The sequence below is a fragment of the Aulonocara sp. 'chitande type north' Nkhata Bay genome, linkage group LG4 (assembly GCF_057382095.1).
Source record: "Aulonocara sp. 'chitande type north' Nkhata Bay isolate Kocher_YH1m ecotype deep benthic linkage group LG4, A_spYH_male_GT1.1, whole genome shotgun sequence".
In the NCBI taxonomy this organism is placed as follows: domain Eukaryota; kingdom Metazoa; phylum Chordata; class Actinopteri; order Cichliformes; family Cichlidae; genus Aulonocara; species Aulonocara sp. 'chitande type north' Nkhata Bay.
The window spans coordinates 2,779,508-2,851,596 of record NC_141347.1 but is presented as its reverse complement, the minus strand read 5'-3'; the positions used below and the strand labels follow the sequence as shown (position 1 = coordinate 2,851,596).

The 72,089-nt window shown below is 40.2% G+C and overlaps 2 protein-coding genes across 4 annotated transcripts; both read left to right on the top strand.

Annotated features, from left to right (window-relative positions):
• The first annotated feature begins 12,124 nt into the window (after positions 1-12,124).
• On the top strand, positions 12,125-38,049 carry LOC147331736 (beta-1,4 N-acetylgalactosaminyltransferase 2-like). Of its 3 annotated transcripts, none has more exons than XM_086287946.1 (12): positions 12,125-12,287; positions 13,894-14,021; positions 14,963-15,100; positions 15,400-15,506; positions 16,135-16,172; positions 17,483-17,549; positions 17,921-18,034; positions 18,226-18,312; positions 34,934-35,115; positions 35,828-35,971; positions 36,484-36,712; positions 36,800-38,049. In XM_086287946.1, exons 2-12 carry the CDS (start codon positions 13,894-13,896, stop codon positions 36,991-36,993), a joined length of 1,428 nt encoding a protein of 475 aa, XP_086144072.1. In that variant the 5' UTR covers positions 12,125-12,287; the 3' UTR covers positions 36,994-38,049. The 3 variants fall into 3 exon arrangements, with proteins under 3 accessions (XP_086144072.1, XP_086144069.1, XP_086144071.1); XM_086287943.1 differs by having other exon boundaries at positions 12,126-12,287; positions 14,951-15,100; XM_086287945.1 differs by lacking the exon at positions 12,125-12,287 and adding an exon at positions 12,324-12,606 and having other exon boundaries at positions 14,951-15,100.
• An 11,869-nt stretch (positions 38,050-49,918) lies between these two features.
• LOC147331735 (macrophage mannose receptor 1-like) lies at positions 49,919-51,530 on the top strand. The gene is made up of 3 exons (XM_086290506.1): positions 49,919-50,192; positions 50,607-50,890; positions 50,976-51,530. The coding sequence occupies exons 1-3, from the start codon at positions 49,919-49,921 to the stop codon at positions 51,162-51,164; spliced, it is 747 nt and encodes a 248-aa protein (XP_086146632.1). The 3' UTR covers positions 51,165-51,530.
• Positions 51,531-72,089: the final 20,559 nt, after the last annotated feature.

Genomic DNA, 72,089 nt, shown 5'->3' with positions numbered 1-72,089 from the left:
GCTGCAGCTGCAGTAATGCGGACGCTGCACCGGTCCGTCGTGGTGAAGAGGGAGCTGAGTGTAAAAGCGAAGCTCTCAATTTACCGGTCGATCTACGTCCCTACCCTCACCTATGGCCACGAGCTGTGGGTAGTGACCGAAAGAACGAGATCGCGGATACAAGCGGCAGAAATGAGCTTCCTCCGAAGGGTGGCTGGCCTCTCCCTTAGAGATAGGGTGAGAAGTTCGGCCATCCGGGAGGGGCTCAGAGTAGAGCAGCTGCTGCTCCACATCGAAAGGAGCCAGCTGAGGTGGTTCGGGCATCTGACAAGAATGCCCCCTGGGCGCCTCCTGGGTGAGGTGTTCCAGGCATGTCCCACCGGGAGGAGGCCCCGGGGCAGACCCAGGACACACTGGAGAGATTATATCTCTCGGCTGGCCTGGGAACGCCTTGGTATTCCCCCGGATAAGCTGGAGGAGGTGGCTGGGGAGAGGGAGGTCTGGGCCTCTTTGCTTAGGCTGCTGCCCCCGCGACCCGGCCCCGGACAAAGCGGATGAAGATGGATGGATGGATGGATATACTAACTCTTCATTTCAGAATAGAACACATCTTTCTCTGCACACACTAACTGTACAAAAACACTATAAATCTGACTCAAAATAAAATTAGTCTGTCAAAGAATAACACTTGTTTTCACTTCACGAGGTACATGCAGTCAATCAAAGTACACCAGGTTTCAAAATACTGGCTATTATTGACATTACAAAAACTGCATAGACTTTTATGTTTCAGTTTTACAGGTATTTGCATGCGAAACATGCAATCCACCATTCTGACACCAGAAATGTCTTGGTTGGTAACTGTATGTCCACATGTACAATAATGTTCACATTCAAAAGCATTCCAGTAAAAAGCAAACAAGTTTTTGTTTCTTTACTGTTTACTACAGGAGGTACAGTAGAAACACGGTATGATAGGACAGAGAAAGTTTTACAGTATTGCTTACAGTGAACAAAATATCCATGAAACACACAAGAGCATTCTGAACAAAAAAACAACAGCAAAAAGCCAAGATAAAAAGGGGGGGAGGGGGAGGGGGGCTAAAAAAAGGCAAAAAATTGGCATCTAATCTCTGCGATCTTCAGGGTTAGGCCACATGTTTTCATCAACATCACATCTGATGTTATCCAAGTCGATGCACCTGGGATAAAACCGCCTGGTATGTCGGATCCACCCTTGGCAATCGTCAACTGTGATGTCCCTGGAGCCAGCATCCATGGCTTCAAGGAGGGACATCTGGTCATGTAGCTGATGGTCATAAACCTTCCACCTCCATGCAGAAAAGAACTCCTCTATGGGGTTGAGGAAAGGTGAATAGGGTGGAAGGAAGAGACTTACCAGTCTTGGGTGGACTTCAAACCATGTTGTTATTGCTTGCGAGTGATGGAAAGCCACATTGTCCCAGGTAATTACAAAGGTCCTCATGTTTTCACCCTCCTGACCCTGCTCTGGAACCAGGCGCTGGTGGAGATCATTGAGAAAGGCAAGCAAGCGCTCTGTATTATAGGGTCCAACCTGACATCTGTGAAGGAGTAATCCTGCATTTGCAATTGCTGCACACATGGTAATGTTTGCCCCTCTCTGTCCTGGCACATCAACTGTGGCCCTTTTTCCAATTACATTCCGTCCACGTCGACGCCTTTTGGCCAGATTGAATCCTGCCTCATCGATGTATATGAATTCATGAGGGGCCTGGTTGGCCTCCAATTCCATAACTCTCTGAAACAAAGTTTATGTAAGTCATGTTATTACTGTATACCATACTGTACTGTAATCTAGTATTGTGTAGGTTACCTACTTGCAAAGTGCAAAGCTTATAGAACTGGACATTGGATTGAATATACACTATACCTGGACATATTGTCGTCGTAGCTCCTTGACCCTCTCACTGTTCCTCTCAAAGGGAACAGTGTAGAGCTGCTTCATCCGCACTCTGTGTTTGGACAATGTCCGCGTAATGGTTGTGAGGCTGATTCTATCGATATTGTCAAATATCTCATGGTCCGCCACAATTCTAGTTTGAATTTCACGCAGTTTTATTGCATTATTTGCAGTAACCATTTCTACAATGGCAAGCTCCTGATCATTACTGAGGAGCTTTCCTCTTCCCCCAGAGGGTGGAAGACGTTGCATTCTTTAGAAAGACAAAAAATTCAACTTATGCATTACTGTATGACCATATTGACATGTCAAGTGAGAATAGAAACAATCCATGTAAAATGCAATACTTACCTGTTGGTTTGTTGAAAGATGCGTATAATGGAGGCAACCGTTGACCGCCTCAAATTGGGCTGCACTCTTTCACCAGCCTCTCTTAGTGAAAGACCATGGTTGATTACATGGTCAATGATAGTGGCACGAATTTCATCACTGACTACTGTTCTTGCAGCCCTTGGAATGCCACCACCACGCATTCTCACACCTCTACCTTGCCCTCTCCTTGGGCCTGCTCTTCTCCCTGGGCCCCTTGCTCTTACTCTTCCTCGACCAGACATTACAGTGTTTGTCTTTTTTTTGTTTCCAAAAACATCACTCCTCAAGGTCCTGCCTTATAAACCCCACTGAGTCTAAGCCAGAATGGAAGAAGCTGTGGTTGGCCCAATTTACCCAACATAAATCAGCTGTGTGTCAATTATTCAATTGTTTGTTTATTATCAGCTGAGATATATTTTTGATATTGATATTGTTTTTGTACTGATATCATTGCAGAAGCAGAGGTTTTTATACTGTATCTAAGGTTTGGAATATTGTTTTTGCTATTGTGGGATGTTGTGTGTTAACATTCGTAGATACTACAAAAACAGTCCATAATTTTGTTGGGAGGTATAGCTTGTCTGTTAAGAAAATGTAAGCATTGTGGAAATGTGTTCACTGACTGCATATTGGGTGAACACGACATGAAATGTGTGAATGGTATGGCCACAACAGACTGATGCTGTGCTAATTGTGTTTAGTTTTGCAAATGTGACAACTGTTTGGACAAACGCTTGTTAGCGACTGAAAAAAACTGTAGTGCAAAGTGACGGTACTAACCGATTCTCATTTCAAAATGTCCTTATGATGCTTGCTACAGTGTAGCGGCTCAAATTAGGCTGGACCCGTTGGCCAGCTTCCCTCAGGCTCACTCCATGGATGATTACATGGTCCACTATTGTAGCTCTGATGTAATCAGCAATTTTATTTCTTACTCTTCTTACCCTTCCTCTCCCCCCTCCTCGTCCTCCTCTTGCTCCTCCTTGTCCTTGTCGTCCTCTTTGTCCTACTTCTTCACCTCCACGTCCTCTTCCTCGGCCTTCTCTACTTCTCACCCTTCTTGCTCCCTCCATTGTACTCCGCACACACAGCTTACCTGTATTATAGTGCTTAGGCTGATTGCAAAGTGAACTAATTATCTAAAAAAGTTTTCACATGTGGCAGTGTGCCAGACAGTTGGCAAAATAGTGTAAATAATGGCCTTAAATGTGTATAGTTTTGCTAGGAGTGCATTGATCATTTGGTATTTGAGTGTAAAGCAGTGAGTTGTGTTTACAGTTCTGCAAAAAGAGTGCTGTGCAGTGGATTGTAGCTACAGGTTTACAACGTGTGTATTACAAAATGGCAAACTGAGTGCAAAGCAGTGTTTGTGCTTTTAGTTTTGCAAACTCAGTGAGTGGTTTTGCTATAAGTATTAATAGTTTTAGAAATTGTGCTATAAGAATCACAGTTAGGGTTTAAGCATTCAGAAAAAACTGTAAATTGGGAGCCAGCCCTCTCCGTCAACTTTCCCTTAGTGGTTTAGTGTAATTTACCACTTGCTCTCCCTCGCGTGTGCAGCAGATGACATTTTTCGCAATTACATTTTTTGTTGTCCGTATTATGTATTGCACATAACTTTTCAGAAATATCTTTTTCTCCTTATGATAACAGAAAGAAAACTGTAAACATCTTCCTATGTACATAATCCATACTTGTAGCAAACTGCAGGATAGCTTTACTACAACAAGGTCCCTGAGCAATAAAGGAGACTAAATGTTAAATGGACTTGTTGTTATATGTCTTTCTACTGTCACGGCACTGGGTTGTGTGGCGCAGTGTTTGAGTTCTAATGCATTTTTTTGTATTCACATGTTGTAGTTTAACGCATCTAGTTGATTTCTAGTTTGCAGTTTAGTCCTTTGTTTCTTAGTCCCTTTTGTCATCTCTCCCTGGTCCATGCGTCTACCTGTCATGTTTCATGTCTGTGTGGCTCTTGTTGTCAAGTTCGTGCCATGTCTATGTCTCTGTGTTTCCTGTTTTATTTTGGAAGAGTGTGGTGTTCTTTGTTCATTGTAGTTAGTGTTACTCTTCCCTGTATTGTCATTATGTTTCATTCTAGTCAGCTGTGTTCTCATGTGTCTCCACTTCCCCTGATCACCTCATGTTTGTGTTTAAGTCCTCAGTCTTCCTTCGCCTGTTCAACTTCCACCACGTTATGCCAGGTTTCAGGACTCTGTGCTGGTCATGTAGAGTAATTAATTATATTTACTAGTTACTTCTTGAAAAAAGTAACTGAGTTAGTAACTGAGTTACAATGTTCTAAAAGTAATTAATTACTGGAAAAGTAACTATTGCGTTACTTAAAAAAAAAAGTTTAACCCTCTGGGGTCCAGGGTATAATTGGCCATTTTTAACTACTTTTGATTTTCCCTCCACATTTCACCTTTAAAAACTATTTACTTTGCCTTGTTTGGCATCATCCTTTTCAGCACAACCTCACGTGTCTGAATTTACACTTATGTTTTCATTTTGACATACTGTATTAACACAGTTGATCTAAAATCAGACAAAAAACATACAATCAGAGTAGAAAATGTTATATTTTTACTGTAACAACCACAAACATGTTAGGGACGTAGACCGACCGGTAAATTGAGAGCTTCGCTTTTACACTCAGCTCCCTCTTCACCACGACGGACCGGTGCAGCGTCCGCATTACTGCAGCTGCAGCCCCAATCCGTCTGTCGATCTCCGGCTCCCTTCTCCTCTCCGGCTCCCTTTCATAACTTTAAATGCAAATATAAATTGTCAATTTTAAAATCCTACGCACAAGTTTTGCAAACAACAAAGTTATTTGCATCCATTTACCTTTTACCTTGATTTCAAACTATTTACAGAACAATCAGCTGTTCTGCATTCAATAAGATGCCACACAAACTATTTGTGCAACTCCAAAAAATCATTTCTGTCCACTATAAAGGAGAACATCACAGCCTGATACCTGCAGGTCTGACAGCAGCAGCTGCATCACTCCTGTTTTCTACCTGGAGACAGCAGTCGCCTCATTGTTCTGACACAACACAAAGCTATCCACAACACACTAACTACACAAGACAACACATTAACTACACACTCCAAACACGCTAAACGTCACAAATCTCTCACATCTCAAAACTCGCTCTCTCTCCTTTTCTGCTCTCTCTCTCTCTCTCTCTCTCTCTCGCCATCACTCCTAAAACGTTGTTTTAGGTGACAAATGTTTTTGTTTTGTTTTTTTGCTCATAAGCAGAGAGTTCTCGCTGCGCTGTCCTTAGACAGTAAACGTGGCGAAACTATTGAGGAAAAAACGCCGCGTATATATTGTTTATCATGACTCTGGTTTTACGTGGCCTATCAATACAGTTTATAAACTGGTATATATCACCTTGTTGCTTTGTCTTTAAGTGGTCATGTGATTGGCTTACCATGACTCCTTTATTCTTCCCCAGTCAAACAGCAGCACTCATGCGATTGTTTTGCCCCCTGAGCTCCAGGTGTTGTGCTAGACAGTGATCGTGATCACCGTCCGCGGGAGCGCGCAGCTGCTTAAAGCTGTAGCGTCCAGATTACTCACGTAGTCACAACTTCCGTGCAACTGATATAAGCTGAACACAGCTTCAACCGTCTGTTTGTTGAAAAATAGTAACGGACCGCATTTTCTTGTTAGTAACTGTAACGGCGTTGTAACGATAGGAATAGTAATTAGTTACATTACTCGTTACTGAAAAAAGTAATGCCGTTATGGTTATGGGTTGTGTCCTTCTCCCATATACTTTTCCAGTATTGCTTTGTCTCCAGCTTTGGTGGGGCTGTTCTTATATTGTTGCCTTGCCACTGAAAGTATACCTTAGATCAGGGGTCCCGGACCAGGGGCCACTTGCAGCCCACGTCACCCCTACTTGCAGCCTTTATATTAACATGTAGAAATATAATGCAATTTGGCCCTTAAGGTTACTTTTTTGTTAGGGAGGATTTCTTTGTTGTTGTATAGTGTGATGTTAAAATAGGTTCTTTAAAAAAAACAAAAAAATATTTAATATGAAGGCAATATGAACAATTTTGCCATTTCTCCGCAACAGTTGCCCATAGTGGACCTCATCACAGCCACAGAATCTGCCATACGGATTAATGAATTAACACAGACAGAAGCAGAGCAAATCAGGATGAGAGTCTCGGCCACCCTCTCCAGTGCCAAAGTCCCTCCGTCTAACCTCACATTACAGAAGGCCGTCGCTTCCCTGAGCAAAGACCACAACATCACTATTTTACCAGCTGATAAGGGAAGGTGCACTGTGGTCCTAAACACAACAGATTACCATACAAAGATCACTACTCTCCTCAGTGACAACAATACCTACGAAGCCTTAAAGCGAGACCCCACAAGCAGCTACAAAAAGTAAGTTATAGCTTTCCTTCAAGACCTTGAAAGGGACAATATCAGAAAGAAAACGCAGCGTCAAAGGTGTGCGCATTTTTTGACGTCACACTGTGCGCCAGGTTATTGTTTCGGTGAAATGAATTTCTACAATGGCAGACTGACACAAAATACCATTACTGTTAATTTTCACACCGGGACACAGAGGAGGACAAGGTAAGAGAGGCAAGAACAGCCAGAGAGGAGGGCTGAGTCAAGCAGCACAGAGCTGAAAAGCTAAACCACAGAAATTGCCAGTCCCAGCCCCAAGGAAGAAGCTTCATGGCACCTCACCACTGTGGCTAACTGCTGCAATAACCCTTTCTTATCCGCTATCTCCGTCCAAGGTCCTAGTGGCTATAAACGCTGAACCCCGCTAACTGGGAGCAGCAAGAACATTGAGAAAGGAGTGCTGGAGCTGTGGGTAGCTGGGACTTGGCCACTTCCATTTCACCAGAGTGCATGTGCGTTATAATAGTTCTAGTGGATTATTCAACACAATATCAACACAAGTAGTGCAGCACAGGTGCTGTTTCAGGTCATTTCCCGAGTCAGCACCCTGAAGGACATACTGACTGACTCAGGCACATAAACCATGTCTTACACTGCTGCTCTGCATTTTTCAATTAAATGTTAACCTATTACTGAACTTTATTACCAGTAACTCATTAAAAGAGCTCTATGTGGGCTTTGAGAGCACGACCAGTGAAGCGGAGATTGGATTGTTAAACTGCAGAACATTAAAGCAGAGTTTTTCTGTAAGTCTCGTTCGGCAATTTTATCCAGTAATGGCATGAATAATTAAATGCTCTATATAAAAAAGGGAGATTACTGAATTCCATTAATAGATTACATTTTTACTCGAGTTTTGAACTAATAAAAACTTGAACTAATAAAAAAAATGAGAATTCGTCTTGTGATCTTTTCAGAGCTGTGGGTGCATGATAGCGCCTAACAGCTCCCCATTCCCGGGAATGCAAAATAAAGATCATTTTTTGAGTTAGACCACTTTGAGCCCAGTTTTTCCTCGCGGCCGAAAGAATGCAAAGAACCGAATTCAATAGTATATATTCGTATATATTGTTAGTAAATGTTAGTAAAAGTGTTAAATAAAAGGGCTGAAATGAGGTCATTTGCATTCTTTAAACTAATATTTTTGTTTTCCATTGTATCAGCAATAAATCACCACTGTATAACCATCTGCCTAATGTTGTTTAGGTCCCAAAATAGCTTAGTTCTTTTGACACGATAGCTTTTTAGGCATCCTGCGGTGTCTAGTTCTACAGTTGGTTCTGTGGACTGCGGAGTTTGACATTTATAGACTGGCCTTTTTCCAGCGCATTGCACAAATGTTTGATCAGCTCAGGAACAGATTAGGAGTTTGGAGATGTCATCAATGCCTTTGATTTTTTTGTTGCTCATTGTGGTCCTGAGCAGTTTGTCTATAAAAAGTTTTTTTTGGAGCTTGTGTCAAAGCCAGATCACAAGTTTTCCATGAAAACTGTATTGTAATAGTCGCCCTGACTATTACAATAGTCAGGGACGGACTCAGGAGCAGACTGAGGAATACAGTTCTTTTTTAAACAACACCGGGTGAACTACATACAGGTGGTGGTGGTGGTGTGTGTGTGTGTGGTGGGGGTGGGAATGTGGGGGTGTTAGGGGTCGACAGCTCCTTGCTTGGAATTCCTTCCTTTCACACACACTCCACTTCAAGCTGCCAACACTCACGCTCAGGGGCTTAGCCATCCTAAATCCAAAGTTAACATTAATTCCCGAGTAAGCACCAGGAGAAACACACGTTTGCAGAGCCGGGCGTTCACCAACACGAGTTACTCAATACTCCAGCGACGAGTAGTTCTCCTGCATTATGAATCAGCCAGCAGCGACTACACTGAACAAACATAAATTTTTAATCCTCTGCTCTCTGTAGAGAGAAGGTGAGAGACGGCAACATTTATAGATATAGCTGTAATTTCTAAATAGTTAACAAGTAAAGTAACAAATAGTTCCTTTTCTTAAACCCTTTGAATTAAAGCTGAAAGTCCACACATCAATCATATCTCTATCTTAACCTGACTAACACAGATTAATGACTAGAATATGTGTCCTAAAGTATAGACAGTGGATGCTAAAACATATTTAATATCAATATGATTATTGATTGGGTTGCTTAGTTGCACTTCAGCATGTGACAGTAATTAAATTATTACACTTTAGCTGTGGCTCATTGTCAAAGTAGCCGTTCATCTTACCTGAATCTTTAAATCTCTCCCCTCCTAATTATGCCCCTCCATCTATTTTCTTACCACATTAATTTCATCTACTTCATCTTCCTCACTTCTCCACAGCTGGTGCTAGTGGCAGCAGCCTCATGTGACTGCGAGGCCTAGTTACAAGCTGTTATTAGTTGTTGCTGGTACTACTGGTACCACTAATAGCTGATGTTGTCACAGCTACGAAGCGTGTGTGTTTAAGGAAAGGACCCAATACGCACAAATGGTTGAAAAACAAAGTAAGGCTAACAAAAGGCGAGCCATTATTACGGCTGGTAAGAAGAATACAAAAACAAAGCAAACAGGGGCGAAAACTAAAACTAGAACCTAAACTGGGGAAACGAAACTGTGATAACCATGACAACAGACATGGACATGATTCTGAACAGGAACGTGTGACAAACTATGATGAGGAAGAAACATAAACGTAAATCACGAAATACATGGAACATGACGTGGCGTGGTGGGAGGAAACACAGACGGCCAGACAAAGACTGAAAGAACACACAGACTAAATACACACAGGAGAAGAGGAAACACATGGGGAAACAGCTTAGTGAGGAACATAATGATGCCACAGGAGAAAAGTGAGACTAAACACAATCAACATAGAACACGTGACAATATGGAACACACAGACAAGAAATGCATGACAACTAACACAGAGGACGTGGGTCAAACATAACCTAGACTACAACTTGAGGCAATCTAACAATAATCAAAGAACTTAACATTATCTCAAAATATAACACAAGAAATCAAAAACGTAAACTGAAAACGCTGCACCTGTTGTTTCAATTCATTTAAGTTTAATTCGGTCTTAGAATTAGAATAGAATTATTCTATTCTCCATAGGGCACTATGGGCACTACACTATAAAATGAGTATAGAAACAGAGATACTGATAGATAAATATTAAGATAAATAGATAACAGGTATAAATACAAATATCAATATAAATATACAAGTAGCTGTGAAAATATATGTCGTGGAGTACGAAAGTGACAGGGTGCATTGAGATGTGATTAGTTCTGTTCCGCATGTGTGGATCTGACCCAAGTGGATGAATTAAAGAGTCTGATAGCAGCAGAAGGAACAACTTCCTCTAACATTTTCTCAGACAGCGACAGTGAAGGAACCTGTTGCCAAAACTGCTCTTCAGATTGTCCAGTGTGCTATGGAGCGGGTTGCAATCATTGTTAATGATTGCCAGAAGTCTTGCCAGCATTCTGTCCCTGATCACCTCCTCCAGGGTGGCAATGAGTGTGTTCAGTCTGTTTGCTTCCTTGCCTGCCATGCCTGCACCTCAGCATGACACAGCAAAGAAGGTGGTGCTTGCAACAACACACTGATAAAATGTTGTAAATTCTGACCGTTAGTTCTTGCCATAGATCAGCGGTCCCCAACCCCCGGGCCTCGGACCGGTACCGGGCCGCGACAGTAGAGGCTCAGGTGTGAAATGTATAGTTTTCAGGGTTTTTACCGGTTTTCAGCGTTATTTTGTTATCGTTTTTATCGTTAACTCGGTTTTCCTGGGTCTTTTCACGTGTGTTATGAATAAATCTTCTTTTTTTTCGGTACCGGTACTAGTTTTATTTTGTTGTATTTATCTGCGACACCTTAAAGGCCGGTCCGTGAAAATATTGTCGGGCATAAACCGGTCCGTGGCGCAAAAAAGGTTGAGACCGCTGCCATAGATCACCAGCTGGATTCAGGTCAGGTGTTTGGCTGAGCCATTCTAACAGCTTTATTTTCTTTCTTTGAAACCACCTGAGAGTTTCCTCAGCTGTGTGTTTGAAATCACTGTCTTGCTAAAACATCTACCCTTGTTGTATCTTTATCAACCTGGTAGAGGACGGCGAATTTCTATCAGAATGTCTTGGTATCTTTTTCCATTCATGTTTCCTTCAGTTATATAACGCATGTCAGTGCCCTGTGCTGAAAAACAGCCCCACATCATGATGTTCTCTAAACTTCACTGTTGGCATGGTGAGGTAATATGCAGTGCCCTTTGACCACCAAATATCATGTTTATGGCATCCAAAAACAGACTATATTCTCCCAGTATTTCACAGGCTGGTCTAAATGTTGCTCAACATTCTTCTTTCATGGAGTCTCGCTGGTGGTGAGAGTGCATGCAGTCCATTGTGGTTGAATGCATGACTCATTGCTTACTTTGACACAATTGTACCTGCTGATTTCAGGTCTCTCTGGCTCTCCACAATTAGCCAGTCTGTATCAAGCATGTACATGTCTCTATCAGTCTGATTTCGTACTACATTTAACCAGCTGTTTTGCCAACGCTTCACCTTCATTTTCCATTCATATTTCAAACCCCCTGTAGGTTATTATCCATGTCACATACAGCTCAATGCTTTTAATTCAGCTGTTTTTTTAAATTAATGTGTTTTAATATATTTATGATAGTTCTGCTTCTCAGCTCGTGAACAATTGTCTTTTTGGTTTGTTTGTTTTATCATAGCTACGTGGTCCTCACAGGACAGCCACCGCAAACATATGCTTGGATGCTGGACATTAAACAGAATATAAGTATTTAAAATGAGCTCAAGCAGTATTAATTCATTTTTATTTTTGGTATTTTAAGCAGAATTTTCATTAATACAGTTTTATGTGTTAACTTTTGTGTGTACTGTTGTACTGTACTAAAGGAATGCTTTGAAAAAGTCTTTCACCACTTGTCATTGTCAGCTAATCTTTGGTAATCCAGTAGATATTTATTTAACAAATGAAGTAATAATATGTTACAGTTCTTCAGTCAGGAAGAAACGCAGGAAGGTAAATTTACCATGTAGAGTGCAGATGGGCAGTATAAATAGTATGTTTTAATCTGGTCCTATTTATTTTGAACTGATAAATCATGGAGGAAGCTGTTTTGTTGACGCTGTGTGTGTATGAGTTTATGGGGTGATGGCATCTCTGCTTGTCTTTCTGTAAAAGTCATTTGGACCTGTATTATTTTGGATTTTACAGTCTACTGGTGCTTTTTGATAGTCTCTTTTTAGAACTCTTTTTACAGTGCAACAAGGGGAAGTCTGTGGTGCAGGTAGGCTGTACATTACACCTTAGCACCGAGGGTATTTGATAGAGGTGTGCAGGCAGGTAGGAAAGACACTCCCCCAAGGGGTTTGTCGTCTGTCTTCAAACAAGTGTTGCTCGACATTTAACATGTTTGGATTTGCTTTTCCCCATACATGATTGAAATTACCTTTGGTCAGGCTTGGAGAATCAAACACGAAGCCACACCCTGCTGCCATTGGGAAAGGTCTGTATTAATTCTGTATCTTTCACAAGGCGGAAGTTTGTCATAGTGGAGAACCGTGTTCACGCTTTAACTATAAAGGCTATTTGACTGAGGTGTGCATGCAGGTGGCAACAGGACTCCCCTCAGGCTCTGTCTTAAAATAAGTATTAGTGGATATTTGACATATCTGGATTTTGTTTTTTGAAAGACAAACGCTGCTGCTTTTCAGGAAAGCTGTGTATTATAAGCCAACTTTTACTTTACTGGGAAGAAATTGGTGCTAAAGTTTATCTCCGCAATCACATTACCTCATCGTAGTGGCTGAACATGAGCTACTCTCGTAAGTCTTGTTGTGACAAGCACAAACACATTGTTTTCAATGTTTCTCAGGTTTCTGTTCCTCCATAACAGGCATTTTGTGAGTGAGAGAAGAGGCAGCTGCTAGTATGCATATTCTGATTTCGTGAAAAACATTCCTAATCTGTATATGATGAAACAAGAATAGTTTTATGTGTATTGACCTTGTAGTCAGAAATGGAAATAGTATTTGTTGACTGCTATTTTTTAGACAGTACCTCAACATGAGGCTTTGAGATTATGTTACATTGTCCGTCCCCAGTGGAGAGGAATATGTTTGTTTGTCAATGTCTCATCATTGTTTTTAAATGAATTGTGTTGAATTCAATATTATATGATTTTTATATATCAGATTTTACATCCACACAATTAGCAGAATTTGAAAATTCTTATGTTCACGTGTTCTTCACCCTTATTTTGGGTTTCTCTGAGGAGCCAGGCAGAGGAGCTTTCTCTGTCTTTCTCACTGATTGTCCTTCCTGTTTATAAAAGGAGGGGATGCCTTACACTATAGACAAAAGCAGTCACATCTTAAACCAGTTTTTCTGGCTTTAACTGGAACCCATTACAATCGCTTCTGTTCTTGATATTGTTGCAAGTTGACAGAATTTTTAGTGTAGTTTATTTACACTCATGGCTAAGTAATGTAATAAGTACTTATTCTAAGTCAGATGTACCCTTTACTTAGAAAAGACTCATTTGAATTAGAAGTAGAGGATTCTGCCAAGGAGCAATCAAATACTGCACTAAAAGAAAGCTACTGCACTGAAAGCATGTGCTTTGAGTCCAATATAATAATAATAATAATAATAATAATAATAATAATAATAATAATAATAATAATAATAATAATAATACATTTTATTTATTTTTTATAGGCACTTTTCAAAACATTCAAGGAAAACTTACAACTAAATAGTAAAATAGTAAAATATTACTAAAATAACAAGTATGCATAACTTGACAGTTGAAGGCATCATATTATTAAAATCAAGCAGAATAGGCAAGCTTCAGTTCACTTCAGTTTTATTCATACAGCGCCAAATCACAACAAAAATCGCCTCAAGGTGCTTTACCTTGTAAGGTAGACCCTACAATAATACATACAGAGAAAAACCCAACAATCATATGACCCCTATGAGCAAGCACTTTGGCGACAGTGGGAAGGAAAAACTCCCTTTTAACAGGAAGAAATCTGCAACAGAACCAGGCTCAGGGCTCTGTTAACTTTCTATAACATTAGTGCTTTTGCGTATGTCTGTCTCCACAGATGTTTTTCAACAGATTTCAGCTGCTTTTTGCTGTTTGCCTGATGATCCTGATGGCGTTCTATTTCATAGATTTTAGTAAATATCGTGGAGAGCCACCCAACATCACTCCCACTACACCAGAACGAAGGTATAACAAACTCTCTGTCTTGATGCATGCTCAATCATCCAGGTAACTAAACTGCAGGTTTCCCCAACCTGCAGTCAGCTGAGACTGAAGAAGTCACTTGGATGAGTGACAAAATGTTTCTCCCACAAAACGCTACGTCCAGATGAACAGAATCAACTTTTGGAAACCAACTCTCTGTGTGTGGATATGAATTCTGCCTGCTTCTAATTTATTCTATGTAACATTTGATATTTTTTAGCAGTATTTCTAAAATAAATTGTTTAGAATGATCAAAGAAATACCATCCTTTTTCATATTCATATTAGTAGTTTCAACAATAATGAAAGCAATGACAGGCAGGCACAGGTAGTCAATATCAATACCATGAAACACACTTTTTATAACCTGCTTTGTCTTGCATGTCCATTCAAATATACCTGCAAACTATATCAAGTGCCTCAAAAAGTATTTGGATGGTTGATGATGGAGAATTATATAGGAGGTCAATCTGTCAAAGAGTTGCACTGTGTCTTTTATGATGTGAAAGAAAACATGATAGGATGCTGAGAGAGAAAGTTTTGTATTTAATGAGGACAGAGAAGCATGTGTATGAAGACAGTGGGACACCTGTGAGGTGTGCGGTTGGAGTGACTGAAGCGTTCAATGTGGGGATAGGAATATATCAGGGATGAGCTCTGAGCTCCTTCCACTGTTTGCAATGGTGATGGATAGTCTGATGGATGAGGCCTGCCAGGAGTTTACATGGATTTGGATGATTGCAGATGACATTATGATTTGGAGTTAGAGAAGAGATCAAGTTGAACTTCCCTAGGTTGGGTCTTTAGAAACTGAACAGCAAACTAATCAAACACTGAATGTATTAAAGAATGGAGTGCTAACCATACAGGACTTCTATATAACAGCCATTCTTCAGCATCTTTATCCTACAGCCATGTTTCCAGGTCATCTGTGACCAGACCTCTACCTGGTTCCTGCACCTGTCCTCAAGACTCATATATCCTAAAAGATCACCTCCCTAAGGAGCAAAGTGAGGAGCTAAAGCAGCGACGAGCTAGGGAGTTTCAGCTGAACAAAAACAGGTACCAGCTCCATGGATAGAATGCTGGAAAATTTTATTTTCCAAAGCATCAGCATGTCATGAATTGAACAGCAGTATAAAACTTGTGGGTTTTGACCATTTAATCGTCTACTGTGTGTGTGTGTGTGTGTGTGTGTGTGTGTGTGTGTGTGTGTGTGTGTGTGTGTGTGTGTGTGTGTGTGTGTGTGTGTGTGTGTGTGTGTCAAATATAAATGACAGAAATTGAACAATTGTATTTCATGTTATAAGTCAAGAAGGTAATCTGTCTTTTCCTCTGCTCACACCTCGTCTCTTCAACAGGACAACTTCAGTACTGTCCAGACTGTTGTTTGCCTTGCCTAACTCTCCTCTGCAGTATCCTATCCAGGGTTACACAGTGCAGCCTTTGACCTCCACTGTCATACCAGGTATACTGGGCTTAATATACAGAGCACTTTGTTACTGTTTACTGTTATTAAATTGAATGAAATGATCGTGGACAAAATAATCCCTGTGTGCACGATCAAACATGGGAAGCTCATGTTTATTGTGCTCCCCCACATATTTATTGCATTTGTGTGGCTGTACTCTGCACACCTCTTCTTCGCCCTGGCAGCTACTGAAATAGCTAGGGAAGGTGTGGTTAGCATGGCTACAACGTCACACCGCCAAATTAATCTCACTTTGATCTGTGGCTTAAGTGATTTCTATATAGAGGATCGTGGGGTTTTCCATGTTCTCCTAGAATGTTCACTGTACCCTGGGCCTGTGTAGGTTTTCTCATGATTTTTTTGGCTCCTTCCCACTGCCCAAAAAAATGCTTATTAGATTACCAGGTGGTTCTTAAGTGAACATGCATGCGAGGTAAAGTGTTTAAACTATAGAGTCTAAAGCACTGTATGAATGTGTGAAACACTTTTTAGAAAACATAAATCTGGATACCCCAAACCATTTGCCTTACCTAATCTACTTGCTTTGCAAAGTTTAGTCTTGTTGTAAACTCTAAATTTGAGTTAATTATGTGTCTTCTCATGAAAGAACTGATTTCATTTCCAGCTTTAGGGCTGCATGCAGAAAAAAGAAAGAGCTACAAGGTTGGTGTGACATCACAGATGAGTTGGGGATTTCTGACACTGATGCCACTATGGAAGCTTATTTCCACCACAAAAAAACAAAAAACGATCATCTATGAGTAAGAATGATGGTCTTAAAGTCAAATTGGTCATCTTAAAATTTTGTGTTATTATCTCAAAATTTCAAGTTAGGCATTTTCATCGTATTAACTTCTGAGAAAAAGTCACAATTCTGAGATAACTCAAAATTGTATCATTTTTGCCAATCAGTTGCCAAAAAGTATCAATTCATTAATACTTTTTTCAGTAGTGGAAACAAGCTTTCATATCTAACTGATGGTAAAGCATAGTAGATGTTTCCTGGTCTAATCAAGATGGCTGCTGAAAGTGTAAAGTTCACACTTCAAGGGGGATTCTGATGTATTTAACTTTCAAATCCCTAAGTGTCATTAAATGCAACGATTGTGATCCTACAGCTGATGCTAGCTTGGATCCTTCTCTTTGTGCAACAAGGACAGAAAAAAATTACATTGATAATTTTGTAAAACTGATTATGGACAAGACACGTGTTTTTTTTTTATATCATTATTATTTTACAGCAGCCATCTTGGTGTTAATCTTGCTAATCTAATATATTAATCTCAGTTTGCCAAGATTGATTTTATGGCATGGACTACATAAAATATTGCATACTATTATTCAAATAACTTGGTAACTTTGTAGCAAATAGATTGGTATACATAATCAGCAAAATCAGAAACAGCTTTCTAAAAAGGCCTGCCCACACCAGGTCTTAAACATGTCATGTGATTTTAGTTCAATCTCAGTGATCATAAAGGATATTTAGCAGTAGTGTCATTTAAAAAAACTAGCATATGCCTAATCTGCCCATTCACACAAGAACGCTATGCTTTAACGTTCACACTCTGAGAGAGTTGGAGAGCACCTTGGGGTCAGTCTTTTGCCCAAGGATATTTGGCATGCAAACAGGAACAGCCATGGATCAACCGACCAACCTTCCAATTAGCAGATGACCTTCTGTACCTCCATAGCCAAAGGCATTCCATTGTCATCAAATATTTCATAACAAACATGATTTTCATTGAAATGCTTTCTGATTGTGAAACCTGATTGTGAAACCTGTGTTCTGCACAATCTGCACACTGTACCAGTAAGGGTATATAGTTAAGACATAGTTCAATCTGCAATACCTAAGAAAATCAGAGTAACTTAAGCCTGTTTCATATACAGCTTAGTGTAGCTATTATTGTTTAGATGATTGTATAGGTATCAATATTCTGCTTCACATTATTGAGGTCTTTTTGTTGTAGGTGGTCTTAAGTGTGTCTAAAGGCATCCTCACAACTGAAATACAACATCAAGACATGACAGTTAAAGGTGAGAATTGACTGTCAGGACTAAAGTTTATTTATAAACTGGTGAAAAAATTAAATAGTTTAAATTCTAAGGTGTATGGGGCATTTGATGATGTGTTCTTTTTAGCCCAACTCTCCTGTTTCATGGAAGGGTCAGTAAAAATGTTTCCTTTTCCTAGTGGTCGTCAAGCAAATATGGGTAAAGCTGATCTGGCTAAGCAAACTTTCACACTGCTTTAGACACGTAAAAATTGAGTATCATGTATGATAGTCATACTATGTTATACGATCATTACAACACAAAACGAAGTTGCTTGGCTCTTACACATTAACATATTAACCAAGTTATTGTAAGACTGTTGTGAAATTCTTGATTTTTTTATTAATTCACAGGTTCTGGTGAGAACAAACTGATAATTGAATCCAATAACCTGGTAATCCTCAACAACCTGCTGGCCAAAGTGTCGTATACCAGCACTATCTACCATATAAACACTGGAGACCTTGGTAAGAAATGATAAATGACCTACAATTTCAAATTTTGATATCTGTATGTTCTTTTGTTTATGAGCGTTAATGGCTTTCTCTTTGCTCTGAATGTAAACTTCTAACATCTTTAACATTAAATGCAGGCGGATTCAGGTAACAGTGAAAAGTGTTTTCTTAATTTACTTTTGTTTTCTCCATTTTTTCTATAGCCACATTCCAGTTTGAAAACCATGAAGCGGTGTTCCCCATTGCCATCAAACAGCCTCATATACCAGTCCTGTACGACATAGGGACAGGTAGGAGTGCGCTTTTTACCAAGATTCAGTCATGAAATGCTTATTATTTGTAAGTGCTGTTACAGATTCAAATATTGGGGATGGATACAAGAGGAAAAACCACAATAACAACACTGGTCCGGCCGGGTTGAGTCAAACGATGATTTTAATGATCACACGCGTGGGAGATGGACACCGTACGCAGACAGCATCAGATCTCAAAATAGTGGAGCATTGATCAAACTCTTATAGCCTCTAGTGGCCCCCATCTAATCATAAAAGCCTAAACATTCACATTCTTTTCTCTCACACAGCGCCTAAGCTACGACCTTGGCTCGCCGTTTATCTGCTCCTGCTGAGATGGGGCAGAAAACTCCAGCATGTTCTGTTCTCTTCTAATCAGACAAATAAGGCGATGACTTTCTGCGAACAGTATTTCTTATAACTCAGCAGTATAATGCATCATAAAACAATATCATTCATTCACAATAAATCAGCAGTCTAATGTAATGCAAATCAGTTTAACAAACGCAATAGTTATCACCTTCTTCTAATTCAGGAGAATAATGCAAACTAAAACTACATAATAATTCACAATCTTTAATTAGGGGTCTAACATGGCATAAAATAATATTATAATCTCACACTCCCCCTGATGAGCTCTTTAGAATAAAGAGCTCACCTACACCCTGTAATCCAGTGTTGCCGGGTCATTTCTTCTTACCCCTTAGGTCCTTTGTCCCCCTGTTGGGCGAACCATATGTGAGATGACCTCTGTGTTTGCGCAGTTCAGATGAAAGAAAAACTATTATTCCAACAATAGCAGGTACAGATGACACTCCCCAGTTCTCCCACAGCTTTATTTGGTGCTACCTTATACCCTTCAGACGTACTCAGACTAGAACCTCTGTCCAAGGAGCTTTTAGCCTTTATTTTATTGCTGCAGCCACCAGTGTCGTCCAGTTGGGTGATCCTCTGCTCTTCTTTCTTCAACCTCAGGGGTTAGACAACCCTTCAGTCGTTGCACAGATCAGGGGATTATTCTGCCCCGATTTCAAACAACGATCTGTGTGTCCTCGGGTCCTGTGTGTCCTGTGTATCCCCCAGAAAAAGGAACAGGAACGTGTCCCCCTTTTTACCAAGAGCCTCTCGAACCTCGTTGGTCTGGTGTTCCTGGATTTCCGCCAACCCCTTCATGGTTATTGCTGTGTTTATGGGATCCATCCTTTTGAGGTGACTAGCTGGAGCCCAAAACGCCATGACACTTGAACCCATTTGGTGTCTCGGCAGTCACTGTGTCTGTCTCTGCTGCGAAGGATCCTCGTATATCTGTGACCTCGTCTGGTGTCTGTTCCTTTCTCTGTAAGAGACAGAAAACCAAAACACCTCTCTGCCTAGCTCTAATAATCTAATGTTGTTATCTACTGATCTTCTGGCGATTCAGAATTGGTTTAGAATATTCAGAATGTCCCAGGGACTTATTCTAATCATATCCTATGTGTGTGTAAGCGTGTTTGCATTATGCCCTCTGCACTCAAGGCATTTCCTACACTTTATCAGTCCGGACGAAGCTTATGACCTTCAAAAGACCGAGTGCCAACTCATTATAAGCACATTTGCAAGGTGTGTCTGAAAATTATTAAAACCACTCATTTTAACAAAAGACATCAAAAACAAATTAGCCATTTTTAATTCTAACATTTGACCCCCGTTTTCACAAAAATCATGTGTTTGCTTCCGCCTCCTGTCCCACGGTTTCCTCTCCAGTGTGGTACTCAGCTTCTCGTGAACACAGGCATTTTATCTTCTAAACGCTATTCAGTTCATTTTAATGATTAATGCTTAAACATGGAAATAATGATTTATGCTTCTCCCTGATTCTCTAAAAAAGTCCGGAAACCTCTTGGGTCACTATTAGCTTAAGCTTTACCACACCTAAATTATTAAAACACAAATGAAGTCATAAAAATGTTCATATAACCCTTGTTTGATGTTAAAACTCGACTTCCCCCCCTTTTTTGACACATTCCCATGTGTCAAACCAACGGAGCTAGAAAATTAAAAGAAAAGGTTAGTGACTTTATATCTTAGAAAGTATCAGACTTTCTCCTACCCAGTGTCGTTGCTCCAGTCCCGTCATCCTGTGTTAGGGAATGAAATCAATTTAATTGTCATGTTAGATCTGTTCAACTCCTGGCTCCGCCCAGAGCCTGCGTCCGCAGAATTGCCAAGAAACATAACCTGTAATAATATGAACTTCACTTCAATATGAACCTGTTGACTACTTTAGACACAGCAAAGAAACATTCTCTCCTCCTCGAGGACAGGCACTGACTCCCACCTATCTCCTGGAGCCAACTGTCCCTTATTGAGACCCAATATTGCGGCTACAAGGTTTTGCAGATTGTTAAATTGATCTGTGTGTAATGCTCTGAATCAGGTATGTAATATTAAATAAATGTCGTTTAATTAACTGCCACTACTTAAAACTTAGCAAAAGATATAACTGAATAAAAGATCACAAAGAAAAGCATGATATCAGTGTTATGTAAGCGCGTGCGGCCTTCCACGCCCAAAGTCACTCCAGTCCATAGATCAGCCAAACATCGCGCTGACTGTAGTTTTTAACCCTTATTAACTTGAACACCACTCTATAATGAGCAACAAACTGCAATATGTATAAAAATGATCATGGTTACACCTGCAATGAAAGATCATATGATTATCCCGACACCTGTAAATAGAAGATTAACCTGAGGTTATAACAATCACTGGGACACAAATGTTAATGTAATGTCAATAGCTTCAAGAAATGTTTAATGCAATGCTTGTTATATGATTCTGATGTAACAATAATGCTGATGCTGAAATAACAGTAAAACACCCCCTTTTATCCCGTTTATAAACTTCACACATAAACGTTTATAATTGCCTCTTTTAAATTTTATTTCCCCCTGTTTTCTCCTCACTGACCACAGCAGGGGAATCTTAGTTTTGAATCAGCCATGAATCCAGCTCACCTGATTCATCACTGAGCCCCACCGTCACTGGCGTCTGACGGGGTGACGCTGCATACTCTTCCTTTAATGTCACTATTTTCAATCTGTTAATTAGAGTGCTTAAACATGAAGTAGACTACGTCTACAACAAGTCAATACAGCTGTAAATGTGGCCAATTATCAATCTATTACCAATCAATAATGAAAAATAGCTTTTATTTTATGCATGCTTTTAGTCAACCACTCACCCAGAGGATCTTCAATCCCAGAAAATTCCTTCTCCTCATTTAATGAGTCCACCCTCCTTCCATGCCCTGGTAACTGGTCCATCCAGAGCCACATGATCTCAAAATATACATACAACAAGCCAAACCACACCTCGGTCACACCAACCCTTTTCCGCCCTGAAGATGTCCAACGCCATCTCAGTCTGGACCAGGGTTTAATAGTTTTGCAATTTTCATTAGTTTTTATTTTTATTTAGTTTCGACTTCAGACTTTCAATTTTATGTCCGTTGTAATTAGTTTTTACCAATTGTTTGCTAGTTTAGTTTAGTTTCTATTTTTTTTTTTTTTGAAAATCCTTAGTTTCAGTTTAGTTTTGGTTGTGTTTGCAGTAATTAAGTGTAACAAAATCCCAGTTTCATCATATCAGTCATGCTCTTGTGCTTATCCTTGGGTATTGAGACTATTAACTCTTGCAGCACCGGGTGTTCGTAATTTTGGTTCAAGTGAATTGATAAACTTTTTGAAGGCAACTGACTCACACAGTTATGTAGATATCCCCGTCCTGTTGTCTCGGGATGCATCACGCTGCCTTGCATGGGGTTAGCTTCTGTTTTCTGGGGATGAGGGTTGAGTGTGCTCCCTTACCTTCTCAAGGTAAGCTAGGTTAGCCTTCTTGTGTGAGCTTTTCAAGTGCACTTTAAGGTTTGTGGGATTTTTCCCTTTAGAAATGTCCCTCATTTGCCCCTCAATTTGTCTCTTTCCACTACAAGACACTTGCTTTAACCAAAGCACAGTCATACTCAAAGTAATCCCAAATTGGACTCTGGCGCTTTCTCCCGACTTTTCCTGACATGATTCTGCGCGTGGACGGAGCAGCGACACAGACGACTCGACTAACGTGCTGCCACCTGCTGGCATAATGAGACAGCAAGAAAAAAATCTGGAAACTAAACTTTATCTTCACCCTTGACTATTGTATGACACGCACACATCAATGAAAACTAAACACATTTTTGCTATAAATTCAGTTAATTTTAGTTAGTTTTGTGAGCACTCATTACAGTTTTAGTTAGTTTTCCTTTTTTGTTTTTCTTTTTATTTCCGTTAATGTTTTTTCACTTCTAGTTTTCGTTATTTCGTTAGTTTTTGTTAACGATAATAACCTTGGTCTGGACTGTCAAAGGTGACTTTAACGCTGACTGTTCCGACAATCCATTTTATAACATTTCCTGGTCAGATTAGCCAATCTCTGCACACTGGAATAAACATAATCAACATGGTCAATATTTTTCCTGCGTGTTATTTCACCATCTTATCGATTCAAATGATCCATCCTTATGTGGTTTGCGACATTATGTTTATCCACTCTGTCTCTAAATGTTTGAAGAATTTTCAAGTTTGGGGTCAAATTTTGAGAATTTGACCATAAGTGAAATTTATGGTGTCATCACCCCCTTCGGGGCTTACCTTTCCCAGTTTTGATGATATTCCTCCCTATTCTTTGCAAGTACCCCCTGTTGGTGGCGAGAAACTGTTGGTGTGGTCAAGCGGGTGCTGTAAAAACAAAAGCTCAGGACAGAACAGCTATCAGTCATGTGCTCACACACAAAATTAGCATATATTGAATTTCATATTGATCCTCTGAGTGTAATGGTACATTTTAATTTGAATTTATCAAAGCTAAACACAATAATTTTTCTTCATTTTGCTCTTGTTCTTGTGCAGCACCACCTCCTATCACATGCCCCTGTCGATTATATCTCTACTTTTCTAAATTATTAACTATTTCAATGAAAGGACCTAAAAGACGGGGACCAGTGTTTATCATTACATATCTCCATTTTGAATGTGACAAGCCTAACATTTCCTTGTTATCAGTAGATATTAATAGAGTTTTTTGGCTTTTTTTTTTCCTCTATAAAAGTTAATTGACTCTTAACAGTGGCCCGCTATGGTTAATAATAACATGTTCAGTCATGAGTGAAATCAAACCTTTTCTTCACTTTAGCATTTAACCTTCCCAACAATATAATGTGATATATTAATCGAAACACAGCTACTAAAACACACTTTTCTTAATGCAAACATCAGAAACTCAAAATTAGCAACCAAAGGGTTAAGTCTGCAGTTCACACTCCTGTGAAGCTACAGCCTCCCCCTTTAGTCTCTGTCATCCTTCTGTTCTTGCAAAAACTAAACAAAGCAAGACAAAACCTCCACCCTTCTTTTACAGGCTGGGTGACTTGTTTGTGGACATTTACTAATCCTAAAGTCGGCACCGTTTTTGTCTCAGTATCAAGTCAGTTAAAACTTTTAGTCGTCAGTCCTTCACAGTCCAGTCACATGCATACACACACATTCATACCAGATATTGCTGATAGTGGAGTCTCACGCGCAACCTATTCGAGCCTCCCTCACCAGCAAGATGACGTCATCATTTTAAAAGGAAAACAGTTACTTGTTTTTTGGACTGGATTGACTCGCTGCAATCCTTTTAGGCTAAGGACTTCTCATGTGATCAATGTCCCATATAAGGGAATTTCTCCCAAGCCCATTATAATCATGGAAAAAACTACTTTGCGACTGTTTTCAGTAAGAATATTTTATAGCGCTTTAAAGTTCAGTCTCTCAGGCCTGGATTAAAGAGCTGATTTGTTAAATCAGGAGCTCACAAAATACCAAAATATCACCACCGGTGGATCACACCTCTCAGATGTTCTTATTTCAGTGCACTGTAACAAAGGCAAAAACAAACGTAACCAATAAAATACTCATATAATAACAAATACTGGGGCCTATTGCAAACATGTCCAAGCATAAAACCATCTTTCTATTTCTTAGAGAAAGAAAACAATCCAAACCTCACTGATAGAATCAACCTAGTGTCAAGCAAAACCCAAAAATCAACCAAAACTTCACCAGAAAGTTTTTCTCCCTCCCGGGACAATGTTGTGTAGGAATACAGGTACCGTAACTCCTTTTTGCACTGACAAACACATGTTGAATTGACTTAATTCAATAGTGGACACTGGTTGCACACAAATGCTTTGCTTTGGCAGAAACTTAAACAACTGAGTTAAATCAACACAACCTTTTCATATTCAGTAAACCTGTGCATTTTGTGTTCATAAAACACGATTGAAACATGTTCAGATGGAGTAAGTTGAGCTCTTGTAATATTCTAATTCTTCACAATTCTGTCATTTTATTTCAACACTATTCAGTAACTTTTATGCAAATACTACTTGGTCACTTAAATACTACATGTTGTCTTCATATTGCCTACGGTTCAACAAAGTCTAGATCCTGGTTGCCATAAAAATTGAATGGGTCTTCAACAACTACCATCCTCCTATCTTTATCCTGGTTGCACCAGGGCTGAGAAATAACCCTGAAGTGATAGGTTGCCAGGCAGGGTACACCCCGGACAGCTGACCAGTCTATCAGATAGAAACAAACAGCCGTTTACACATTCATGGATAATTTAGAATCATCAAGTAACCTAGCTCTAATAACTGCATGACTTTTCACTGTGGCAGAAAACCAGAATACCCAGAGAGAAACCACTGCAAACTAGCGAGACTGTGGACTTGCACCCAGGAGCTTCTTACTGTCAAGCAACAGCACTAACCAGCATGCCAACAATGTAGGAAATACAGGAAAGATATGATTTCCTGTATTTGATGCAGAATTCTTTTGTTCTTGCCCTTGACAGGTTAATCCACAATAAATAGCAACAGCATGCATGTGGTGTGTGTGTCATTGTCTGCCTCTTATAACTCCAGTGATTTTCCTGTAGTTTGAAATCTTATGCGGTGTTGTGAATTCCATGAGTTCAGCAACTAACCACTCTTATTAGATTGTATCGTGTCATCTCAATGAGAACAAATTGAGTTGCTGGATTTGGTACAGATCTTTAAAGCCTGAGGCAATTGTGTTAAACACACGCGAGATGCTTACGTAAATCCAAGGGCTGGCCCCTTTTTTTTTCTTTTTTTTTTCAGTGTGTTCCTCCTTCAATTAAATCTCACTCACAACAATGTGGTGCTCCGAAATAAAACTCACACCGTTAATTCATCATTTTCACTCTGTACCACTGCTCCTTATCAGGCTGTGTGAAGCACAGTACACAATTCAGTGGAGGCCTTAAGCCATAAACAGACGTCAGGCACAGACATTGTTTTCATAACCAAACTGCCTTGGACCTTGTCCCCTAAATCTACACAAATGCCTTCTGGGTGACATGAACTGCATTTAACCAATAAACAATCAATGGCTTCTTGTTGTTGTAACAGATTCTGTATTTGGGGATGTTTGTGTGCAGCATTTGTTAGTAAAGCATTCTTCATTGCATCAGCGTGTGTGTCACTCTTCATTGCATAAGCGTGTGCATGTGTGTGTGTGTGTGGATCACTTCTCAGTGAATTGAATCAGCATTTCGATTTGTGTGCATGTGTGTGTCATTTCTCACTCAATCAACGAGTGCAGATGTGTTCATATGTGTGTTTCTCTTCATTCTGAGTCAGTGCATGTAGATGTGTGTGTTTGTGTTCATCACTTTCCTGTTCTGGTGTTCTGGGTAAACCACGGCCTGAGGTGTGCCCTGGGGTCCTGCCCTCCTCCTTTTCAGTCCGTTTGCATCCGTTGGTGCTGCTGCTCAAAGTTCTATCCATACTGGTTCTGGCCCCAATTGAGGCAGTCCTTTTCTCCAGTGTCCTGCATCTTCTCCTTGTTCCGCTCCTCCTTAACTTGACCCTTTTGCTTCTGTAGCTCCTTCAGGGTTTGCTCCTGCTGTTGGAGCTTCTCGTCAGGTTTGGCGACCTCCTGCTCCAGCAAGCTCCGGCCTGATTTCAAGTCCTGCGTCTGGGACTCCAAGCCTGACTGATGGGTTCGATTAGCAGCCAGCTCCTCCTGAGCCATGCTCAGTTTCTGCTCTGATGCCTTGAGCTCTTACTGAGGGCAGAAACCTCAGAGTCTTTTCCATACACGTCAGATTGAAGTTTATTGATGTTTTCCTTGCTTTGCTCCACGGCCTTCTACAGCTCTGCTGTTCGGCTCTTCTCAGAGGTCAGCTCCTGGCCGAGCCCCGACACCTGTGCCTTCAGCTTATTTTCTTCTGGTGCTTTTGTCCATTCTGAGGTGCCTCCTGACCTCAGTTACTCCTCCTGTCTCTGGCACGCCCTTTTTGCTGCCCGATCATCCGTGTTGGTTCGTCACTGTCCTGCACAGTTTTAATGCAGAGTTGTTAAGGTCAGCATTGTCTTGCTCGGCCTCACTTTTCCTCCGGGCTTAATGGGCGTCTCGTCACAGCTCTGTCAGCTGAAGCTGTCCGGAAATCTCCCCCGTGTAGTGAAACGGGCCTTGGATTTAACGCTCTCCGTCTCCGCTGCATGAGATCGTTTTCCTGCAGCACTGTTGACGTTTTCAGGTTGTTGTTGTGGGTCCAGCTGCTGTAGCATTTGGTCAGGGTCACATCAAAGATGGTACACAGCAAATCCAGCATGTCCAAATTAACACTGTCGGATTTGATTTCAACACTATTAAAGTGTCTATATGGGTCCACACCAGAGAGTGTTAATTTAACTCTTTTTGGAGAGTTGGTACGTTAACTGATTTAGTGTTAAACACCAAATCTGTCTGGAGTTGATAATTTAACACTTGGTGTTAAGAGTTTATATATTAACTCTCAAAGAGTATTTTAGTTTAACTACGTAAGAGTTATCTTCTAATTCATTCTAAAAAGCGGGAATTTAACTGTTCTGAACTTCTAGAAATTTCTTTTGGAAATAAACATTTACTAAAAAGATGCAATGGTTTTTGAAAAACATTTATTCTGAACTGTGCACCACAATTTCAAAACATTTTCTGAAAGATGTAACAGTGTACATGTTCTCACTTTCATTAGAATTTTGTTTATCAAAAGGTCTGACATGGTAAATGCAAATAACAGCATTCTCAACACTTATTTCTTCAATACAATATGCATGTCCTTCATTCATCCCTTTGTGGAACTTCAACGCACTTCTGCTCTCCCCCATATTCCATCTTCACAAGCATATCCTGTGCGGAGATTGAATAAAAATTAGTTGACATTAATTAATGGCACAAATAATCCAGTAAACAATTGCAGCACAGTAAAAAAAAAAAAGGAATCCTCTTTGAGCCATTACTTGTGTAAAGTATTTTCCCAAAAGACAAGGACACAGGCAACAGGTAATACTGAACTAAATGTAAAACCTCAACCTTTTTCATTTTTACCTAAACCGTGTGCACAAAACTCTGGAGGGATCTATGCTACCGTAGAATCCAGTCAGGACGTCAGCTACTGCTGTTTGCTCGTTTTTTTGTTTTTTTTATGGGCGATCGTTTTCAGGCTTCAAGTAGCACCATTATACCACATTTCACATTCTAGACATTGTTTTAGGTGTATTTGACCAAAAGTTTGACTGAAAATTCACATGCAAGCTTTTTTTCAAGGCTGTGGTATTTGCCCGCAAACAATACCTTTCAGCTAGCTAAAACAGAATATTATGCTATCACCGAGCAACATGGCTAATGCCTTTCACACAGCTTTGTCTCAACTCCAAAGAGCCACAGAAGTAAAAGCTCATAATAATAATTGAAACAATCTTTGAAAAAATGACTTACCAAGCATGGCAAACAACTCAAATATGTAGAGCAAAATGTTCTGAAACGGCTTCACTTCAGCTTCGATTGGAGCCGTGCTGGGGGCGGAGTCTGTGAATTCACTCTGTTGGTGTCATAGCCCCTCTAGGAGTTCAGAGTTAAGAGGTCAAGAGTTAATGTTTCCATTTTAACACCTCCAGATTTGACAGAGAAACACTCATTTTTAACACTCAATTTTAACTACTATCATTTTACACCTCAGAGTTACATTAAAAGAATGTGACTCTGCTTAGAGTAAAATTAACTCTACTTTTGCAAGAAGACTATTAACACCAAAACATTTAACACTTTTGAATTTGCTGTGTAGAGGAGAGAGCAAAGATGGTAGAGGGGGAGAGCAGGAGTCCAGGTCAGCCTCGGCTTTCCGGGCCGACAAAGCAGCCTGTAATCAAGCATAAAGAGAAAAAACAAAACAAAAACAAAACATTTTGTTTCCCAAATTTTGATTTCCCACCTTAAATAACAGCACTCCATGTCTTCAGCCAGGAGTCAGAGCCTGCTTGTGACATTCAGGGACACATGGTGCCAATAACAATTCAGCCAAAAACTTGCCTGAAAATTTCCAGTGATGGTAACCGATAACTGGAGGAGAAGATGTCCTTTAAGCTTCTTTTACGGGTGGGGACAAAGTGAGGTCAAGCTGTAATTTTGAGCCAAAGCTTGGTCTGTCTGTCGTCCCAATTCTGTTTATGCTTTTGCCGCTGTACTCAGTCAAAGTCAAAGTCAAAGTCAACTTTATTTGTCAATTCTACCACATGTACAGGACATACAGAGAATAGAAATTTTGTTACTCTCAAACCCTAGATGAAATAGCAAAAGAACATTTAAATATAAGAGAGTGATTAAAAAATGCAAGTAAAATAATTAAAAAGTAAAAATTTAAATAAATACAATGCGATTATACCAAGAAAGCTATACAATATACAATATTCAAGTAAGGGTAAATGACATTGAGTGTAAACCGAGTAGTGCAAATAGGCAAATAGTGCAAAAGGAGATTTAGTAATGTACGGTAAGAGATAGTGTAACAACAAAGTCTTATGAGGTAATGGCAGTCCAATGCTCCACAAAGTGACTGGTAACTGGTGCAGGCCAGTGAGTGAGTCAGAGAGTGTGTGTGTGTGTGTGTGTATGTGACAGAGTTCAGTGAGACCGTGGAGGAGAGAGGGGAGAGGGGGCAGAATCGGGAGGGAGTTAAGCTTCCTGACAGCCTGATGGATGAAGCTGTCCTTCAGTCTGCTGATCCTGGCCTGGAGACTCCGCAGTCTCCTCCCTGACGGCAGCAGCTTGAAGAAGCTTTGCATTGGGTGCGTGGGATCAGCCGCTATGCAAAGGGCTTTTTTAGTGAGACGGGTCCTGTAAATGTCCTGGAGGGAGGGGAGAGAGACACCAATGATCCTCTCTGCAGCTCTCACTATGCGTTGGAGGGTTCTATGACAGGACGCATTGCAGGTTCCAAACCACACAGTGATGCAGCTCGACAGGATGCTCTCAATGGTGCCTCTGTAGAAAGTGTGCATGATGGGGGCTGGTGCTCCTGCTCTTCTTAGTTTGCGGAGAAAGAAGAGACGCTGCTGTGATTTCTTGGCCAGTGCTGTGGTGTTGTACGACCAGGAGAGATCCTCTGTGGTGTGCACACCCAAGAACTTGGTGCTGCTCACTCTCTCCACAGACGCTCCGTCAATGGTCAGAGGAGCATGTTGGGTGTGCATTCTCCTGAAGTCCACAACAATCTCCTTTGTCTTCTCCACATTCAGAGAGAGATTGTTGTCAGCACACCACGTGGCCAGGCGTCTCACCTCACTTCTGTAGTCGGTCTCATCCCTGTTGCTAATGAGACCCACCACCGTTGTGTCGTCCGCAAACTTGATGAAGAGGTTGGAGCTGTATGATGGAGTGCAGTCATGGGTCAGCAGAGTGAAGAGGAGGGGGCTCAGCACACATCCCTGCGGGGCCCCCGTGTTTAAAATGATGGTGCTGGATGTGTTACTGCCGACCCGTACTGCTTGAGGTCTTCCGGTGGGGAAATCCAACAGCCAGTTGCACAGTGAGGTGTTGAGCCCCAGCTGGACCAGTTTTTGAATGAGCTGTTGGGGGATTATAGTGTTGAATGCTGAACTGAAATCTATGAACAGCATTCGAACATATGAGTCTTTTTTGTCCAGGTGTGTGAGTGCTGAGTGGAGTGCAGTGGAAATAGCATCATCGGTTGAGCGGTTGGGCCGATACGCAAACTGGAAGGGATCCAGGGAGGGGGGCAGGACAGTCTTGATGTGTTGCATGACTAGTCGTTCGAAGCACTTCATCAGGATGGGAGTAAGTGCAACAGGACGGTAGTCATTAAAGCAGGAGGGAGATGACTTTTTTGGAACCGGAATGATTGTGGTGGCTTTAAAACATGTGGGGACGACAGCCTGGATGAGTGATATGTTGAAGATGTCTGTGAAGACATCAGTGAGTTCCACTGCACAGTCTCTCAGTACACGACCAGGAATGTTGTCAGGACCCAGAGCTTTACGTGCATTGATCCTGCTGAGGGATCTCCTCACGCTGTCTGGGGACAGAGTCATCACCTGATCACCAGGAGGGGGTGGGGTCTTCTGTGCAGTGGTGCTGTTTTGGACTTCAAAGCGAGCAAAGAAAGTGTTCAGCTTGTTCAGCAGGGGGATAGTGCTATCACAGGTCTGTGGTGGGGGCTTGTAGTCTGTGATGGTCTGAATGCCCCGCCACAGGCTCCGTGAGTCTCTGCTGTCTTTGAAGTGATGAGATATTTTCCTGGAGTACTGTCTCTTAGCCTCTCTGATGCCACGGGAAAGGTTGGCCCTAGCTGTCCTCAGGCTCGCCTCGTCTCCATCTCTGAAGGCAACATTCCGAGCTTTCAGCAGCCTGTAGACCTCTCCTGTCATCCATGGTTTTTGATTGGCCCGGACAGTTATGGTTTTCGTGACTGTTACATCCTCAATACACTTGTTGATGTAGGCAGTAACAGTCTCTGCGTACTCCTGGAGGTCAGTGGTGTTGTTATAGGTGGCAGCCTGCTTAAACATGTTCCAGTCTGTGGTGTTGAAGCAGTCCTGTAAAGCCTCTGAAGACCCTTCTGGCCACACTTGTATCCGCTTACGAACCGGTTTGGTGACTTTAACGAGTGGTCTGTAAGCAGGCATTAGCATGACAGTGATATGGTCTGAGGCGCCGAGGTGGGGGAGGGGAAAAGCTTTGTAAGCTCCTCTCTGGGTGGTGTAAACAAAGTCCAGTGTGTTATTTCCCCTTGTTGGAAAGTCTATGTGTTGTTGTATTTTTGGAAACACGCACTTTAAGTCTGCATGATTGAAATCCCCAGCCAGGATGAGAAAAGCATCAGGATGGGCTGTCTGCTGCTCACTGATGTGCTGGTACAGTTCATTCAGTGCCTCACTCCTGTTGTTGACATTGGAGGAGGGAGGGATATACACAGCGCACAGTAGTATGGCTGTATATTCCCTCGGTAGATAGAATGGCCGGCACTTAATAACCATGAACTCCAGCACTGGTGAGCAGTGTTTGCAGACCGCAACAGCATCGCGGCACCAGGCATCATTGATGCAAACACAAAGTCCTCCCCCGCGGGTCTTACCTCCCGCGACGATGACTCTGTCAGCACGGTAGCATGTTAGCTGGTCGAGCTGAATGGCGCGGTCCGGGACACTGTCGCTGAGCCATGTTTCCGTGAACACAAAAGCACAGCAGGCCTTTACATTCCTTTGAGATGAACGTAGCAGTCGGATGTCGTCCAGTTTATTTTCTAGCGAGCGTACGTTGGCCAGAACGATAGAGGGGATGGCGGGTTTGTGTGGGCTAGCCGCTAGCCTAGCTCGGATGCCACCGCGCTTACCCCTCTTCTGCTTCCTCTCACACCGCTTGAGGCGCATCCATTGTGGGCGAAGTGCAGGAGTGGAGGTCGGTGATTGAGTAAGCCTTCGGAGCAGACCCAGATCTTTCAGCTTCTCGATGTCCACAGAATTTAACTTAAAAAGTTTGTTTCTGCCGATGTCGAGAAGAAGTGTTCGGGCATATCCTTGCTTGCACACAGATAGACGTGACAATGACTTACAAAAACACTGCAACTTACAGGACGAAAAACACGAAAAAGTAGTTTGTTTGGGAGAGAGAGAAGCCGCTGCGTGTGCACGCACCGCCATCGTTTCCAGGTTGAGAGAAATCCACCTGTATTAACACACTAAAACATTCACTTAGTATTTCTTTTCTGAAAACATCCATTCGCTTCATCTGCCTAGATTTTACTATCTCTCTCTCGGTGCATACTTCACACAGTCAGGCAGTTGCCTTTTATGGGCATGCAAAGTTCCTGTCACACACACTGCTTCATATGACACACACAGCTACTCCACCCAGCAGCTGCAAAGCCGTCTTCATGTCCTCTCTCCACACTCTCAGCCACAATCCTCCGTCCTCAATATGAATGTATAAAACCAGTCATAATTATCCCTAGAAACACACCCTCAAGAAAATTCGTTGTATTTACTCATCTATTCGTACTCACTGTGACCAATGCAATTCATGTAAAGAAGATCCTCTATAGGTGAAATTTCAATTCAGCACGACCCTGAAATAAGCATGCCTTTTATCTAAGTAAAATGAAATTACTACACCACCACCAGTGCTGAAATTCGTGCTTGATCACACCCTATATTATGATAAAACTAAAAGTAAATCAAATGTAACTGCTTATATTATTGAGCTGAACCAAGAGTCACTTAAAAATCTTATAAATCCTGCTTCACGCCACAAAACTGAAACAAATCACAGCTGTATTTATCACTCAATCTTACTCTGCCGACTGAAGTGCCGGTCTAGATCATGCACGATTTGTCTCTTCTATATCAAAACCCAGCCAAACATCAAACATTCAGCGTAGTCATTCAAAACTTTATTTGTAATATTATAATCAGCAAAATCAGCGTTTTAATTACAGGCATGTATCATTGTTTGCAAATCATAATTATAAAACTCAAAAACACCGCTAAACAGGAAGCAAAAGTCCTCTGTGCGCTTCACAGCAGCCACCTCATTTGCATGTTCACACACCGTCTAAAAATAGCTCGCAGCGCTGCAGCTGCACGTCACACACAGTCTCACACACAGTCTCACACACAGCTCTGTTATTTTATATTACAAAGACGTCTTATATTTACAATCACTCTCAGGCCTGACAGCTTTAGCGCCTACACAATTTCGACAAATTTAAGTTAACGGTCCAACCGAAAAAGTCCAACTTTTTTGTGATCAATTAACCAGTATCTGTCCAACAGTCTCTGGCCTTGTCTCTAAAGTCCCTTACTCAATTTAAAAGTGTCCAGCACCCAAGGTCCAACCTTTGCTGCCCAAAAAAGCGCACATACTCATACCAAACGGTAAAGAGACTCTAACTCCTAGCTTATTCCAGGATGCCCTGTACCCCACAGTCAAGCCAAACTGAACTAACCCTGTTCGCCGACAGGTCAAGGTCGCGCGTTCCTCGGCCAGGAGGGAGCGTAACCTCCGGGCTATGCGCTTCTCAGCAGTCCAACTGCCGTTCTTGAAAAATGTATAATACTTTGAAACAACAGTCAACACCCCAAAACAAGACTATGACTGACGCAGGTCCAACCTTAAAACCAACGGGGACTCTAACCCACAAAATGACCAATTCCCTATCAAACTAAATTCACTCAGCAGTCCAACTGCTTTAACTTCAATCAGCAGTCCAACTGCTTTAAATACTCAGTACTGTCACTTTCCAGTAATTTCAGTGAGTAGACTTTAATTTTATCATGTCCAATTTGGCACACTTTGGAAATAGATTCAACAGGTAGTGCCTTACCTTTGTATAAGCCGGCTTATGCCCACTCACGTCAGACCACTGGCTTGTGCCTGTCCGTTCGACAACCTCGGACCGTCCAAACCTCCAACTTCCACCCCAATACCACCGGACGAGCCCCCAAACTGTTACGGATTCAAATATTGGGGATGGAGACAAGAGGAAAAACCACAATAACAACACTGGTCCGGCCGGGTTGAGTCAAACGATGATTTTAATGATCACATGCGTGGGAGATGGACACCGTACGCAGACAGCATCAGATCTCAAAATAGTGGAGCATTGATCAAACTCTTATAGCCTCTAGTGGCCCCCACCTAATCATAAAAGCCTAAACATTCACATGCCTTCTCTCACACAGCGCCTAAGCTACGACCTTGGCTCCCTCTTTATCTGCTCCTGCTGAGATGGGGCAGAAAACTCCAGCATGTTCTGTTCTCTTCTAATCAGACAAATAAGGCGATGACTTTCTGCGAACAGTATTTCTTATAACTCAGCAGTATAATGCATCATAAAACAATATCATTCATTCACAATAAATCAGCAGTCTAATGTAATGCAAATCAGTTTAACAAACGCAATAGTTATCACCTTCTTCTAATTCAGGAGAATAATGCAAACTAAAACTACATAATAATTCACAATCTTTAATTAGGGGTCTAACATGGCATAAAATAATATTATAATCCCACAGTACCAGATACAGCCTGCTCTAGGTGTGTAGGCAGGTAAAACTTATGACTGAAATCTTACAGAGAGAAGAGGAAAGATCAGTGTGTATCATTTTCTTCTGACCTTTTTCTGTTCTGCTGTTTAATTTTTCTATTGACTGAAGAAAAGTGAAAATAATTTGCTTTCTTTTGCCTTTTAGACATTAGTTCTCAAGTCACCATCACCACAAAGACTTTCCTGCGCTACAGAGAACTGAAGGTGTTGTTGGACAGCATCCGAAAATTCTACAACAACATAAAAGTGATTATTGCAGATGACAGCTTAGAACCAGAGCCAATTCACAGAGAAAACATCTTATATTACATCATGCCTCCAGCACAGGTATGTGTGGTAGATCCAAGAATTGGAACCACAGTTGTGTTTACTAAATATGCAATGTTGGTACAAACTGTCAGTTTGAATTTTCTACAAAACCAGATAAATCTCAGATATAATTCAGATTCTTGTATGTATGAATTTAAAATAAGTCTGACCTATGGTGGAACGGTTCACAGCCGAGAGTGAAGCGGTGGGAATGAGCACCTCCAAATCTGAGACCATGATCCTCAGCAGGAAAAGGGCGGAGTGCCACTCCGCTTACGCTGTACTGGTCTGTTGTGGTGAAGGGTGAGCTGAGTGTAGAAGCGAAGCTTTCAATTTACCAGTCGATCTAAATCCCTACCCTCACCTATGGTCGCGAGCAGTGGGTAGTGAGTAAAAGAATGAGAAATAGGCTTCCTCCGAAGGGTGGCTTGCCTCTCCCTGAGATAGAGTAAGGAGTTCAGCCATCCGGGAGGGGCTCAGAGTAGAGTAGGGCTCCTTCACATGGAGGAGGTGGCTGGGGAGAGGGAGGCTTGGGCTGCTTCTTTCGTGACACAGCCCCGGATAAGCAGAAGAAGGTGGATGGATGAAATTTGTTTTTTGCTAATAAAACAAAAAACAGTGTTGCTTTACAATGACTTTTATTGTATTGATCACTTGAGAGCACCATTACACCACAGTGTAAAAGATTAAAATGTTAAGATTAAGATGTGAAAGATGTTTCCTTCCTCAGGGCTGGTTTGCAGGCAGAAATCTGGCTGTTTCCCAGGTAACCACCAAGTACTTCCTGTGGGTGGATGATGATTTTGTGTTTACAGAGAAGACAAAGATAGAGAAGCTTGTGGAGGTCATGGAGGCGAACCCTGAACTGGATGTGGTGAGAATGAAATAGCTCACATAAAGCATTTGCAGTTTATTTAAAATAATTTGAATAGAACATTAAAATGTAAATATAATACACCCATAAAATACACATGTTAGACTGATGTAATCCTTTTTTCCTTTATTACATCTGATCTAGTTAGGCCTTTTGGACCATGTAGCATGCCAACGTTTGGGGTCTTAACTTCACAATAACTTGCATGGAGCAGATCCTTTATAATCAATGAAGACAAAGGTTATTCTAGATTTTTGGGTTTACTGTAACATCTATTATTAACAAAGATCAGATGAGCAGTTATGACCACGCACAATAAAGTAAAGTTGGTGGAACCAGCTTCTGGACAGATGCATAGGTTACCTGAAAGACTAGTCTCATTTCTAGATTTGATTTTCAAAAACAAGCATGACAAGTAGTGTCTACCTGAACATCGACTGAACAATATTGGAGCTTGCAGTGAAACACTAGCCATTTTGTAACAAGATGTTGTGTTTCTTTATTCGTATTAGGTTGGTGGGGCTGTAGAAGAGAACCAGTTTTATTTTACTCTTATATATGAGGAAGGAAAGGAAAATGAAGGTGGTTGCCTATACAGAAAGTCTCAGGGGAAATTCCACTCACTTCCTGGCTACCCACAATGCTTTTTGACTAATGGAGTAGTCAACTTCTTCCTGGCTCGTACAGATGCTGTACAGAAAGTTGGTTTTGACCCTAAGCTACAGCGAGTAGCACATTCAGGTAGGTCCAGATCTCAAAGAAGTTTATATTACAAATGACAGCAAGAGCATTTTGTGTTAAATATTAAATTCCAATTTCTAACTCTAGAGTTTTTTATGGATGGTCTGGGCTCTTTGCTGGTTGCATCATGTAGTCACGTATCCATTGGTCATCAACCCAAAACAGCCGACAGCCAAAGTTCTATATACGACGAATATAGACACCCGGGAGAAAATGATGAAGAATTCAAACTGCAGCTTCACTTTTACAAAAACAACCTTAAGTGCATTACATATGGATAGAAGATTCATTCAAAGAACATCAGTGTCACTTGTAATGTCATATTGTTTTGTCATGGTCCCAGGGTTATCTGAGTTTAGGATTCTCAGTGAATATAGCCGAGTTTGGCTCTCTGTTTGGATTTTATTCATCAAGATTTTTTTTCTTTATTATTCCTATAGAGATTAATATCTTGTGACGTTGGTGACACTGAATTCTGTTTTTACTTATTTTCTTTTGCTGTTTTGTCATCCTGTGTTTTCACTCATGTTTTCATTGTAAATCTAATACACTGAACTTTAAAACGTTATATATCTTCACAGAAGTACAAAACACGCTAAAATCTAATAGATGTTGTGAGTCATTTATCTATGCCACCTATGTTTATATTTAATAAAACCAAAGAAATAAATATACATACTGTACAAGAATGAACAGTGTCGTAACAGTAATAGTTCCTTAAAATTTATACTTATGATAGTTTACACAGATGTAATCAGATGCCATAATTTCCCTTCTAACCACATGTTTGAATCCTGGTGTAAATGGGCTAAAGAGTTCACTTTTATAGAAGCAATGTTTACTGAGAGGGGGGTGGTTGTCAGTGAGCTTTAGATGCTGGTTTGTTGAATGAGTTCAGTTGGTTTTTTGTTCAGTCTTTTACAGACAACCCACTAGTCTGAGATGCATAGGTCAAAGATTTATCCAAACAGGTGTGTATCTTGACCTCACACAGACATCTGAGTGCCCTATAAAAAGCTTTTGGACCCATCTATTATTTGTTAAGCAGAAAGAAAAACCCTAACTCACATGTCATGTATTGTTATGAGTTATGTAATATGTTTTTTTTAATAACAATTTAAAGATATGTGGTACAAAAGGCTCAAACAGGTTAAGTTCATTTCAGTGCACGTTTCAGAAACATATTTGAACTGCTTCCCTCTGTTGGCTCTTGTGCTTTGTGTTTATTTTTACTTCATTTAGCTTGTTTCCATTGATTTGTTGCACCTGTTTGGGTTTTTTTTACGCATGTGTTCCCCACTACCCAAATAAACGTGTGTGTATTTACTGCCTCGGTTTTCTCTTTGCCTTTCTGTCTCAGCACCTGTTATTCTTACTCAACACCTTTGTCTTCTGCAGCCTTTGTGGACATCCTCAAAGCTGAAGTACAGGTTTTTCTTTGGGTCCACATTATCCCCACCCCGTGACAGTTATCACTTAACTCTGCAGCTTTGCTCTGATTACCAGAGTTTCATATTGTGATTGTTACCTGTTCCCAACTGTGGTTGACTCACCATGTTGATGATTTTGGCTACAACAGGAAGCTGCTTCCAGTTCTAAAGCATGGCCTGCTCACCAAACACGATGCCATGTATAAATCCAGATACTCCCCTCAGGAGTTGGGAGAGAACAAAATCACAGCTAAAAGAGCCAATACATTCAGATGGCCAGAAAAACAGCTCTGTTTAAAGATATGGTGATTTAAGTCTACTTTGCACTGGTTTCATAAAATGAAGTTGTAGTGCTCATTCTGAAGAAGGTACTAAGAAAACCATTATTTGAGCTCAAAATATTACCTCTTTCAATTATGAATCATGATTAGTTGACATTTATAAAAACTATATATAAGTAACTGCATTGGGGGGAAAACTGTGACATTACGGTGACACTGAATGGAGTTATCATTTAAATCTGTAATTCTGCTCAGTTTAACAGTCACATATCGAGTTTCAGTTCATTCGCTATTCTGTCCCCAACTGTGGTTCACCCGTCATGTTCACAACAGGATTTTGGCCACAGCACGAAGCTGTTTTGTGTTCTAAAACATGGCCTGTTCAGCACCAAACACACTAAATCTTGTAAGAGGTAAAGAACATAACTTCTTTCTGTATGGTTAAATATTTGCTTGTTGTAAATAGGGACAAATGTGTAACTACATGCAGTACTGTATGAATAAAGAACTAACTTTAAATGAGGAACTCTTAAGTTTCATCAGATTCTTCCTCTTTTTCTGTGTTAACCCCACACAGATTCAAGACCTGAACCAAGAGGAGCTGCAGTAAGGAAGGGAAAGGTACAGTCTATGATTGTATATGACCTAAATTTCTACAAATACCTGTTATACGCTAAGTTAAAAGCAAAGGTGCACTCTGGGTAGTGACGTCATACAGTTGCATCGTTGCAAATAGTCAACCAGCACTTAGTTTAGTTGAAGATGAAAACAATCTGTCACACGAGGATGAGAGAGTGACGGAAAACTACTGGTGTCTATGCGGCTAATGCTTGACAATGGCAACAGCGACTGAGAGCGTTTGCTGTAAAGCACCAAAACTTTGAAGCCGTATGGCTTAATCCAGATGTTCTTTGGGCAGCACTTGTTAGCCTCCATGACCGGTGTCCGGTCTTTAAGTGATAAGATTATGAATCCTGCTTCCGGGCCCAGTCTGCATTTAATAAGACTGTTGTGTTTTTAACATGTTTTAATGCTTGGTATCTTGTTCCATTTAATCTCAACAAGCCCCTAAAAACAGTCAGTGATCACTGTCGGCTTCTCTCGGCTTTTATTACTGCTAATCACTTTAAAGCTCAGTTTTTAAACCCTTACGATGTACCTACAGCCCAGCCCATGCCGCAGTGTGACTAACCTTGTATCGTGGATGGATTATCTCGGTGGTTCTCCTGACTAGGGTTGCCAACCGTCCCTTAAAATACGGAATCGTTCCGTATTTCGAAACAAAAGTACACGTCCCGTATTGAGCTAATAAGGGACGCACTTTGTCCCGTAATACAGTGAGAATCAAAAGTAGTCTATAACTTTTAATGGAATTAACGGTTTGTTTGAAAACATAATTCCCAGCCCCTCTCCTGCTTTGTGACCAATGAGCTGACAGCACACTTATGACAATTCGAGTATGACAATTCAGATTACCGCTCATCTCATTGGTCGAGGAAAGGTCGCTTGCGGAGAAAATACCGGAAGACAACAGATGACCACAACAAGAAGCATGGCCAACAGGGAAACAAACGCCGACACTGCGGTGCAAGTCTCGGACGACAGTACACCTAAAGCTGGGCAGACACTGTGCGATTTTTTCAGTCACGTTATTCAGCTCCTGCTCAAACTGCACGATTGACTCGCAGGGGTTAGAAGTTGGTAGGTCACGATGCAGGTCTCACACTCTCACCGATGCTCTGATGCGACCTGAGTGCTCACACTGTGCCTCCATAAAATGAAGTTTATAACAGAAAATCTGTCGCTCGCTCTCTCTCTCTGTCTTTCACTCACACAGACACACCACCACCACCATCAACTTTGCTAAATTGCTAATGAAAAACATTGATCAGGCAGCTGTGATTGAGCAGCAGTGTAAATCCAACTATTTTCACGGTTGTTGTGGTCGTGATAATTTTGTGATGCCACATCGAAAAGGCTCGGATGAGCTTGCCAAAGTTCTACAAGTTGTGCCTCCATCACTTGTGTCCAGATCACACGCTGCACAGCCGTGCTGCTCCATCTTTTTCACCGACGTTTACGTGTTTGCACGTGAGCAGTGTGAGCGCCTGTGGTGAGACCCTCACGAGCGATTGATGATCGGGAGCTGGTCGTGAGGTGTTAATCACTTCTCGTTACCCCACGTATACTACACGACGCACGATGAAGGCCAAAATCGGTCCGATCACTCAAAAATCGGCTCAAAATGGGCCTAAAACCGCACAGTGTGAGCCCAGCATTAGAGCAGCAATGTTTGTTCCCCTCAGAGAAAGGGAAGAATGGGAAAAGGAAAACACCTGGCTGGAAAAAGTTAATATGGGCATGTGCAGTGAATATCAGCGCTATGTGGCCAGAAGTGTGATAATATAATTTATTTTGTGTAATAAACAACTGCAAGGATAGATGATTACAACAAATAGATGACTAATACATAAAAGTAATACATAGATGAATAATGATGATGAGTTAAGATGCGTAATCATGGGAACAAGCGGGTTTACAAACAGGAGCAGCTGATTAGCATTAGAAAAGCTGAAATAATACCTCAACTGAAGCCAATTGTACTAAATGCACTAAATGTGCACTGTTACAAGAATATTTTTCTTTCTATTGTTTTCTATTATTTTAAGTTAAGCAGGACAGAGTTCTTTTAAAGAAAGATTTACTTATATTCTCAAAAGTTAAGCATGACAGGCTTCTGTTTAAGAAAGAGACCTGTTTTACTGTGTTAATGTTGTCATTTTGAGCTAAAAATAAATGGCTAAATGATCATTTGTTTCACATGTGTTCATATCACAAAGAATAGAATATGCATCTACTTAAATCAACTTCAAGTCAAATGGTTAAAAAAATAATTTCACACACAAAAAAAGAGCTAGAAAATTCACCAAACTGGGAAGGGTGAAGACAACTGGGTCGCCCGGCCCTGGCCACGAGGTGTCCCTTATTTATTTTTCAGGGAGTTGGCAACCCTACTCCTGACTGATGTTTGGTCTGTTTACAGCATCCTGCCATGCGATTACATTTGCCCCTAACCATTGGGAACCCTCATATTAACTTTTATAGAATTGAAAAAAGTCCTCCGTTCATTAGCGTTCGTCCTCCAGCTTTACTGTTTATGTTATGCTAACATGGCTTTGTCGCGCTAGCGGTCACATAGCACATCATTATATACCAGCTAGTCCAACTTCAGTAACCCTACAAACGTCACTGCTGTTTACTTTCCTGTCTTCATTTATGTTGGAAGTGATAGCAGAGCTGTACGTTTGAATTTGTTTCATAAATCCCTTTAGCTGGAAGCTAGCGAGCTAACTCCCTGCTAACTTCTAACTCAGTTAACCCTGTCATGCATGAATTATGACAACCTTAATTTTCTTCTTAAGCATTTTTAGTCATCTTTAGGCATGAAAAGATGAATAAAAATGCTTAATAGACGTTGTCATGGGACATGGCGAGGGATCTACTGTATTCAGTCTTTCAACCACTTATGCAAGTTCACTGGCTTGACAGAAATGGTCAGGCCTTGTGTTTAAAAATAATAACACAACATAAAAATTAAAATGTTCTTCATTTAAAACAGTACTGAAGTTAACATGTGTAATCAGCATAAGGTAGCAAAATTAAAAAAAAAAAAACAATAACAAAAAAGTTGCTTTAAGTATGTTAAATATTTTGGGGGATTCATAGCACATCAGGGTCAAGAATTCACAATATTAAAAAATATGAATAAATATGCTATACTGTAGTAATGCTTTCTGATCTGTCAACAGGCATTTTGATGGCAACCGCAAGTTAATTAGTGGTTAATTAGCAAGTGTTTTCTTCATTTTTACACCTTCTACATTGAATCCAATATTTTGTAAATAATAATAATAATAATAAATAAATAAATAATAATAATAAATTAGATAATTTAAGGAAACATATCTGATCAAAACTAACAACATATTCAAAGCATTTTCCTTAAAATGACAGTTCTGTTAGCAAGCAGAAACTGAGACAGGCAGAAGAATAAACAGACACAAAGACAACATATCAAATTCATTGACATAGAAAAGACATTTTGTTGGCAAGCCAGTTAAGATAAGTACCTCCTAAATATTGTACAGGTCTTAAAACAGCTCTGGCCCTTGTGGAGAATGCTTCCAAGTGTTAGAGCCTGTGGTAGAAGATATTTTTTGCCATCTTTTATGCTCCTGAGCTCTTCAGCAGTCACATGGATATGTTGTACTTAGTCAAGATTAAATTTAGTTGAGTGATGATATGAGTTGCTACCTTATAAGGTATTCATTCATCCATCCAACATTCATTCAAGTTGGATGTCCAAAAAACTCACTGAAAAGCCTTCAGCTAATCCAAAATGCTGCAGCAAGAGTCCTGACAGGGACTAGAAAGAGAGAGCAGATTTCTCCTGTTTTGGCTTCCTGTTAAATCCAGAATTCAAAATCCTGCTCCTCACATACAAGGTCTTAAATAATCAGGCCCCATCTTATCTTAATGACCTTGTAGTACCATATCACCCTATTAGAGCACTTCGCTCTTGCTCTGCAGGCCTACTTGTTGTTCCTAGAGTATTTAAAAGTAGAATGGGAGGCAGAGCCTTCAGTTTTCAGGCCCCTCTTCTGTGGAACCAGCTTCCAGTTTGGATTCAGGAGACAGACACTATCTCTACTTTTAAGATTAGGCTTCAAACTTTAGCTTAAAGCTTTTTTTCTAAAGCATATAGTTAGGGCTGGACCAGGTGACTCTGAATCCTCCCTTAGTTATGCTGCAATAGGTGTAGACTGCTGGGGGTTTCCCATGATGCACTGAGTTTTTCCTTTCCAGTCACCTTTCTCACTCACTCTGTGTTCATAGACCTCTCTGCATTGAATCATACTTGTTATTAATCTCTGGCTCTCTTACACAGCATGTCTTTATCCTGTCTTCCTTATCTCACCCCAAACAGTGTTATGAGACAACTCAGGTGGACCCAGATAGCAGACCACACGGGCACATTAGATGACAGTGCAGATGGTTTATTTACAGTGAAGGAGAAACATTAACATAGTTCAGGGATCGTGTGGGAACTGGAGGAGAACTCAAACGGTCTACGGGAAGGAAAAAGAGTGGCAAATGTGGATTACGTGAGGTAGGAGAGTTGGAGAGCTTACTGGTCACAAATCTTGGTAATAAGCTTGACTGAGCAATGTGAGGAACTGGTGACAGCGCAGGCATTCCAGGAAAAGACAAACTCTGAGGAACAAGCTGGTGACTGTCTGCCAGACCTCTTCCTGTCTGAGTTTCTGAGTGTTTTTGGTGAAAGAAACTGTATTCACTGACACCTTGACTTTCTTTGGAATTTCTTTGTGACTTACATTTTTAAGTCTTATGATGGTCTGTCTCTCTTCCATTGTTAATTGCTTTTTTCTCACCATTTTTGTAGCAACACACTACTTTCTGCAATACAATACTGTCCAACTGATGCTCACAACGGCATGGTACCACAGTGTATTCCAACACTGCTTTTATGCAGACAGAGGGGTTGTTTGTAAGTAATCCAGAGAAGTCAGAACATGCTGGCATTTATTTTAATCCTTAAGGCTAATATCTCATAATTAGCATGTTACACTTGGAGCATATTCGTCTTCTCTCTCTCAAATATTAACCCAACAACAACAACAAAAGTAACCCAACAAAGACCTGTACGAATCGTTGGGATTTATTTTTATCTGTAAGTATAATATCTCATAAATAGCATTGCATATTTGTGTTTTGTCTTTTACTGCACACAGTGTAGAATAGTCTTCACTCACTCTGATATCAACACACTGAGATCCCTACACAAGAATGTGGATGGGAGTTTTAGTACCTACAAGACAACGAGGCCATAAATCAGGTGCTGCTGGTGTGCACTCTCCCTTATTCTGACCAGAGGGCAAAAGATGGTTGCCATAGTAATGGGGCGTTGCTGGCAGAAGGCTTATCTCCAAATAAGGAGATGCTCAGAAAGCTGCAGAGAAAGAAATGTGAGCTGAAGCGCTGGATCTTAGCCAAATAAGGAGATCTGTGGCTTTCCTCCAACTCTTGACCAACTCTTGACCTTAGTATCCTGTTTATCACACGTAACTAAAAGCATTTACTGTCTGCGTGTGGTGCTCTTTTAGATCATCCTGGGATCAAAGAGACTGCCGTTTTTAACTCCAACCTTTGACTGCTTGAATAAAACAAAGATAAAGTCATATGTTAAGTTTGCATTGCCTTCTCTCATAAAAGAACTCAGCAGAATTAGTAGCACCAGCTTTCAATGCTTTCAACCTCCATTGCTGCAGTTTTAAATTTTTAACCCATTTTGTGTTTCCTGAAAAAGGCAATTTTTACATAGGCATCAGTCAACAGATCTTAGCATAATCTGATAAAATTCATATCGATCTCTGCTGCACTTGATGTAACCGACCACCACAGCCACTGTGTACCAGTCAATCACTGTTCTTTACTTTGAATCTATCACAGTACAGCAAACTTGTTTATCCTGCACTAAACTGCAGAACATTTTCATGCAGTGTTTAAATAGCAGTTAATCCACTTGAGTTTGATTTGCAGCACATTTCATAATATAATAAAAAAGATAATGTCACATTTTCCGGCACAATATCTGGTTTAAAAACACTCCTTATCTTTAAATCTAACATCTCTTCTTTCTCTCCTGTCCTCTTTCTTATCTTTCTCCATCTCTGACAGAAGTTAGTTCTTTTTCTTGTCTCTCCCTGTGAAATACAGAAGCTCCAAAAGTTGATTCTGTTCATCTGGACGTAGCGTTTTGTGGGAGAAACGTTTCGTCACTCATCCAAGTGACTTCTTCAGTCTCAGCTGACCCAGGGGAATCTACACCGAGCCTGTATGGTTTACCAAAAATACATAAACAGGGTGCACCTCTAAGTCCGATTGTCTGCATGATCAACTCGGTCACCTATAACATCTCCAAGTTTCTGGCTTCGATCCTCAACCCGCTGGTGGGCAGCTCTGAACACCACATCCAGGACACCCTGGATTTTGTTGTAATGTCCTGATGACACCTATTTTGTGATCCAGTGGATTATGGCTATGTTCACACTGCAGACGAAAGCGCATCAAATCCGACACTTTCGCACAAGAGAGAGCACAAGAGGCTAACTCTGATGAGGTTGGGTAGTTTTCTGTACCCTGTTCATATTTTTGAGAACTCATACTAGTTTATAAGTTTTTATATGTATCTGTCTGATAGGTGTGGACAGTCCTACATTACCTGGCGGGTGAATGGCTGTGGGTGGGTGGAGAAGAGATGCAATATGTGGATATCCCATGCTGCCTAATTGAAAGCTTCTGTGGTGTCCTTGAGAAGAACGGTGCTGCATCCTTTGGTATAAGAAATTGCCAGCTCAAAAGGAAGTTCTTATGTTACAAGAAGCCTTAAACACATTACATTCAATGAAGTACTGTAGTGTAACAAATACATGTACTTGATACTTTGTCCACTTTCATACACTGTGCTCAAAACATGAATTACAGTCATGATATTTTAATTATCAAGTCATGATATTTACTCGAAGTAATCATTTTATCATCTTTTAGAATTCACATTCAGTAAATTATCTGTACATAATAATTCTACCAGTCTCCTTAACGTATGGTCAGCCAGCTTTTTAATAAGAAGCAAAGATGAAATCCTGAGGCCACCCAAGTGGAAGCCCCACACCATCTAGCTACACCTTAAAAAAAACAACAACAACAAAAAGAAAAAACTATGACTATGCCCAAACAACAAACAAAGGCAGCTCTGACCGTGGACATCCAACAGAAACAAGTCCGAATACTGCTGGCAATACAGACCAAGCTCTTGCCACAGTTGTACAAGGACTGAATGGACAAACAACAATGAAAATAATAATAATGACAATGTGCAGTAAAAAACACACACTCATTCTTTTTCTTTATTAAGCAAAGTTACAGTGCTGTGTTATGTTGTGTTGTGTGTAGTGCCGACATGGGTCAGTTTCCATATTCGTTGTGCTATTGTACTAGTTATGACTGTGCAATGACAATAGGGTTATCTCTATCTCTCTACTACGGTGTATGAATAATAAACAAGAAAGAAGATGCTGAGCATGTGGTCCATTATCAAACTGTAAAGAAACATCCACCAAACGTCTTTGTTGAAAGGTAATACCTAAAATATGACTGATTCAAACAGCCGTCATAAATGAATCAGGGATCTGTAGAGTGTGTTAAGTTGTAGTATAACAGCAGACATTGAAATCTACCACATAAAAGCAAGGGTGGGAGGGTGTTTAGATGACCTCTGCAAGTGTGAGGCTGTTCCTCCAGCACAGAGAGCTTCAAAAACCCTCAACAAAAATCAGATTCTCCAGTTACAGACAAACAAAAAACTCCAGCATGGAGAAGGAAACGTGGTCCGGACCTTGCTAGATGCTGCTGGTCTGAATCACACATTAGCAGAGCATTTGTTGTTCCCACTGACCCATGTGGACAGTGACTGTGAAGAGCTGCTCTGGCAAACTGTAAAAGGGACAGAAAATGTAAAAAACCAAACAGGATTTCTATAAAGACCATCTTAGAATCAGTAATGACAGAATGTACCCTGCCTCTGTCCCAGTGTTAGGTGGGACACACATAACACTGGGAAGATGGCTTATAGTAGGGATTCTGTAGAAAGATTGCTGGCTCTAATATTAATGCCACAAAATCCAAGAACACAATAACAGTTAATACCTCAGATTTCTAGAGCCATTTAAAAAAAGTCAGTCTATGCATCTACTGTCTTCTGCCTATTTAATCCAGGGTCACAGCGGGAGGGTGGGGGGGGCTACAGCCTGTCCCAGTCGTCATAGGTACAGTCAGTCTGGACAGGTCACGTCTTTCGCAGGGCTAACAGAGAGACAGACATTAGTTAGAGTTGCAAATCTGTTTAAAATTACAGCAAGTTTTCAACAACTGTATGGCTGACCACGTGTTTCTGTGTGTATAGTCCACTTCTCAGGAAGCTGCACTTAATTTTTGTATTCCCTTTCAGACTGACCTCACAAAAGGCTGATGTGGCTGGTCCAGTGGTCCAAATTAAGTATAGTACCTTTGATCAGCCATTATTCCAGTACAACCCCTGCACCGCCTTCATTTTAGCAGTCCTGGAGTGTGTACTCTTACGTATTTTTCCTACACCTGAATAAAAAATATGTTTACAAATAACAGATTCAGCTAATTGTAAAAATAGTGCTGTTGACACAGGGACACAACAAAGAGAGGAGGGCAAAGTCTAATTTAAGCATACACAGGTTTTGTTGTTCTGCTCTAAGGACAGAAAATGTTTAGTGTTAACCTAATTCACTGATCATTTACATTATTCCCAAGAGTCTGTCAGCCTTTGCATGATGTACGAGCTGTAAGCAGACTCTCAGGTGTGGGAGGTGTGCCAGTAGGAAAGCAGGTCTAATAAACCTGCATCCTGAGGTTTCTCATGCAGGATTAAAGGAGCCAGACTTTGTTTAGACATCTAGAATTTTATTTTACACTGACCCTGGGTCAGTGTGTGTATGATACAGTTTAAATGAAGCACTGGAGCTAGAAGAACTATAGCCAATCAGCAAATTTATTGGGAATATGTGGTTGGCAATAATTATTTTAGTTAACTAGTAACTTAATTACCAATTAGCAGTGACACAAGCTAAAAATTTACTTCCCTAACATAATTTAAATAATAACTGTCCATCCATCCATCCAGCCTAAGCAGAGAAGCCCAGACCTCCCTCTCCCCAGCCACCTCCTCCAGCTTGTCTGGGGGAACACAAAGGCGTTCCCAGCCCAGCTGAGAGATATAATGTCTCCAGCATGTCTTGGGTTGACCCCAGGGGTGGGCCATGCCCGGAACACCTCACCCAGGAGGCGCCAAGGAGGCAACCTGATTACCGCTAATAAAGTATATTTAATGGACTGGTAACGTACAATATCTCTTTCTTATTGTTAAACCATTGACCACAACGCAAGCATGTGAGGTCTGTAGTTCTTTAGGTGCTGTTCTGGGTTCTTTTATGACCTCATGGATGAGTCATCAAAGCACTCTAGGATTCATTTAAATACTAATTTGAATAACAATTTAAATAGCAAAAATATAATTAAAAAAATGGTCAGGTTCATCGACGTTACAAGTTTCCTCCCTCCCACCATGGTTAGCTGGAGTTCCATAGCTTTAAAAATGGGTTTTAATCATTTCCAACATGATGATGCCAAATACTTTGTTTCCCAGATGTTTTGTTTTTGCGTGACATGAGGTGTTACTTTAAAACTGAAGTGGCCTTTTCCATAAAACTCGGGTAATCATAGTTAATCCATGATTTGGGGTTGAGGTTGCATTTTCACAGCTTTTTTTCCACATTCAAAACTACCTGGAATACATGGAAATCACATGATGCTTGTAAAGAAAGCAGCAAAGCGAGTTATTAATTAATGAGACAACTAAAGGTTGTAAGCTTTGAGTTAAATAGCAAAACAAACAAACAAAAATAATAAAAACATCCCACATGATGATTTCTTCTTTGATTGAGAGCCAAAACAGAAGCAGAAAGATCGCTAAACTACATTTGAATGCTGCTGCTTTGCATCTTTCTGGGGAATGACAAAAAGATGCAAATGCTTCTAACATAGGTGGAGTCACCTATGCTAAAGAAAAGCTTTGACAGGTCTTTCACAGTACATGAGTGTCCCACATCATCAGTAGACGTTGAGGTTCCCCCTTATCTGTTGCCAAGGTGAGTTCTGCTGTAGAAACTGATATACAGTGTAATGAATGGTTTAACCTGCTGATAGTATTTCACTTATGTGTGGCTCACTTCACTAGGAATGATTATTCAGGTGTTAGTTATTTAAAAAAAAAAAAAAGTTAATTTAGCTTTTTAGTTATTTGTTCCATACATGATTTAGGCGTGTGAAATTCTTGTAGGATGACATTGAGCAAATGCATTAGGTAAAATATTAATTTGATAAAGTAACATTACTTTGACTAAAGATCAGTAACATTTACACAGTACTTGTTCTAACCAAACCTCACCCAAATATCATTTTATTATTTTATATGTTAGTATGTGTGCACAGATCTTCATGCAATGTCATTTTTCTTGTTTAAATTTATAGTTGATGTATATTTAAAAATACAGATGTTAGAGGAATTGATTTGCTTTAAAAAAATTATGATATTTATTTATTATATTTATATTGAAAGGTCATTTTTATTCATTATATAAACTTCTCCTTACATTTCCTAACACTATATTGTGTCCTACATTGTCATTGCTCAGAAAGATATATAGACTCATTATCAGTGAAATGTTGTGGCAGCGCAACGGACTCCAGTCTTCCCCTCTGTGATTCTTTTCCTTTCTCTGGCTGTGCATACCTTCTCATTACAGTGTCAAGGCATCCTAAGGAAGATGTTCATTCTCATCCCTCTGCTGCTTTTTATTTCTCCTGTCTGTGGGGATCTGTTAAACTTTAAACATTACTCTGGGTCTAACATGACAACTTGGACAAAGGCCCAGACCTTCTGCAGAAAGTACCACACTGACCTGATCACAATCAGAAATGAACAAGAGAACACATTTTTCAAATCTGGAGGCTGGATCGGATTATATCGAGCTAATACAAATACATGGAAATGGTCCCGAGGAGACGAGATAACTAGCTTCACCAAGTGGAGTCGTTTTCGTAAGTAACATGTTTTAAAGCTCAAATATTTATCTTATACTTTTTTAGGTGTAAGTGCAAATTATTGAGCTAGTTATTGAGTTATTATAGAGATTGCAAGATCAAATTCTTTGGTATTAACACAAGAGTACTTTGTATTGTAAAGTACTATATTTATTTATTTATTTGTCTGTTTGTTTGTTATTTAATTGAAGCACTTTTCATAGGCCACTTTTTGCCAACGTCGGTGGCCAGATTTGACGCTTCTCAGCATGTTTTGCAATTTTGTTAGATGTGCCGAGGTTGAAACTGCACTGAAAAAAGTATTCAGTGTTAAGGACAGAAAACTTTCACACATATACATGATCAACACAAAAAGACACAAAAAGGCTTTTCTAGTAATTAATATTTCTTCTCTGCTTCTTCTTCTTTCAGAGCCACGTCCAAATGGAGACTGTGTATATAAGCATGATGGTGTATGGTGGACTGACGGTTGCGATGACAATCATTCTTTCATGTGTTATGATGAGAAACTGGTTTTGGTGAAGGAGAATAAGACGTGGGAGGAGGCATTAAACCACTGCAGGTCTCTGGGTGCAGTGGACACAAATGATCCCAACTCTCCCTACAGGAACCATCGCTACGACCTGGCCACACTGATCACTACTGATGACCACACCTATGCACGGGAGAGAGCACAACAAGCTACCACTGATGAGGTTGGACAGTTTCCTACAGCTTATTCGTGTTGCTGAGAAGCTCATACACCATGTTTACAATTGTCTCTCTGTTCAATGTTGTCAGGTGTGGACGGGCCTGTGTAACCTGGCTGGTAAGTGGCTGTGGGTGGGTGGAGGACAGATGCAATATGAAAATATTCCAAGCTGCCCGACTAATGGCTTCTGTGGCGTCCTCGAGAAGAGTGGTACTGCATCCTATGGCATAAGAAACTGTCAGCAGAGAAAGAACTTCTTCTGTTACATAAAGCCTTGAATCTGACTACATTTACTCAAGAACTACTTTAGTTTAATTTTGATTTCCTTATTAATGACTCTTAGTTTTGACTGCTCAAAAGTTTGTACCCCAACCGCATTAACATTTTCCCTGAAAACTCATACTTTCATTGTTCATATGTGATAATAGAAAACAATCATGGCACTGCCAAAGTTAGAAACAAGTATCTTTACATACAATTACAATTTTGTGTGTTAAACATTACTTTGTCAGAGAATCATTGGCATTGGCATGCAATTCCTTCTTGCTTCCTGGAGTGCCCGCTACAAATTCTACATTTCAGTAGCAGTGGAGGAGTTATCAGGTGGTGTAGGTTTAATTCCTTTTCTTAATTTGTCAAATAATTTGCACAAAAAATGACCAAAAACACTTGATGTAAATTCTTTCATTGTTTTTTCTTCTGCTTGTGGCAGTTTTTATCATGAATATCCACTGCTCTGCTGTCACACAACATGCTGCATGACAGGTGTAGCCAGTGATTGACAATGGCCAATTAATAAAGTACGTAGTTCAAATCACTGGGCAAAACAGCATCTGTATCTGTATGCAGTATCTCTGTGTTCCATGCGAGTCGATGTCCATGTCCATGGTCGGTTTCATGTTTCATGTCTTAGGTTCCCAAGTCATCACATGTGTTCAGGTTTTAGTTGTTTTTCCCAGTTTAGGATTTGTTCGGTTTGGGTGTTTCCAAATTCAGGGGTAGCATGCTTCAAAGTCCGCATCTGTAAGCAATGACATCACAGTGATGTGACGAAGGCTGTCCAAATTTGAAGAGTCCTCCAAATGCGACGACAAATGCGTCTTCCTTTTCCCCAGATTTGAAGGATGGGTCGGTTACATCCTTCGTAGTCCACCATATCCTAGGAGTCATTGCGGGTCATACGGGAGAATCTTTTGCATAAATTTAGAAGAAGAAGATGAATTTTGCGCATAACAATGGCGGACGAAGCGGGAGTGAAAGCAGGAGAGGAATACACTTAGCAGTTGTAGGAGACCCTATTGGCCCATTTCTATGGTGCTGATTACCACTAATAAGGTATATTTAATGGACTGGTAACGTACAATATCTCTTTCTTATTGTTAAATCATTGACCACTGGGGCTCGGTCACTCTGGCACAGCTGGCTGCCGGCGGAGCTCCTGGGCACATCACTGCAATGTGCCCGGGAGGGCTGTGGCCCCCCCACACCCTCTAGCAGATCATTACATGAAGGAACCTTTTAAAAACAAACCTTTTAAATACAAGCGCGTCCATGCTCACAGGTGTACACACGGGTGCTCACACACACAAACGACACCCTTTTTGGCTCCTACCTCAAAGCACACTGTGCGCTGTCGATCTTACGTGCTGCACAATAATGTTTAATATTTAGTATTTACTGTTATATTCCCATATATCATCGTGATGTTGTTTATTCTATTGCTCTTAACAGGTGATCCAGGTGATTGATATATGTATTTTTTGTCTGCTTGTTTTGTTGGTTTTTGTTTTTTGCCCTTTCTCCCTCTTTCTTTCTCCTTTTTCTTTTCCTCATTCAAGTCTGTCCCGTATCTAGCAAGGGAAAAAAAAAAAAAACAAACAATAAAAGGTGAATCAAATAGATCATTACGGCAAGGCTGGGATGGTCCATTTGGTAAAGTAAATCCGTTGGGCATCTTTCTTTGCCTTTAGACAATAATTCTGATGGCAAAAGAGCCAAACGGGACAGGCAAAAAAAAAAAAATCATTGACCACAACGCAAGCATGTGAGGTCTGTAGTTCTTTAGGTGCTGTTCTGGGTTCTTTTATGACCTCATGGATGAGTCATCAAAGCACTCTAGGATTCATTTAAATACTAATTTGAATAACAATTTAAATAGCAAAAATATAATTTAAAAAAAATGGTCAGGTTCATCGACGTTACAAGTTTCCTCCCTCCCACCATGGTTAGCTGGAGTTCCATAGCTTTAAAAATGGGTTTTAATCATTTCCAGCATGATGATGCCAAATACTTTGTTTCCCAGATGTTTTGTTTTTGCGTGACATGAGGTGTTACTTTAAAACTGAAGTGGCCTTTTCCATAAAACTCGGGTAATCATAGTTAATCCATGATTTGGGGTTGAGGTTGCATTTTCACAGCTTTTTTTCCACATTCAAAACTACCTGGAATACATGGAAATCACATGATGCTTGTAAAGAAAGCAGCAAAGCGAGTTATTAATTAATGAGACAACTAAAGGTTGTAAGCTTTGAGTTAAATAGCAAAACAAACAAACAAAAATAATAAAAACATCCCACATGATGATTTCTTCTTTGATTGAGAGCCAAAACAGAAGCAGAAAGATCGCTAAACTACAGCTGAATGCTGCTGCTTTGCATCTTTCTGGGGAATGACAAAAAGATGCAAATGCTTCTAACATAGGTGGAGTCACCTTTTGCATAAATGTAGTAGAAGAAGAATAATTTTGCGTATAACAATGGCGGACGTAGTGGGAGTGAAAGCGGGAGAGGAATACACTTTCAAATGTACATATATGAAAATCTGGTGGTACAAAATCTCCAAAAGTTGATTCTGTTCATCTGGACGTAGCGTTTTGTGGGAGAAATGTTTCGTCACTCGTCCAGGTGACTTCTTCAGTCTCAGCTGACTGCAGGTTTCCAATCTTATAAACAGGACATTTGCATAATGACTGAAACCAGCCCACTGAAGGAACAATGGGCTTGTAGGTCAGATCCTTAATTTTAATTATGCAAATTCTCATGACCCTTGATCAGCAACCACTGATCAATGGCCATGAGTACCATTCACAGAAAGTTCGGGAATGGCTGCAATCACAGCATTTTGTACTGGTGGTAAAAAAAGTTAAATTTTTGTAGTGGTTGTGGTTTTAGACTTTGTGCTTTTGCTTATGGTTATTTTTAATAAAAATAATCTTTGTAAAAATTGCCAGTAAAATAGCTTGTATGGTGGGTCCTGCAGTTTTTCATGTAGTGGAGATTTCATCTGAATTTCAGGCGTGTGACCACGCCTCCTTCACGCCCCTCCAGCCTCAGGCTATAAAAGCCCCCCTTCTCAAATACCTGCTGTTCTCATTTTCATCCCCCCATTTTTCCTTCTCTTCTCCTCTTTTCCTTTCCTTCATTCATTTCTCATTAGTGTGGAGATCAGGGAAATTATTTTGCTGCTATTGTTAATAATCATCATCATTATTGTTGCATTAATAATATAATCTACAGCATTGATATTGCATTCAGATGTTTAAACAGTGTGTGTCTTTCAGAAAGACTAAGTTGCAGGCTGACAGGAAATTGCAGGTTTGCAGAGCGTGCCTTTTGCAGAAGTGAAATCGAAAGCAGAGTCTAAGTGCAGGTTATTCTGAGGATTACATGTAAGGATGAGCCTCTGTTCTGGTGAAAGGTCAGAAGTGCAACGGGTGAGATGAGAGAGCATTTAAGGACGAGACACACATACAGTTAGTGGGTTCATTTATAGGTGAGAGGTTAATCATGTTTGCTTGTAACTGTGGGTTTTCGAGAAGCAGCAGTCAAAAGGTTGACAGGAAACATCTGCCATGAAGATGGAGACAATGTTCCTTTTTAAACTGTGTTAAAAGTCATTGTGGTTTTGATGTGACCTATGTATGAAGTGTATCTGATGACGCATGAGGGGGCGTCATTAAATTCAAACCCTGATGGTATAAAATATCTGCCTATGCTTTGATTAGTCGGAGATCAGCGCTGTCTGCGAACGGAGCTGGTCCCCCCACGCGTGTATTTCATTAAAATCAATTGTTTGACCAAGCTCTTGTTGGACCATGGTTGTTTGTACTCTCCTTCCTCAATATTTGAACCTTAACATTAGTACATGGGGATCTGCCGTCGGCAGTCCCAAACTGCAGCATCAGTTCACACTTCCTCATCCCTCATCGCCCAACGTTACTGAGGATGTGGTCCCAGCTAGTGAATTGCCGCTTAACACAACTAATTTTGATTTTTTCAAGTTAACCTTTGTGATATGTTTTAGGGAACAAAGACAAAATGGCTCAATTTATTAAAATGAAAGGAGAAATTGATCACCTCCTCTCTGGGGTGAAGAATTCGGCCACTGTGGCATGGACGTACAAGAATAAATCAATAAATCAATGCACACATCATATTCATCATATAAGCAGGGGTGCACATAAGTGGTCCGCAGGTGTATATTCGCTGTCAAAATAAAAGATGCGCACCAGATAAGAAGTTGCAACGCGCGTTTGTGTACATATAAAAGGCACTGTTTTTGTCCGCTAGAGTGGGATTTTCACGGCATATTCTGCACCACATCTCTGTGCGTTCATCATTTGTTTGAAGCCAGCTCACCTGCTGCAACCACTTTTCTGAGACTACGTGCTTCTTTTGCGGTTCGGACTCCTGACATTTCTTTGGAGGTGGAGGAACACCAAAGTAATTGCTTAAAGGAGCTTACTTCTTTGACGTCTTTAAGAGGTCTAAACAAATGTCTGTCCTCCTCCGGAAAGTCTTATGTACGCAAACGTGCGTTGCAACTTCTTATATGGTGCGGGTCTTTTATTTTGACAGCGAATGCGCACCTGCGGACCACTTATGTGCATCCCTGCTTATAAGTACGGTTTTATTAACCCTTATGCTGTACAGAACCTGTGATGTCCAGACGGTATTCCTCTTGTGTCCTGCTGTGAAAACCTTTGGATTTAGGGATTAACGTAGTTGCCATGGTTTTCTCTCTTCTCCTTTTTTTTTTTGTGTGTGATCAGGACAATTCTGGAGAAGGTGACCCTGCAGGGGAAATTCACCTCCTTGCAGGTCGGGAAAAAAATGGGGTAATTTAAAGAAAAAATACAAAGTATGTTGCTATCAAGAAGATAATTTGTAAGAACACACGTTAATAAATGTGCATTTACTAAGAGTTGTTGTGTTGTTATCATTTGTCAACTGTCATTTCTGATTTCCTCTGCCCTTAGGATTGCAAGTATCCAGGGTCAGGAGAGGGAGTCAGCCACAGAGGCCTCCCATTAGGCCCCCTGTCCAAATTTCCTCTATCCCTGAGGACACTCCAGGACCAAGCACAGCAGTGTGTGAACAAAATAAGAGGGAAGAGGACACTGATGAGGAAGGGCGGGAGCCACCCACAACATGGAGAAGAGGAGAAAGTGTCACGGCTGCCGAGGCGAGCTGTGTGGAGTTGGAAGAAGGACCCAAGATGCAGGCAGTGGATGAAATGCTGGTGAGGTTTATTAACAAAGGTGTAGTGGCAAACAAGCAGTGGGGCATGACAAATAACTGAAGACACCTAAACTGGGAGAACTAAAAATAACAGACCTGGGAGCATACGACAAAGGGGATGAGAAGCAGAGAGACGCAGACGAGGAACAGGACACCGTGGAACACCGGGTAACACCGGGTAACACCGGGTAACACCGGGTAACACCGGGTAACACCGGGTAACACGAAGTAACACAGACGAACCAGCAACAGGCAGGAGAACACACAGGGCTTAAATACACACACCAGTAATCAGGGGAATGGGCCACAGGAGGGAGACACAGCTGGGAGCAATTAGGCTAACGAGACAGGGAGAGGTAAAACTGAACACACTGACATAAGACATGAACTTTCAGAATAAAACAGGAAACTAACAGACACAGAGAACCAGACAGGACACTGAACTTGACAGGCAGACTCATGAGCAGGCACAATAACACCATGGACAGACAGAGGGAACACAGAGAAGTGGGAGCAGGCAGGCAAAGAACAGAAACCTAACAAATGGCAAAGTCACAACAGAATACACACTCGGAATGAACAAAAGCATAAGGAAACACAAAACACTGAGTCCTCAGACTCAGGACCATGACAGAAAGGATGAGGACAATAAGCTGCTTGACCTCATCAGAGAGATTATGATGCATCAAACAGAGGCTGAGGAGAGGAGAGAGGAGGGAAAAGATGGACAGACTTTTTCCATTCTTGAATGATTAGTCCCAAAATGAGACTGTATTGGAATGTTTTTATTACACTGTTATATTTGTTTTGTAAGTTTAAAAGTTTTATGTTATCAATAAATTGATTAAAACAAACATTAAACTCATTTTATTATAGGTATTTTCAACATGCATAAACATAAACATAAACACTAACTTTAATTTTAAATGGATATTTATTCAATGACAAAGTAAATAACAATAAAACAAGAATATTTGCAATACACCAACAATATTTGAAGACAGGGGGGAAAATATTTACTGCTATTTACAATTGTTCACACAGTTTAACCTGAGCTACCTGCTCCTTTACCGTTTCTTTAGCTACTTTAATAGATTCAAGGAAGTCTCTGGCAGTGTTGCTGGATCTGCCAAAGCAAGATCAGACATGGATAGGGTGCTGCAACTGAGACCTGCGGTTTGTCTTTTCTGGTCAGTAGAGAATCACACAGCTTGGATGTTTCTTCCCACTGTCCACTGCATCATCCATCCACAGGGTTTGCAGGGCTGGCTCAAGAGATGGCTGCCATACCACTAAGATATTTTCAGAAATATGAAAGCAGGACATGGGAGATGCTATATTGCTACTAGTATAATACTAGTAACTCTTTAGCAGACAACAGTTTGACAAAGTGCTACATTAAAAAAAACACATGACTCCTAGATAAATTTTCACTTGCCTGTTAACAGTAGTCATGGTCTGGTGGTGGTACCTCCTCCTGGGCAGACACCTCTGCCCTGGAGTGGCGCCAAATAGTGGCGCCAAAGAGCGCCACTAACTGCCTCTGAACCAGCCTCCCTCTCCTCAGCCTCTGCTCCATCTTCCTCAGGCTCATCCTCTCGGGCTGCAATGTCACCAGCACCGAGGCAGATGTTGTGGAGGACGGCACATGCTGTTACAACCTGTAGCGGTTAGAACAAAAAACTCAACTATAACTCAAATGTATAGCTTCATCTTGCACCAGTTTATTCAGTCAGTTTCAATCAACTGATACATTAAGGGTTTGTTCTGTTCAGCTGTCTGCATTTGGGTCCAAACTCTCTGCAGTCCACACATCTGCCAACACAGACATAACAATAATGTACATTAAGACTTTTTCTTCCACTGCTAACAAAACTGCTTGAGGTTGCATATCAAGCAGTTGAAGATGCACATCTTTACCAAATATAGTCTTTTTTCTGTCAGTGAGGGATGTTTGAATTTAAATAGAAGAGCATAGTTAAACTTATCATTCAAAACTTATTTGGATGCAGAAAGAAAGTGGTACTAAGTAGACCACAGGGTGGAGTTTTAAGTCATCAGCTAATACTTCTAAACTTTGTTGTACAGTAGCCTCAATAAATTGAATGGTTCCAATGCAGAGAGACAAATAAAGTCCTAATTGTGCTAAATAATAGACCAGTACGATACCAGATTTTCATGCATTATTACTGGTTGAGGTTTTTCCATAAAATATCTTTCAAAAGATATTAATATTACAAACATGTTCATGTTCAGCAATTCTAATAAGAGGTAGTTAGGTTAACAGCTACCGGTGCCAGGTGTATGTGATGACATACCTGTCAAAGCAGACATGTCCCTAAATTTAAGTCCAGTTTGGTGGACTATCAAAAAATGTGTTTCTGTGCACAAGGAGGAAATCATATCAGACTACGTACATAGTTTTTAATGTTAATAAGCTGTTTTAAAGAGTGTTTGGGGATTAATTTGCATTTTGAGCTGGTTTCAAGTGGCCACTGTAGGTACTGCAGTTTCTGGCACTCTCACATTAGTGTATTTTAGTGGTGATTGAGCAAATCGCACTGCATTCCAAGGTTAGAAAATCTGTCATTCAGGCAGCACATTATCATCTTGCAGGACCCATATGTGTGAGAAAAACTTTCCTTCATGTGCTCCATCTCTTTTCCTGGACATGTTTAAAATGTGATGTCTCTAAATCAGTAAAGACTGCCCATGTTTGTTACATTCAATGCAAACCTAAATGTTTGATTATCACAGTGCAACAGTGTTAGGAAGCGAAGTTCAGCTTCAAGTTAAGATCCAAAACCATTCTGAACGTCACCTCCTTTAGTAACGACTAACGTAACAACAGGAGAGGCAACAACAAGAAAAATCCCAAATACAATATTGACTAAGTAATTAGTAATTAGTAATTAATTACTTTTTAAAAGTAACTTACCCAACACTGAAGATGACATGCTCAATCCGTTTGTTCAGATATTCACCAATGAAAGAAACGTCAGCTCCATCTGGACTCTGCGTTGACAGTGGGGTAAGACCCATTGGGATCAGAGGTTAAAACTTATAGCTGAGCCAGATTTCAGATGAGAGAGAGAGATGTGGCATATAGGCAGACTGATATGCATATCTGATTTGATTTCTCCTTTCTGAAGTGCCAGCTTGTGGACTCTGAGATTGATTTTGTCTCTGTACACTTATACTTTTATATGTTGATCTGGTATGATGAAAAGTTACTCGAATGTGTGTGTGTGCATGTTTATGTGTGTTTGTGCATGTACTTGTTGTTACTTGTTATTGTATAGTAAATAAAGAGGAATTTTGATCAACCAGTGTTTGATCTGTAAACCAGAGGGACCTCATGTAAACAGTTAAATTACATATAGTAAGTGTAATTATTTTACTATTTTTTTGTGTGAGCCTAACACATGTAGTGTAATGTGCATAAAATCCAATAATATACATATATATAATCTAATCAGTAGTTTAAAGACAATTACAAAAAGTAAAATGAAGGTTCATATGATTTTTTATGCATCTGTGCTGCAACTGTAATCTTCCAACATGATCACCAGGGGGTGGTATGAGGTTGCAAAAAATGGTGGATCAATAAGAAACCATTTTTGAGATTTTTTTTTTTTTTACACATTTTTTAATGTTTATTCTTTACTTGCTTATAGACTCAGAATGCATGTCAAAAACCCACCAAAATAATTTAAACTGCCCCACTGACATTTTAAAACATGTACAAAAGCAGACATCTTACAGCTTTAACTCCTGGTACAAACCATGAACCAGGAGTTCATGCCTTCTTGTGAAAAATGGAGGAGCCCAGTATCTCATTTGTGTACATAGACAGCATGCTAACGCAAAGCTAACCAGGAACCCTGAATAATCTCATATTGACTTTTTAAAAAACTGTATGTAGTGTGCCGTTTTCGCATAGATTTCATGTCTAAATACATAGGAAAATTGTATCTTCAAATATATTTTTTCCTCCCTCAGCTAATGAAAGGAAAAACTTGTGCTGTGATGTGCGATTTTGATTTTGGTATTGATCTGATATCAAGTAAATACAGGTCCAGTATTGCGAATAGCAATATCGATAACCTTTTAACCCAAAAAGGAAGATTATGTAGGCAGTGTGTCATGACTTATCAGAGGACTTATCATTAATTTGCACATTCCAAACACATTTTAATGATCACTAAATCAGTGTGATTTTTACTTTCTACAATAATTAGTTAACACAACATACTTTTCATGCTTTTCATGTTTTCATTCGTTTTTTGGAGACTGGGAGTGTAAATGTGCCTCTCTCTACAGCACTTTGGCAGAATTTATGCTGTTTAAATCACACCAGACATGCTAGCAGGCAGGGCATACATGGAACGCCATAACCAAGTGGCCGGCATTGTATAGAGAAACATCTGTGCCAAGTGTGGCCTGGAAGTCCCGAAATCAAAATGGGGCACACCCTCTGGCATGGTCGAGAATGACCAGAAGAGCACAGTCCTAGGAACAGCAAAGATACTGCGCAATAAATATGTGTGTGTGTGTGTTTTAATCGAATACATTCATAAATGCCAAGAAGACACAAGCAAAGGGAGACCACACCAGACCCCAGCTTGAAGGATAGACTGCCCGCAGGGGCGAGAGGGGATTTTTATTTATATATATACTCCACCTAGGCTGCACTGTCGAGTGCAGATCCACTGAGCGCAGCGCAAGCTAGCAAGACAGAAGCTAAGCTCGTTGCAACATGGCAATTGCCTCAACGCTGCCCAAAATTGAACCTCCCCCACCCTCATTCAGATCTGGCGTTTGGAACTATCTTGGTTTTCATGTGAAGCAAGACCCTGATGGTAAGCGCATCATGGACAAAAGTAAAACAGTATGTCGGATGTGCCACGCAATGCTCAATTGGTGGGAACTAGTGCGTTAGCGCAGTTAGCTTGTTAATGTGTTGACGCCGTCCAGCCCCACACACGGGGCGATCCGCGGTTACTCGCTACGTTATGGCGTCAGTGTCATTTTAACAAGGTTTACGCTGACAGCACTAGTGGGAACACAACGAATATGACTGCACATTTACGCCGACATCATCCTAGTGCAAAGACAAGTGGAAGCAGTCAAAAACAACAAGCACGCATGCTACAAACTTTACCCGAGTCATTTAGACAGCCGTTAGCACATGATTCTCCTTATGGGGACCTGATATGTTTAATATGCTGCTGAGAATATAGCCCAGAAGAAGCGTATAGTATAGCTTTTATTTTGGAAAGAGCCATTTCTCTGTAATAAACTCTCTTTTCCAAAGATGAGTGATTCCTCGATCAGATACATTTATTTATTTTTATTATTTTATATATATATATATATATATATATATATATATAATTAAGTTACTCGTATCCCTTCATTTTCTTTCTTTTTGTAGCTGTTCTCTATATCTTTGTTAACACTCTGTATCCCTTTGTTGTCATTTTTGTAGTTTCATCACTTTCTTTTTTTGCTTGGTTTTCAGTCTGTTGATTTCCAATAAGAAATGTAAACAGGTCTGTATACTGTTGCCCCTTGATTGTTACTGGGGGAGCCAGAAAGAGGCAATGAGTGGTGCTGTTCCTGGTTGGATCGTAAAATCTGGCAGTTGTGAGTATTATGTTTGTTTCTTTTTTGATTTGGATGCTGACTAAAGCCAGAGTTAAGAGTTAAAACTCCGCCATGTCTTAAAAACCATGTAGCTTAAAAACCATGTAGCTTAAAGTAGAATTCACTGTGTGTCTCATTACTGCAATGTAGAATTATATGAGGCGGGCTTGAAGTTTGATTGGCTTAGATGACTGAGGTCAACAAAGCATTTGATTAAAACTGTGTCAAAGTTCTGCCAAGTGAGTGGATTGGTCAGAGTCTGGCCCACGCCATGTTGGGAGCCCAGAGAATCCACAGCCCTCCTTTTCTGTGGTGGTGACGCTGCAACTTAGCCAACTCCACTGCTTTCTGCTTCACAACTGAAAAAAAAGGTACACGTGTTTGACTGTGGGTGTACATAGTTGTCCACCAGATGGCACTTTGTACTGAAATCCTTTTAAGTTGGAAGACCCAGCCTCAACGCTACACCCTTCACAGTCTCAACAACTGCACAACAATAAAACACACCCACAACACAAGATATATACTTAAGCAGTCCAAGTAGTTTATTAAAGTTTATTGATAGAAAGTAATTCACAATGTGAAGGAATGATAAAAGAAATGCCAGCATTATAAAGCAGGCAAAAGGTTCTGAAGCAGCACACTTGATCCTCTAATATTAAGGGAAGTCAATATATTAAACATCACACAGAAATAAAGCAGATAACCTTTCAACTAAAAATACTTTAAAATTAATTTTGTTACTATTGATTATTAAAATAAAATTATGCAGTTAGTATACAGCTTTTTTTTAACACAATCTTGTCATTTCAGTAAGTAATTGGACAAATTAAATAACTGAAATTAAATCATTTCTAATTTTTGATTGAAAACTCTTTGCTGGGACTGACAGCAAGAAGTCTTGAACTCATGGACGCCACCATATGCTGGTGTCCGAAGTTTAGTCTTCAACAAGTGAAATGCAAGCTCTATTGTTTAAGATCAGTTGAGTGACTTGTTCATTCAAGAACATCCCACTTCTTTGCTTTAATAAACTCCTGGGTTGCTTTGGCTTTATGTTTTGAATCATCGTCCATCTGTTTTATGAAAACAGATGGACTGCATTTAGCTACATTTGAGCGGACAGTGTGTGTTTGAACACCTCAGAATTCCTTCAGCTGCTTCTCTCCTGTGTCACATCATCAGTGTCCCAGTGCCACTGGCAGCCATCACACTGCCTCCACCGTGTCTTATAGATGATGTGGTATGCTTTGGATCATGATCTGTTCCACGCCTTCCCCATACTTTTTTCTTGCCATCATTCTGATAGAGGTTGATTTTGGTTTCATCTGTCCAAAGAATGTTTTTCCAGAACTGCTGACATTTTTAGATGTAATAATGAAAACTAAAAATTTACTGGACTAATGAAGATTAGAGTGAAAACTGGCAAATACACTACGAAAACGATTTGTGACTTAACAGAACTGCAAATGCAAAGAATTTAAAACTAAACACAAATTAATCCTAATCTGAAAATAAATAAACAGAAAATATGTTATTTCTGGCCTTCACATTGATATCACATAACACTAACCCCAAGCAACACTAATCTGATGTCAAAACGTTTTAAAAATAGAAAATCCAGAAAAAGTTGTAAACCATATCTACATATATCCACAGTAGCTTACATGTTCAAGCTTGCCTTTATTGTAAGGGCAGAGGTTGAAGCTGTGCAACTTAATGAGTGTGTGTGTGTGTGTGTGTGTGTGTGTGCACGCGCGCAAGCAACAATGTGTAATACTTGGGTTGCCACAAACTAATTTGCCAAATAAGCATGCTTGAAATCAGTTCAAGTGTTTCAAGGAGTCGAGGTGTTTCTTGGTTAATTTTAACTTACTGTTTAAAAGAATTTAATTAATTCAAATTAAATCAGAATGTGTGTTGGAAAGAGAAGAGAGGGTAAACCAAAAAAAAGTGTTGCAGGAAGAAGCTTTGAGAAACAGAGAAGGGAGAGCGAGAGTGGAAAACTATTAAAAGAAGTAGAGGACAGGAACCTTTGGTATGCCAGAGACAGGCACAGACAGGCTGAATGAGAGACACAGAGAGACAAGAAGGAAACATGAGAGAGAATGAAGTGATGAGGATTTGAAAGAAAACTGTGGCAGCAGCCTGAATAGAGGCTTGAGATATATTTAAATGAGAGCTAATATGTTAATATGAAGCTTGATGTGCTGTGCTGATTGTTTTTCCCTTTAGCCATTTTTTTTTTTTGTTTCCTGATTGCTTTAAAATGTGTTTTAATGCTTAGTTAGCTTTATTGGCTAAAAAAATCTCATGCTTAAATGTGTTATGTTAATTAGCTTAACTTAACAACTCTTCTCTAATGTTACGTCCCAGTCTAGGGGAACAGGAGTGCAACATAAGGGTTACAAAAAAAGGTGTCCCCGCCCTGGTCCCCAAAGCCCTACCCAACAGCCAAAACCTGAAAGCATTAAATCTGGGGTAAACAAAGGCCAAAAATAATAAACAAAACAAGCTATTCCAAAGGAAAGGTGGTACCTAAACCCTATGTTCAACAAAAAACAAACAAAAGACAAGCATTACCCCAAACTTTAATAAACAAGTGAAAAAGTACAGAAACATCAAAATAGGCAGTTCACCTCTTCTGCTTCAGTGCTTATGTTACACTGCTGAAATGATGGGCCAATTCATCTTGGGTGCAACATTTATTTTTCACAACTGTAAAAACAGAAAAATGTCAAATTAATCAGTTCTCTTCGACGCGCGGGCCATACGCTGCCTCTTCACTACTGACACTACTTCTTCTAGTGTAGCTAACATTACTTTTTCCAAACGTATACAGTTTCATACTCACATGCACCAATTTTATAAACTGCTTAACCCTTTAAGACCTACCATAGAACCAAGTCTGCCAGAGCTTATATTATATTTTTACATGTTGTAGAGCCATTTTTGGAAGCATTTCGAGTTGATATACATCAATACAACCATTATAGCCCAAATATTAATGATATGTATGGATTAAGTACATAGTAATTACATAAATTGCATAAAAGTGCAATAAACTACAAAAAAATTTTTAAATCGTTTTTGTTTTTTAAACATATATTTCTAGTTAGAGAAATTTAAGAGGCTTATCCCTCAAAACTATAAATACAAAAAAGTTGCACAAAATAGTTTCCCACCAGAGGAAATTTATTTTAAGTGTTTTCATAGTTTTATTTTTGAAATACACCAATTTTTATATACTGCAGGAAAAACGAAAATAAATATTATACTGCAAATTTGGAAAAAAACAGCATGTGCTTCAAAATAAACTATTTCCAGCAGTGCAATATGAGTCCTAAGCATCCCAGAAACGACACAGAAAGTCATAAAGTCAAACATAACTTTTAAAAACATCAGTATAGGCTCATAAGGTCCTGATGGTAAAAAACTACATTTCCGCAAAACGACATCACGGACATGCGATAGTTCGCGCTGTTCCTGCAAGCGCTTTTTATGCAGTGTTTGCAAAGCTATATGTGGAAGGAAACCATGACCTAGGACAAGCTGAGGGCATAAGATGTAAGTGCAACTCCTTCGGTTTCATATGCAAAAAAAAATTATTGCGCTAGCTTACGTGGTTGCAGTGCTACCGGGATTTAAAAATAGTTACGCCAAACGGAACGCAGCCACTCCGACCGGCTTTAAAGGGTTAAATCACAAAAATACATTTTACTGTATGCACAAACACCATAATGAACTGTGATTACCGTTTTCTCTTGTTTTTACTACTGTTTTAATCTATTTATGAATCTGTCTTATTAACTTTATTTATTCAACTCGATCCCTTTCAAATAAATGTTTTTCTTAACATATTTCTACAGCATTCGCTCTCAAGGAACTAAACATACAGCAATTCACATTTTTTCTCATTGTGCAAAACATATTAAGTGTGGCTTTAACCCAAAAAATATACCTGTGTGGAGCTCACAGACTTTCGGTACCGTCTGACAACTGCATCGGCACAGGCTAACAACTGGACCAACTTGGAAATGAGCTCTCTAGCTTAACATTCGCTACAAACAAGACATTTGTCATCAATCGCCACTGCTGTCTGTCACTTTTATAATATCTGGTTTATATTATCAACCCACCAGCTTACCTGTAAACATAGAAAAATGTCAGATTAATCAGGTCTTTTGGCACACGGGCTGTCTCTTTACTACCGTCACTACTTCTTCTAGTGTAGCGTCAGCTGCCGATGCGCACGAGACTGAGCGCCCTCTGCTTGCAGAACTTACATAACAGTAAAACTGACATTACAGTGGCCTTACCAAAAGAAAGTGTCTTTGAGCATAAAATAAAATGGGGGGCTACTATTTTCATCTCTCTATCTTTAACATAGTGACATTCTGCATACCTTGGTTTTCACAAGTGGTTTATTTGAGTTGCTGTTGCCTTTGTATCAGCAATTGTTCTCTGACCTCTCGCACCACCAAGGTGCTCACTGGATTTATTTAAAAAACCATTCACAACTCTTGAAATAGGTGTCCAGGAAATTATGAGTAGATCGATAGTTTCTAAAATACCCAACAACCATGATTTGTAAAAATGCATTTAAATGTACCTTTCTTCATTATTCTGATGCTCCATTTGAACTTCAGCAGGTCATCTTGACAACATCTTCATGCCTGAAGATGGCAGGCATGAAGGCATGCTGCCATTTAGCAGCTAAACAGTTGTACCTAAGAAAGTGGCTGCTCAGTGTGTGTGCGGTTTTTTTTTTTAAGAAAGAAGAGCGCTCAGAACGCTCAGTTGTTTTTTCTTTTAACTGTTGTGTATTCAAGGCTACAAGATTGTGTATTAGCGAATTAATGCATTAGTGTGCATTCATGCTAATAAAGAGATATGTGTGACAGTGCCTATTTGTCAGTTTAATTGGGTTCATTTACCATCCATTTTTCTGCTCTTGCAATATTTGCGTGTACGTTGACAGCTAGAACTGTGTAGTACATGAAAGTAAAAGACATGATCAGAGAGTGTTTCATTCTGCCTTCTCCTGTTTTTCCATCTGGAAGCAGAACACCGCCTTCTTTTTCTTTAACCCTGCCCTCTGCCTGATCAGCAACACCCCCTTGGTTGCTCTATCCTCGGCCACCCGTCTCTCACTCGCTTCTTCTTCCCCCAGCACCTTAAAACTGTAGCATGTGTCCACATTTGACACCTGATTTTAACTGGGTAAACTAGTGAGCTGGATCTTACTATTTCCACAACAATAAAACGAGTCCATCAGTCAGACTAGTCCCAAATAAGTAGTACCAAGTAAGCAGAATATAGAAGTTGTGGGGATCCAGGGTCTGGGTGTGTGAACGGGAGTTCTGGTTTTGAGAATGCAGTTATATAGTGCAACCACCAGGGGACACTAGGACAGTTCAATCTGTCCAGAGATGGTGACATCCTAAATAAATCAACAACAAATAGATTCAGCCATTACCATAGCTTTGTAACCATAGTGTTACAGTATGAACATGCAGATAACTGTATTACATCTGTGTTATTCTACTTTATTGTAGAAAGAATGGGTGGTCTGCATCAACGAGGAAGCCATTTAAAAAAGAAATGTATTATTTCTGTGAATTTCATTCTACGTTAAATATTTCCATTACAACCAAAAAGGCAGGATTTGTCTAATCTTGTCTAACCTTGCTTTTGTGCATTACTAGTGGTTTGCACTTGTTTGTAAACCATCTGTGTCTCTAGATTGTAGACACTGACAATGATATGCCTACCCTTCTTAAAGTGTTCTTGTCTTGAGTTAGATTTTTTTCAACCAAAGAAAGAATTATTTTATCATCCACTGTCATTTTCTGCTTTCATATTCCAGGCATGTTGGTGTTGCTAAGCTGTCCAATCGCATTTGGCTATTTGGCTATGTTCTCTGAAGGTTTTATTTTGTTTTTTGTTTTCTTTATTTAGTATCCAGTGAAGAGTTGTTAAACGCAAGATCAATACCTGGAAAAAAGAACTCCTGATTTTTTATCTAATTATTTGTCATGAAATGTAAAAGTTTTAACTTTTGTTAAAAACTGTCATTGCTTAAAATCTTATGGACCTAACTGTCACATACATTGGAAAACAATTCTATGTAGGAATTCTTTCTGGAGTTCAGTATCTAATGCTTGGATTAGTTATCTTTCGGACAGTGCCACGAGGATAGAGGGTTCCCCATTTTTGTTTTTATGCTAAGCTAACTAGACGTGGCTTCACATTTGCTGCAAAAAGACTTAAGAGTGGGCACGTTCTTAAAACACACATCTTTAAAAACATAAAGGCTATCGTCTAATCTTTTCTTATCTCCTATTATCTCCATTGTAACAAAGCAATGCATTTAACAGCATAAATTTCTACTAAGAAGGGATAACCAGAAAAATAATTTCCTTCCTGGCCTTGCAGGTGAAACTGAAAAGCTATGAAGAAGCATTCAGATCTTATAGTAAAACCACTGATTTACAACTAAGAATCTTTTTAATCATCTATGCTATTTTCAAACCACCATGCTGCCACAATAGTACATAGACTGGTTCTCATATAGCATTTTTGTACTCTATGCTTGTTCTCTTTAAGTGCTTTGTATCTAACATTCACACACAGATGGATGCATCGGAGTGCAACTTGGGGTAAATATCTTGCAGCTCAACAAGCATGCAGACTGGAGCAGCCAGGGATTGAACCAGCAAACTTCTGATTAGTACAGGGAGTGCAGAATTATTAGGAAAGTTGTATTTTTGAGGAATAATTTTATTATTGAACAACAACCATGTTCTCAATGAACCCAAAAAACTCATTAATATCAAAGCTGAATGTTTTTGGAAGTAGTTTTTAGTTTGTTTTTAGTTTTAGCTATTTTAGGGGGATACCTGTGTGTGCAGGTGACTATTACTGTGCAGAATTATTAGGCAACTTAACAAAAAACAAATATATACCCATTTCAATTATTTATTTTTACCAGTGAAACCAATATAACATCTCCACATTCACAAATATACATTTCTGACATTCAAAAACAAAACAAAAACAAATCAGCGACCAATATAGCCACCTTTCTTTGCAAGGACACTCAAAAGCCTGCCATCCATGGATTCTGTCAGTGTTTTGATCTGTTCACCATCAACATTGCGTGCAGCAGTAACCACAGCCTCCCAGACACTGTTCAGAGAGGTGGACTGTTTTCCCTCCTTGTAAATCTCACATTTGATGATGGACCACAGGTTCTCAATGGGGTTCAGATCAGGTGAACAAGGAGGCCATGTCATTAGTTTTTCTTCTTTTATACCCTTTCTTGCCAGCCACGCTGTGGAGTACTTGGACGCGTGTGATGGAGCATTGTCCTGCATGAAAATCATGTTTTTCTTGAAGGATGCAGACTTCTTCCTGTACCACTGCTTGAAGAAGGTGTCTTCCAGAAACTGGCAGTAGGACTGGGAGTTGAGCTTGACTCCATCCTCAACCCGAAAAGGCCCCACAAGCTCATCTTTGATGATACCAGCCCAAACCAGTACTCCACCTCCACCTTGCTGGCGTCTGAGTCGGACTGGAGCTCTCTGCCCTTTACCAATCCAGCCACGGGCCCATCCATCTGGCCCATCAAGACTCACTCTCATTTCATCAGTCCATAAAACCTTAGAAAAACCAGTCTTGAGATATTTCTTGGCCCAGTCTTGACGTTTCAGCTTGTGTGTCTTGTTCAGTGGTGGTCGTCTTTCAGCCTTTCTTACCTTGGCCATGTCTCTGAGTATTGCACACCTTGTGCTTTTGGGCACTCCAGTGATGTTGCAGCTCTGAAATATGGCCAAACTGGTGGCAAGTGGCATCTTGGCAGCTGCACGCTTGACTTTTCTCAGTTCATGGGCAGTTATTTTGCACCTTGGTTTTTCCACACGCTTTTTGCAACCCTGTTGACTATTTTGAATGAAACGCTTGATTGTTCGATGATCACGCTTCAGAAGCTTTGCAATTTTGAGACTGCTGCATCCCTCTGCAAGATATCTCACTATTTTTGACTTTTCTGAGCCTGTCAAGTCCTTCTTTTGACCCATTTTGCCAAAGGAAAGGAAGTTGCCTAATAATTATGCACACCTGATATAGGGTGTTGATGTCATTAGACCACACCCCTTCTCATTACAGAGATGCACATCACCTAATATGCTTAATTGGTAGTAGGCTTTCGAGCCTATACAGCTTGGAGTAAGACAACATGCATGAAGATGATGATGTGGACAAAATACTCATTTGCCTAATAATTCTGCACTCCCTGTAGAGAACCTGCACTACCTGAACTACAGCAACCCCTACAACTAGCTAAGTAATGGCTGGCATGCATGGGGATGGTTGTACTGTACACCTTCTGAAAAACAAAACTATCCCCATGATGATGAGTAAACACATTTTACCTGGCCTACTCAGTTTTTTCAATATAATTCAGTGGGTGAAAAAAGCATGCAATCTTTTTGCAGCTTAGTATATATTTTCTAGCAACAAGCGACTGTGTGTTAAGGCTGAGGTGAGTGTTTTGTGACCTAGATGAAACCCTGGAAGATCATGAAGTGCTGGTCAATGCAGAATAATAGGATTAAGAACCATATTTTGTGATGGGGTCTCAGTTTTTATTTGTTGAATCTTACTAATACAACCTACCTTACGCTGTGTTATGACTCACCCCAGTAGTTGGGTAGGCTATAACAATGGAAGTCCTTGGTTCGACATTAGTAAGTTTACTGAGTGATATGATTGAACAGTCATTACTGCTATGCTAATTCTTAGCTTAGCAGGAAGTTTTGATTTAATATTTACTATAAAGACATGAACTGGTGTTTACATAACACTTTTCTGCTCTAATCAAGCACTTAAAGTATTTTAACTCCAAGCTTCATTCACCCAATCGCACACATTCATCCATCCATCCATCCATTCGCTTCTGCTTATCCTTTTCAGGGTTGCGGGGGGCACTGGAGCCTATCCCAGCTGTCATAGGGCCAGAGGCGGGGTACACTCCAGACAGGTCGCCAGTCTGTCGCAGGGCTAGTGCTTTTTTTCTCTACATAAGAATCTTCTCTAACATTCACACACACAGATGAGATCAGGAGCAACGCAGTGTTCACTATCTTGCCCAAGGTTACTTCAACATGTTGCCTGGAGAAGCCAGGAAACAAGTTTAATGAAGACCAGGACACTGAAACGTTGACTATCATTCATATAACATTACGAACACCCACCCAGACCTCCAAAGTCTGCTGCATCATAATACCTGACTGACTTTGTCATCACAGGACAGTTATGAACTGCTGAATTGGTGATCATCAATTATTCAATAAACAATATGTAAAAAAGAAATAGATTTAAAAAACAGAAAACCAACCCTTCAGGAAACTATTGTAGAGGATTTGATCACTGTACATTAAATCTGTCTGTATGAGAACGTCATTAGTATTATTAGTAGTAAAACAATGAGTTTTACTTTAGAACAAAAGGTGACTGTGGATTTTTGGTTTTAGATTTTGTTGCCACACGCTTAATGTCAGCTAGAAGGAAATTCTTAGATAAGGAAGTACGGTGAAGATTACAGGGGCAGACTAAGACTACCAGAGGGGAAGGAAAAGAAAAAGAACCCAGCCACACGTTAGTCAGTGATGAGTAACAAACGCATTCAGTGTGTGTGTTAGCATTTGTGTGTGCATGCGCTGGTCTTCTGCAGACCTCATCAGCCAGCTCAGAACACAGCTGCTATAATGTCTCTGCACCACGACCAATAAAATACATTAGTATCAACCAATCAGTAGCACTCAGTTTGGGTGAACCCGCCCACCTCTTTGCTCCACCCTCTCAGGGATTTTCTGTCAAAGTCAAATTTAAGATGACTACATTGCAAATAAATGCATAATCCAACACAAATAAGCTTAACAGTGATGTGATGGGGCTGTTGCTGGAGTCAAGAGGCAGTCTTTGAGGCAAGTAGCCAGATAAAAAAAAAGCATCTGTGTCTGATGAAAACAA

Bases quoted from the DNA above. Each gene is read 5' to 3' on its own strand.
- LOC147331736 (XM_086287943.1), top strand. From the start codon at position 13,894: ATGTTTTTCAACAGATTTCAGCTGCTTTTTGCTGTTTGCCTGATGATC. The intron at 15,507-16,134 runs GTATACTGGGCT...TTTCATTTCCAG, and splicing joins GACCTCCACTGTCATACCAG to CTTTAGGGCTGCATGCAGAA. The intron at 36,713-36,799 runs GTAGGTCCAGAT...TTCTAACTCTAG, and splicing joins ACAGCGAGTAGCACATTCAG to AGTTTTTTATGGATGGTCTG.
- LOC147331735 (XM_086290506.1), top strand. From the start codon at position 49,919: ATGTTCATTCTCATCCCTCTGCTGCTTTTTATTTCTCCTGTCTGTGGG. The intron at 50,193-50,606 runs GTAAGTAACATG...TTCTTCTTTCAG, and splicing joins CACCAAGTGGAGTCGTTTTC to AGCCACGTCCAAATGGAGAC. The intron at 50,891-50,975 runs GTTGGACAGTTT...CAATGTTGTCAG, and splicing joins AACAAGCTACCACTGATGAG to GTGTGGACGGGCCTGTGTAA.